This window comes from Argopecten irradians, chromosome 11 (genome assembly GCF_041381155.1).
Source record: "Argopecten irradians isolate NY chromosome 11, Ai_NY, whole genome shotgun sequence".
In the NCBI taxonomy this organism is placed as follows: domain Eukaryota; kingdom Metazoa; phylum Mollusca; class Bivalvia; order Pectinida; family Pectinidae; genus Argopecten; species Argopecten irradians.
The window spans coordinates 18,444,238-18,516,326 of record NC_091144.1 but is presented as its reverse complement, the minus strand read 5'-3'; the positions used below and the strand labels follow the sequence as shown (position 1 = coordinate 18,516,326).

The following is a 72,089-nucleotide window of genomic DNA, read 5'->3' as shown; positions in this document are numbered from 1 at the left end:
GGGCGGCAAATAGACTAAAATCTTTAAATGACGTCTTCTCAAGAACCAGAAGGCCCAGGGTACTGATATTGAGCATGTGGCATGCTGGTAGCATGCTGGGATGAAGGGCTACCAAGTTTGTTCAAATGAATTACCTTGACCTTCAATCAAGGTCACAGAGGTCAAATAGGCTAAAATCTTTAAACGACTATGTTGTATTGTACTAATAGTCAGATGACTGTTAAGGCCCATGGGCCTGTTGTTTTTTTTCTTTTTCAAAAAAAGATTTCTCCATACTAAAGTGGAGTGAGCTTTTCCCTCTGTTTATCCCTTAGCATATTACATGAAACAACATGACTAAGTCCTGTCAACTTGTTGTTGCTCATCTATAGTGGAGTTGGTGTCCAATGCACCAAAATTAGGTTGCTGCGACCTACATTTTACCTTTTGCTGTTTATCTGATTTAATGAAAGATTTTCCAAACAATTAAAACTATGTGTAGAAAAATTTGCTGATTCATATTTATCCAGTGTAATTCTAGCCGAAACAAGTGGCCAAGTGCTTGAGTAATTTATGTGGACTTTTCTGGTATTCTGTATTTGCATATTACCATTTCATTGCAGTATTTATCACAACAATGTCACATCACTTTCATCATTACCATTTAAATAAGTTATCTGCTTATGTGTGTAGATATTGATTGTTACGTCATGTGTTTGCGATCATAACAGTTACATCATACTTTCGAGAAAATTACGTGAATTGCACTCACAAAATAATGATATCATAATGGCTACCCATCCACAAGGGAAATAACTCTGTAATAGACAAAGACAATATGAATATTGGTTTACATAGTTAGGATACTTTTGCTCCCTTAAAGATTCCACTATATTTTTCAGGACATTTAACATGGGGACCCAGGTGAATGACATGCAGGTCGGATGTCTGTGGCAAGATGAATACTTGATCAGTGTCTCGCTGTCCGGCCACATCAACTACCTCGACATCAATAACCCTGACAAAATAATACGCGTTGTCAAGGTAAAATATGCGTGACCCTATAGAATATACATCTGAGATCTTCCATTTAATTCAGTCAGATATGCCTGTACGTGAAAGACAGGTAATATTCACAGGTTACAGAGCTGACACACCTCAAGTTTACCTACCATATACCATAACTATATGGCCTTAAGTGTACTTACTGTATTCGCTGTAATTGGCGTCCCTCCCTAATTAGTACCCTTCTCCTCTTCTTGAGAAGTATAAATTATATAAATGCCCCCATCTCATGGATCAATAATGGTCTACAACATGTGATACTTATAACTTTGTCAGTGTATCCCATATTACATGGACTTTGGAGTCTTTCACAGGTGAATCACGACGTAATAATGCTTCTCATATTTGGTTGCCTTATCAGCGCGTCCTTTGTTATAATTTTTTAAGCACCCTGGGCATTGATTACAGCGAATAGGGTACCTATTTCATGCAACTTTAGGCAATGATAGATAAAAAAGAACCTTTGAGTTAATATTTCTGAGAGACATTCAGCTAAGTTTGCTTTGTTTTGTAATTATAAAAAGAATGTGATGGTTATTATCTCACTCTGCTTTGTCAGTGTTAGTGTGATTTATTTTGTTTCTTTCTTTTTCAGGGTACAAATAAACCTGTAACATCTATGTGCCTATCAGAAGACAAGAGCACTTTATTTACTGGAAGTTCCGATGGACATATCAATATCCTTTTCTGGTTAAAAGCCTGGATTAAGTGGCCGATTTTTCATATTAATGTTTTCTTCTTGTGCTTTTATGCCAGAAATATGTCTTTTTTTAAATCAAAAAATAAATAAGTGAATAGTTTAAAGATGCTCCTCTTCAGTTACAAAAGTTACTTACTTTACACCATTACCACTATTTAGAAGTTTGAGGTCCTTATTTTAATTCAAGATAGAAATATTAAAAAAAAAATTGTGTCCTGAAAAAATTCCATGGCACTATGCCCTCTATGGAATTAAGTACTTTATTGCTCATGTGCCAAAAGCAAAATAAATTACATTATGTGCATTTTTGCATTAATTAGACAAATACAAAACATGAATATACATTCATCAGTTATTGTTCAAATGATAAGTATCATTTATGATCTGTCAGCAGTGAAGCATCTTTAATTATTGAAAATTCTTAAGACTAGTAAATTTTTTCTGTCATTTAGAATATTTGTGACATGTGATATATTAGCTATGGCCTGTGGTGGGGTTGTTGGTTTTATGGGTACTTCAGTAATGGCCAGTGGTGGGGTTGTTGGTTTTATGGGTACTTCAGTAATGGCCAGTGGTGGGGTTGTTGGTTTTATGGGTACTTCAGTAATGGCCAGTGGTGGGGTTGTTGGTTTTATGGGTACTTCAGTAATGGCCAGTGGTGGGGTTGTTGGTTTTATGGGTACTTCAGTAATGGCCAGTGGTGGGGTTGTTGGTTTTATGGGTACTTCAGTAATGGCCAGTGGTGGGGTTGTTGGTTTTATGGGTACTTCAGTAATGGCCAGTGGTGGGGTTGTTGGTTTTATGGGCACTTCAGTAATGGCCAGTGGTGGGGTTGTTGGTTTTATGGGTACTTCAGTAATGGCCAGTGGTGGGGTTGTTGGTTTTATGGGCACTTCAGTAATGGCCAGTGGTGGGGTTGTTGGTTTTATGGGCACTTCAGTATCAGTAATGGCCAGTGGTGGGGTTGTTGGTTTTATGGGTACTTCAGTAATGGCCAGTGGTGGGGTTGTTGGTTTTATGGGCACTTCAGTAATGGCCAGTGGTGGGGTTGTTGGTTTTATGGGCACTTCAGTAATGGCCAGTGGTGGGGTTGTTGGTTTTATGGGCACTTCAGTAATGGCCAGTGGTGGGGTTGTTGGTTTTATGGTACTTCAGTAATGGCCAGTGGTGGGGTTGTTGGTTTTAATGGGTACTTCAGTAATGGCCAGTGGTGGGGTTGTTGGTTTAATGGGTACTTCAGTAATGGCCAGTGGTGGGGTTGTTGGTTTTATGGGTACTTCAGTAATGGCCAGTGGTGGGGTTGTTGGTTTTATGGGTACTTCAGTAATGGCCAGTGGTGGGGTTGTTGGTTTTATGGGCACTTCAGTAATGGCCAGTGGTGGGGTTGTTGGTTTTATGGGCACTTCAGTAATGGCCAGTGGTGGGGTTGTTGGTTTTATGGGACTTCAGTAATGGCCAGTGGTGGGGTTGTTGGTTTTATGGGTACTTCAGTAATGGCCAGTGGTGGGGTTGTTGGTTTTATGGGCACTTCAGTAATGGCCAGTGGTGGGGTTGTTGGTTTTATGGGTACTTCAGTAATGGCCAGTGGTGGGGTTGTTGGTTTTATGGGTACTTCAGTAATGGCCAGTGGTGGGGTTGTTGGTTTTATGGGCACTTCAGTAATGGCCAGTGGTGGGGTTTGTTGGTTTTATGGGTACTTCAGTAATGGCCAGTGGTGGGGTTGTTGGTTTTAATGGGTACTTCAGTAATGGCCAGTGGTGGGGTTGTTGGTTTTATGGGCACTTCAGTAATGGCCAGTGGTGGGGTTGTTGGTTTTATGGGCACTTCAGTAATGGCCAGTGGTGGGGTTGTTGGTTTTATGGGTACTTCAGTAATGGCCAGTGGTGGGGTTGTTGGTTTTAATGGGCACTTCAGTAATGGCCAGTGGTGGGGTTGTAGGTTTTCACAGGGTACTTAATGCCACCTACACTCGTTGTCCTTCAGTGACCCAGGCTACATAATGTCCAGTGTCCTTTTCTTTTTGCTATAGCTTCAGTAATGTATCCATAATGCAAAAGAATTGGTAAAGACATAATATCTGTCATAAGCCTCTATGCTTTACCTACAAACTACAGCTAAATCTGTATCCAAAGGAATCAGTAAAGACCCAGGCTACTGTCATAATTCTCTATTTCTTCACCTTCAAACTACAGCTAAGTTTGTATCCAAAGGAATTGGTAAAGACATTATATCTGTCATAATTCTCTATTTCTTTACCTTCAAACTACAGCTAAATCTGTATCCAAAGGAATCAGTAAAGACTTATTAACTGTCATAAGCCTCTTTTTCTTAACCTTCAAACTACAGCTAAATCTGTATCCAAAGGAATTGGTAAAGACTTAATATCTGTCATAATTCTCTATTTCTTAACCTTCAAACTACAGCCTAAATCTGTATCCAAAGGAATTGGTAAAGACTTAATATCTGTCATAATTCTCTATTTCTTAACCTTCAAACTACAGCTAAATCTGTATCCAAAGGAATTGGTAAAGACTTAATATATCTGTCATAATTCTCTATTTCTTCACCTTCAAACTACAGCTAAATCTGTATCCAAAGGAATTGGTAAAGACTTAATATCTGTCATAATTCTCTATTTCTTCACCTTCAAACTACAGCTAAATCTGTATCCAAAGGAATTGGTAAAGACTTAATATCTGTCATAAGCCTCTATTTCTTTACCTTCAAACTACAGCTAAATCTGTATCCAAAGGAATTGGTAAAGACTTAATATCTGTCATAATTCTCTATTTCTTTACCTTCAAACTACAGCTAAATCTGTATCCAAAGGAATTGGTAAAGACTTAATATCTGTCATAATTCTCTATTTCTTTACCTTCAAACTACAGCTAAATCTGTATCCAAAGGAATCAGTAAAGACTTAATATCTGTCATAATTCTCTATTTCTTTACCTTCAAACTACAGCTAAATCTGTATCCAAAGGAATTGGTAAAGACTTAATATCTGTCATAATTCTCTATTTCTTCACCTTCAAACTACAGCTAAATCTGTATCCAAAGGAATTGGTAAAGACTTAATATCTGTCATAAGCCTCTATTTCTTTAACCTTCAAACTACAGCTAAATCTGTATCCAAAGGAATAGTAAAGACTTAAATCTGTCATAAGCCTCTATTTCTTAACCTTCAAACTACAGCTAAATCTGTATCCAAAGGAATCAGTAAAAGACTTAATAACTGTCATAATTCCTCTATTTCTTTACCTTCAAACTACAGCTAAATCTGTATCCAAAGGAATTGTAAAGACTTAATATCTGTCATAATTCTCTATTTCTTACCTTCAAACTACAGCTAAATCTGTATCCAAAGGAATCAGTAAAGACTTAGTAAACTGTCATAAGCCTCTATTTCTTAACCTTCAAACTACAGCTAAATCTGTATCCAAAGGAATCGTAAAGACTTAATATCTGTCATAAGCCTCTATTTCTTTAACCTTCAAACTACAGCTAAATCTGTATCCAAAGGAATCAGTAAAGACTTAATTATACTGTCATAATTCTCTATTTCTTTTACCTTCAAACTACAGCTAAATCTGTATCCAAAGGAATCAGTAAAGACTTAATATCTGTCATAATTCTCTATTTCTTTACCTTCAAACTACAGCTAAATCTGTATCCAAAGGAATCAGTAAAGACTTAATATCTGTCATAATTCTCTATTTCTTTACCTTCAAACTACAGCTAAATCTGTATCCAAAGGAATCAGTAAAGACTTAGTAACTGTCATAAGCCTCTATTTCTTAACCTTCAAACTACAGCTAAATCTGTATCCAAAGGAATCAGTAAAGACTTAATATCTGTCATAATTCTCTATTTCTTTACCTTCAAACTACAGCTAAATCTGTATCCAAAGGAATCGTTAAAGACTTAATAACTGTCATAATTCTCTATTTCTTTACCTTCAAACTACAGCTAAATCTGTATCCAAAGGAATCGTAAAGACTTAATAACTGCCATAAGCCTCTATTTCTTTGCCTTCAAACTACAGCTAAATCTGTATCCAAAGGAATCGTAAAGACTTAATATCTGCCATAATTCTCTATTTCTATACCTTCAAACTACAGCTAAAATCTGTATCCAAAGGAATCAGTAAAGACTTAGTAAATGTCATAAGCCTCTTTTTCTTAACCTTCACAACTACAGCTAAATCTGTATCCAAAGGAATCAGTAAAGACTTAATATACTGCCATAATTCTCTATTTCTACCTTCAAACTACAGCTAAATCTGTATCCAAAGGAATAAGTAAAGACTTAATATCTGTTCATAATTCTATTTCTTTACCTTCAAACTACAGCTAAATCTGTATCCAAAGGAATCGGTAAAGACTTAATTAACTGTCCATAAGCCTCTATTTCTTAACCTTCAAACTACAGCTAAATCTGTATCCAAAGGAATCGCTAAAGACTTAATATCTGTCATAATTCTCTATTTCTATTACCTTCAAACTACAGCTAAATCTGTATCCAAAAGAATCGTTAAAGACTTAATAACTGTCATAATTCTCTATTTCTTTACCTTCAAACTACAGCTAAATCTGTATCCAAAGGAATCGGTAAAGACTTAATATCTGTCATAATTTTCTATTTCTTTAGCTTCAAACTACAGCTAAATCTGTATCCAAAAGAATCGGTAAAGACTTAATATCTGTCATAATTCTCTATTTCTTTAGCTTCAAACTACAGCTAAATCTGTATCCAAAGGAATCGTTAAAGACTTAGTAACTGTCATAAGCCTCTTTTTCTTAACCTTCAAACTACAGCTAAATCTGTATCCAAAGGAATCGGTAAAGACTTAATATATGTCATAATTCTCTATTTCTTTACCTTCAAACTACAGCTAAATCTGTATCCAAAGGAATCGGTAAAGACTTAATATCTGTCATAATTCTCTATTTCTTTACCTTCAAACTACAGCTTAAATCTATATCCAAAGGAATCGGTAAAGACTTAATATCTGTCATAATTCTCTATTTCTTTACCTTCAAACTACAGCTAAATCTGTATCCAAAGGAATCAGTAAAGAATACCATATGTGATCATGCACTTTTCCTTAACACTGGTACATTACCTACAAACAGATAACTTTGAGGATGGTGAGATGGAGGGCAAAGGTCACAGTAATCAGGTTACGGACTGTCGCGTGTCCGGTGACACGTTGGTGACCGTGGGAATGGATGACTGTATTATGTTTAGCAGTGCACAGACAAAGCAATACCAGTAAGTGGTCTTTTGGATGACTGTATCATGTTCATATCCAGATTGCTCTACTGCCGAAGATACCAAGCAACACCCTACCCGGTCACATTTAGGGCTGCTGAAAATCTTTGAAATGTACCTATCTGTCGGACAAGTGCTCCTCTAATATCATCCAAATGGCATTTTCATTTCCCTCAATCTTTTCCAGATAATTAAGCATGTGTGACTGTTTATATATTATGTTTTGATATAGCTGTATTCAGTTGATTTTCACCTGGATATTGAGCGATAAATGAGACATTTAAGTAAGGTATACAGTTGTGGAGATAAACTTTGGTGAATTTACTTTTATCACTATTGAAAGCTGGTTCACAGTACCAGATAGTTTTACAAAATAGATTTGATATTGAGATTATTTAGAATGGTTTCTAAACACGTGTGTCATTTACAATCCGATATGAAGATAAAACTTGTTGCTGCTGCATTTCAGTGGGATTTATACAGCGGTACTATTGCAAATATATTATCAGAAATGGGTGTTATTTGTTTTGGTGTACTTTGGCTGTCCTGCACATCCATACACCTCTAAGGTCCTAGCCCGAGATACTCTGGCCCTGACACCAGACTTAGACACTATGACAGATAGTGTCTGGTTTAGGGCCAGAGTGCAGTAGTACTCGAAAACCTGGAATAAGCCGACACCGTTTGGTATCGGGCCAGGTCATCTCCGATTCAGACTGACCACCGAGAAGCACCACTAACTTTAGTCTATTCAACAAATGAATATTATATCTACCCAAATATTACAATCCGTCGAGATTAAGGTGATTTGCATACTACTAGAAAATGGCGACGACGACGAGGGAAATTTAAAGCTGCGAAAAAGAAACTACTGTGTTGACACAATAGAACGTGCATTCGTGATGAAATGGATGGCTATGAGAAGATAAATTATTCATTTGTTGAAAAGACCAAGGTAAGTGGCGATTCTCGGTGGTAATATTTTGTAAGTAGCCTGAATCGGAGATGACCTGGCCCGATACCAAACGGTGTCGGCTTATTCCAGGTTTTCGAGTACTACTGCGCTCTGGCCCTAAACCAGACACTATCTGTCATAGTGTCTAAGTCTGGTGTCAGGGCCAGAGTATCTCGGGCTACTAAGGTCCTAAATGGCCCTGACGGTGGCCTCGACTGTTAAAGACTAATAAAAAGATGTAAAACCTGAAAACAAGAGATATCACATGGTTGTGATCATTGTATGATGTTTGATTGTTTTAGATCCGAGTCTACAAAGTTAGAATCCCAACCACAGGCTGTATCTTCTAAGTCTGGAGTAACGGTTGCTGCCTGCTTAGGACAGGTAAGCAAAGCATTCTTGTGGTTTTCATATGAAGTGATGTTATTTTTAGGTTTAAAGGACCACTACCTTTTCAAAACAGCTTTTTAATTTTTTTAGCTTGTTTATTTTTTTTTGCCAATGTCGGACAGAAAAGGGGGAGCAAATGTTTTGTCTGCCACCGCACCGCTGTCGGCGTCAGAGTTGGCGTCCCATTTCACGTTAAAAGTTTTTTTGAGCAAGTTCTTCGTCAATTGTTTAAGCTTAAGTCATCATAAATGTTTATGATTTTATTTTCCTAATGTGTATGGATGCTGAACGTGATAATACAACCAATTTGGGGCTCTTTAGGGGGTTTTTGAGTCTGTTAATTTGTCATATTTCCATGTTAAAGTTTTTGAGCAAGTTTCTATTTTGTCTATTGTTTAAGCTTAAGTCATCATAAATGTTTTATGGTTTTATTTTCCTAATGTGTATGGATGCTAACGTGATAATACAACCAATTTGGGGCCCTTTAGGGGGTTTTTGAGTCTGTTAATTTGTCATATTTCCATTTTAAAGTTTTTTTGAGCAAGTTTCTATTTTGTCAATTGTTTAAGCATAAGTCATCATTAATGTTTATGATTTTATTTTCCTAATGTGTATGGATGCTGAACGTGATAATACAACCAATTTGGGGCCCTTTAGGGGTTTTTTGAGTCTGTTAATTTGTCATATTTCCATGTTTAAATAGTAAATACTCACTGTAGTGCAACTAGTACGGCAACGATGTTTTGATTCCGTTTCCGGTATCGCTTCGATATACGAGTACCGAGCAGGTAGGTTCCAACTTGAAGAGTTTAAATACATTGCGCATGGTGTTGCAGACCGATATTTAGCTCAAGTGTTAATTAGATATCCTACCTTGTATTAAGATCGTGATTTCACGCAAAGTACTCCTATTTATCATGCAATTGTGACACTTACATACAGCTTGATGCGAGTTCCTAGCAAAAACTTCAAGTTTTCATCTATATCTTGCTTATTATTCAAGATATTCACAAGATTTGACTGAGAAACAAATTATTAGGTTCATATGTATCAATCTGATATGCGCTTTGCTATATTTGATGAAGAATAAAGAGTGATTGACCCATTGTTTACATCGTTGTGTCGGTCTTTGCGCAACGGTTTTGATCGATGATATTGCGAAAAAGTGTACGGTTTGGAGTTTGAGATTGCAATGGTTTGGTATTTATATGATGGCATCTCCATGCGTAATAGAATCCAACCGTAACGTATTAAGCACAGGGATCTGAGAATTAGTTACAGTTTCTATAATTATGGCCCCACCAGAATGCCCATAGACTATTTTTAGATGTTTTAGGGACGTAAAAAAAAAAATCAGTAAAAATCCTATTCTACATTAAACACACAGAGTACAATGTAGAATAGGATATAGACCCCTAAAACGTCTAAAATGGTCTTTGGGTACTCTTGTGGGTCCACGATTACATCATAATTAATGTGCATAAATCTATAAACAGTAAATAATTATCAGATCCCTAGCTGTGGCATTAATTACATTTGTCCAGTTCACCTTTAAAACAATAGTTTGCCGCTGTCCACTCGGTCACACACTGACCAATGCATATATACTATTATACTAATTAGGTACATTTTTATTATACGAATGAGATGTGTGTACCTGCATCTGATATGTACATGATTTCGTATACTGATTTTATGCCCATAATTACAATGCCTATAGGTCTCTCCAATCCTTTGATGTGGAATTAAAGAGTTTTTACTCTTGAAAACTTTTGAATTTATTAATTTTTTTATTGCATACCAACAAAAACTATTTTGGGAGAATTTTAACGGCAAAATTTGCTGTAAATATGCCATAGAGTCGGACATCTTGTACTGCCGTCCTCAATTCCTAGCGTAACCACAAGGATAATTGAAAAAGATACAATTCATTTCAATATGGACCAACCAAAGCACCCATAGACCATGTTTACACGTTTAAGGGGTCTAGATAAAAAATCGGTTAAATCACATTCTACTAAGTATACGTATATATTGCGAAAGGTGGAAAGCTCCCCGACACACACACACAAAAAAAAAACAAAAAAAAATCTACCACACCTGCGCTTTAGCGGCCAAGAAACAGATTACTAACGTTGGAAATAGCGATACCTTTTCCTTTTAAAATCGTATAAAATGGTCCATGGGCAATGTGTTGGGTGTACATTGATACAACTTTATCTAATAATCAGACTCTTGTGGGCGTAACATCTTGGTTTCTTGATGTCCCTTCATCGTTATTGAAATTACGTCAGATTTAATTTCGTGCCCGTTAATAACTAATATTTATATTGTCACTGTACACATGTACAGTACCTATGTCTGGCTAATGGCTATTTCAACATTGGCAGTTACATGTAGATTTTGGTGTGCTAATAATTTCTTCAGAGTTCAAGAGGTCACAAAAACACTGAGTTCAAGTCAATGTGACAATTCGTTGAATAACGTTAAAGTATTCTTAAAATTGAAGTATATATATCTTTGTATATTTGGTTTATCGGTAGTCAGATACTGTCATTGTTTGATCGGTTGTTCATGACAACACACCAGAAGAAATCGAACCAAGTTACCCCAAAAATCATCAACTGTTTATCAAATGATATTCTTATTCTATGCAGACGTATACGAACGCGTTTTATAATTTAACTTTAGCTTTTTTTTTCTATATTACTGGAACGACTAGTGATTTTGCCCGTGTAATATTTTTGCATGTATCATTAGTATAATTAAGCATTCGTTGTCATATTTTGACATGCATTGGTGTGTGACATAAACTGGTTGTTTTCGCATATCTATCATGGTGCGGATATATGTTAAAACAGTCATATGATATATATATTTCTATATTATCGCACCAAGTATTAATAAGTATATTTGAGTCCTTGTGCGTGCTATTTGATAGGGTTTTTTTAATTACAATAGCCGATGTATGCAAAAATATGACATGAACAAGGTTACTTTATATCAAGCGCATTACGGGATAAATTAGTATACCCATTTCTAGTCTACTACAAAATTAAGAAAACATTACTTACTTTACTTGAAGCTTTCCTAAGTCGTCTAACCGCGTACACGTTAAATATTATGTCTGATGAATTTAATTCTAATAATAGTACACAAATTGGTCTATTTTCATGTCATTATCTGAAAGAAAGAAATCCAAACCGTACACTTACTTTTGTTTTTAACTTGTGTCTCAACCGTACACTATTGAAATTCAAAACCGTTGCGACACTAGTCTGATATCGAACACAAATTGTTGAATTTCATAGTATATTCAACATTATTGTAAACAAATTATATACCAATGGAAACGGGAAAGTCTAAAGATTTCCAATATTGAATCACAGTAAAACTATACCTCAATATAAGTCGGCAAATCGAAGCTGAACGAAAAATTTTGCTGTGTTTTCTGTCATGTGTGATATTCAAATGCATTTTTTGAAATATAAGAAAACAGATAATAATACATTGTTTTGGTTTGGTTGAAACTTATCATACTCTTCAGCAATCACTACATACCATGAATCATGGTATCATCCGTAACGCCAGCAAATTAGTGATACTAAAGCACAGTACCGTGGTCTTCATGTCGCCGAAGCGATACCGGAAACGGATCAAAACATCGTTGCCGTACTAGTTGCACTACAGTGATACTTGAGCATCAACTTCTTCTTCTGAATAGGCGAGCTTTGCTGTTCTCCAACAGCTCTTGTTAAAATGGGAATGTAAAACGAAATTGATAATTTCATAGAGTCACAAAAATTCTTAACTTACCGTTAATGCTACACTTACTCTCACCTTCTTAACAATTTAATCTAAATAAATTGTTTCTAATTTTCATATCATGGGCTGTTTTATGTTTCCCGCCATCGTGGTGTTATAACATCCTCTTAGGCCATTTATATGCATTTTCGTATATTAATTCTAAAAAAATTTTAATTTTTGTTTTGCAAAGGTAGTGGGCCTTTAAGACCCTCTTTAAACCAGTGAAGTTTTGCATGATTATGTAACACTTCTTAGGTATACTTTAATATAACTAAGTTAATAAAAGGTGTGTATGCATCAGGCCTTACCTGAGGTATCACTGTTGAAGTTTATAGCATGTATTGGGAGCGCTGGATTGACCGGATTCGACGATACAAAGACATTCACATCAAGTCTTTTATGACCTTGCCTGGAAAATAGCGCCTGTAGATTATATTATGCAAATATAGCATATAGGAAGGCATTTCAATCGTCTCAAATACTTCTATTAGAAAATTTTAGGAACACTTAACATGAAACGAAGACTAGATTTGAGAAAAAAGGTTGAACTGCTGTTTTTGCAGCAAAACATGCAGACTTGTGAAAATGCACTTTAACTCTTTAATTAAACATTTTGTTCTTAAAAACATTATTCCCACTATTTTCTGATGGCATTGAATATGTATGTTGGTATCAATTGCGATGCCCCATATATGCCATATATAATCTATAGCAGCCATTTGCATGACATTGTCAATAAGGCTTTGATGTGTATGCTTTTGTAAAGTCGAATCCAGTCAAACAAGTGCTCCTCCTTCATGCTATAAACACTAGTATATATAATGGAATGGTTATTTGGTGACAAAAATATATGAACTGAACCCTGTGGACTTACTGAAAATTTATAAACAACACAACAAGCTAAGTTTGTCATACATTGACCTCTTTTTGAATTGTCTGCTTATTTAGAAGCTGAATATGTTTTGTTATTCCAGGTGGCTGTTTTTGATGGAAGTCAGAAGAGATTTGTGCAGAATGTGCCTTATGAACCAAAATCAGTTGGCCTCAACAGTACCGCCACAGTAGTCGCTGTCGCTGGCACAAAGGTGATGATAGCCATCTTGAAATAAGCTGTAGTTCATGAATTAATGAAACTTAATTGAAAAACTTGAACAAACAGTATGTTCTCTGCAAGATTCCTTTCTCATTTGTCAAGTTTTTGAGCAATCGCCAGCTACTGCCTCATATAATGTATGTGGGCTAGATTCTTGAATAGGTTTCCTTAAAGGTGTTGCACCATAGAAAAGTATTCTTTATGCATCATCATGTAATTACTTAAATATATTATCACCGTTTATTCAATTTGAAACACAACTGTAGATTTGAAGACCAAAAACCAAATTGCACTCTTTTTTTCTCAAGCACTTTACTTTTTAGAGCCTTCTTCAGTTTTCACTCTATGCATCAGTAAACCAAATGATGATCCATTCTTCGACGGATATTAGTAATTCACCTTTGACGAAGTGATTTATAGCAACATTCCAAACTGAAAATTCACACTTGTATTCTATCTTTCCAGGATAAAACCATCCACATATATGACCTTGGTGGTGGAGTACTTACAGAGACAAATAAAATTTCGATAACAGGCGACATCACAGATTTAGAATTCTCTCCTGATGGTAGATACCTGGCAACCAGTGGCAGTGACCGTTATGTTCGCCTCTACGAACTTCCAGAGTATAAGGTATACTATAAGCTACTACAGTGTGCTTCATAGCCAATCTTAAACAAGTGTCTATGTCATATGAACTTTGTTTAAAATATTCAATAATTTATATGCCACAATCTTTTGAATGAGTGGAATATCTTTTTAGGTGCGAGCGTACTGTCGCACTAATGTTTTCATTGTCTGGTGTCAGAATGAACGTATTAGAAACTTTTTCACTTGAGTAATTTTTTTGCAATTTCTTATCATATGCAAAATTTAATCGCAAGAAAATAAGTTGGTTTATAATAGATTGAACCATTTTCAAGTTTCAAAAAAGTGTTTTTAAATGGAATTAGGGACATACTATGTCTATTAGAAACTTTCTAGTAGTTTTTTTCTCTCCATTTTTAGCAACTAGTTGAAAGCACTCGACATACTGCCAGAGTAAATTGTGTGACCTGGAGCCCAGATTCGGTCAGATTTGCAACGTGCAGTCTTGACAACAGTTTCATAGTCTGGGATACAACAAAAAATGCGTTTGACAACTCTACACAATATATCGGTAATAATATAATATAAGTATATCATGAGCTATTCCATTGACGGAAACACAAGACAAATTTATTTGTTTATTTTGTCTACCATTGTTTTTGGAAAAACAAAACACTTGGCAAGAAATCAAAATCAAATGATAGCACAAATAACCAATTCTTTATATGTTATTAAAATGTGGTATTTATAGATTTTGAAAATTTGCATTGGAAAAGTCTGATTCCAGTAGAACTGACAAGGTGGCCTTTAGAACTACTATTAGTTAGTCCAGTTATTACACAGTTATTCCCCCTGACTATGCTTTCCACGATTGGAGACTTTTTAGCCCACCATCATCAGATGGTGGGCTATTCAAATCGCCTTTCGTCCGTGGTCCGTCGTCGTCCGTCCGTCCGTCCGTCCGTCCGTCCGTCCTTCCGTCCGTCCGTCCGTCCTTCCGTCCGTCCGTCCGTCCGTCCGTTAACAATTCTTGTTACCGCTATTTCTCTAAAAGTACTGAAGGGATCTTTCTCAAATTTCATATGTAGGTTCCCCTAGGACCCTAGTTGTGCATATTGCATTTTGGGACTGATCGGTCAACAAGATGGCCGCCAGGCAGCCATCTTGGATTTTGATAGTTAAAGTTTGTTACCGCTATTTCTCAGAAAGTACTGAAGGGATCTTTCTCAAATTTCATATGTAGGTTCCCCTAGGACCCTAGTTGTGCATATTGCATTTTGGGACTGATCGGTCAACAAGATGGCCGACCAGCCGCCATCTTGGATTTTGATAGTTAAAGTTTGTTACGGCTAATTCTCAGAAAGTACTGAAGGGATCTTTCTCAAATTTCATATGTAGGTTCCCCTAGGACCCTAGTAGTTCATATTGCATTTTGGGACTGATCGGTCAACAAGATGGCCGCCAGGTAGCCATCTTGGATTTTGATAGTTAAAGTTTGTTACCGCTATTTCTCAGAAAGCACTGAAGGGATCTTTCTCAAATTTCATATGTAGGTTCCCCTAGGACCCTAGTTGTGCATATTGCATTTTGGGACTGATCGGTCAACAAGATGGCCGACCAGCCGCCATCTTGGATTTTGATAGTTAAAGTTTGTTACGGCTAATTCTCAGAAAGTACTGAAGGGATCTTTCTCAAATTTCATATGTAGGTTCCCCTAGGACCCTAGTTGTGCATATTGTATTTTGGGACTGATCGGTCAACAAGATGGCCACCAGGTAGCCATCTTGGATTTTGATAGTTAAAGTTTGTTACCGCTATTTCTCATAAAGTATTGAAGGGATCTTTCTCAAATTTCATATGTAGGTTCCCGTAGGACCCTAGTTGTGCATATTGCATTTTGGGACTGATCGGTCAACAAGATGGCCGACCAGCCGCCATCTTGGATTTTGATAGTTAAAGTTTGTTACCGCTAATTCTCAGAAAGTACTGAAGGGATCTTTCTCAAATTTCATATGTAGGTTCCCCTAGGACCCCAGTTGTGCATATTGCATTTTGGGACTGATCGGTCAACAAGATGGCCGACAGGTGGCCATCTTGGATTTTGATAGTTAAAGTTTGTTACCGCTATTTCTCAGAAAGTATTGAAGGGATTGTTCTCAAATTTCATATGTAGGTTCCTCTTGGACCCTAGTTCTGCATATTACATTTTGGGACTGATCGGTCAACAAGATGGCCGACAAGCAGCCATCTTGGATTTTGATAGTTAAAGTTTGTTACGGCTATTTCTCAGAAAGTATTGAAGGGATTGTTCTCAAATTTCATATGTAGGTTCCCCTAGGACCCTAGTAGTGCATATTGCATTTTGGACTGATCAGTCAACAAGATGGCCGCCAGGTAGCCATCTTGGATTTTGATAGTTAAAGTTTGTTACCGCTATTTCTCAAAAAGCACTGAAGGGATCTTTCTCAAATTTCATATGTAGGGTCCCCTAGGACCCTAGTTGTGCATATTGCATTTTGGGACTGATCGGTCAACAAGATGGCCGCCAGGTAGCCACCTTGGATTTTGATAGTTAAAGTTTGTTACCGCTATTTCTCAGAAAGCACTGAAGGGATCTTTCTCAAATTTCATATGTAGGTTCCCCTAGGACCCCAGTTGTGCATATTGCATTTTGGGACTGATCGGTCAACAAGATGGCCGACCGGTGGCCATCTTGGATTTTGATAGTTAAAGTTTGTTACCGCTATTTCTCAGAAAGTATTGAAGGGATTGTTCTCAAATATCATATGTAGGTTCCTCTAGGACCCTAGTTCTGCCTATTGCATTTTGCGACCACCATCTTGGATTTTGATAGTTTAAAGTTTGAAAAGCAGAGAAAAGATCCCTCTTTCATTTGTCAGACATAGATCAATCTTTGGTGGGCGCCAAGATCCCTCTGGGATCTCTTTTTTGTGATCAATGTGACATTAAGTTTAAATTTGTGTTTGATTCACTTCCAGGTGTTCATCCCATGAGTAACATTACAAGACTAGTATGGAAAAACCCTACAACGATCTTCACGACTGGCAGCGACAGTTGTATTAAGCAGTGGACCGTATGATCGGAAGTGCTAACTTATTATAGGCTATTAAAACACACTATCATTGTCACAGCTTTGATGTCAACTAATCCAGTCAGTGATGCTGCAAAATTTTGTCACCACTGTTATATCACAGGCCCCTGTGTACCTGTATAGATATAATAAGTGTATTATAAAAAGATACAAGAGCCTGTGATAATACATGCCAGAGAACAACTTTAACATTTACATTTCAATATGCAATTTTTGCTTTCATACATAATTTATTCCACTTCAGAAGACATATTCCACAGGTATATATTTTAAACATGTCATACTTGTACAATATGTAAACATGCTATTAAATTTAAGATGTTCTGATGGTCATGTTAATTTTCTGGTTTAATGAATGACCTAACGTAAAGGCTCTAAATGTTTAAAACTGTGCTAACAAGCAAAACTTGGCTATTTATATTTCTTTGGTGATAATAACGTTTTGCTTTGGGAACATATTTTACAATTTATTTGTCTTGAAAATGTATTTGAAAGAAAGATTCTACATATTGGTACTTTGTTTGCAGACAAATGATCAGCAATTAAGTCTTTTTTCCTGCCATATCTGCATTACAAACTGATAACAAGAGCCATGTGACATTATGATACTTTTACTGGCCATTTTATTCTCTATGCAATTTGTTTAAGGAGTAAAATAGTTTAAGAAGCAAATTAAGATGTTTTTTAAATAAACTAAAGCAAAAAGTTACATAAGAGTTTGAAAACTACTTTAGGTTTGACTTGACTTGTTTTGAGAAATCAGTCTACAGTACAATGTAAACCTTGGTGAGTGATGTACATGTAGGATAGGGCTTAGATGTGTTGATGTGCCGGTCATGTCTCGTCAAAATTGTGAAATGTTACTTAAAACCATTAGAGCTTTATACTAACCAATGTTACATGTACAGTCAGCAATTCTGTTAACTGTGAGTGTATTGTTTATTTCTATGGGAATCGACTGTGACTTGAAATCATGTTTTAGATAGGCATATGGGTCAATTATGCTTTCTCTTTACTGGAGATAATTAGTTCATGTTTAAAATAGAGGAAAAAAACAATAGAAAATTATTTTCCAATTAATACCTATCGACACTAATCTTTGTAAATGGATCTGTACATATATGTGTACATGTGCCATTTCTATATCCATGTATTATTATGGTGTTGAAAGTGCTAGCATATTGGTGCAAGGGAGGTAACTCTTGTTACTCGTTTAGGTTATACATTGAATTAACTTGTTATCACGAAAATAAAGTAAGCTTATATCATTTGATGTTGTTTTTCTTTCAATTGAAAAACATAATAGTTTAGAATGACAGAACATATCTTTAATTTGATCAATTGATCTTGTATAATTAATAGTGAATGCGGTAAATTTTAAAGTGTATAATGAAGGAGACGGGTTTCAGGTTACATTAGATTTGTATATTATTTATTTCATTAATTCATATTTCATCAAAAAATGAAAAACACTGGTGAAGACTTTGAAATCTGATTGTTTTCTGTAACCTGTTTTTGTTTTCTGTATACACCAAAGGGAGGCTTATTCTGTTACACAACCAGGAAGCAAAATATGGCATAAATGTATTGTTCTACATTTCTTATGAAACATATGAACATAAAATACCGGTATTGAAAAAATCTACGACATTGTGAAGTATTTAAAATTGAAATTCTAAATCGTATGTACATTTAAATAACATGCACTTTTGCTCAGGCCTGTTGCAGCAAACTCACCAATTTAAAAAAAGGCAGTTAATGCATAAATTTAAGAATTGTTGGGGGGAAACGCAAAATTGCCATATTCAAAGGACTATATCGCCAACATTTTGGATCACATAACCTTGAAACTTGTAACTTTATATTTCTGAGGACATGCCCTTTCATATCAAACTTTCAATTTTTTTTTCGTTTTTGACCTTTGTTTGACCCCGTAGCGAACAATGGACCTTGACAAAAACGCGCTATGTCAGGATCTACCTGCATAATTAAACAGGAACGACGAAGAGCGTGTGGTTACAAAGTTATAAACATTCAATCCTACACACTGACAGCTTCAGTTTGCGGCCGCCATTTTTTTACCCACTGTAAAAAAATCCCATCAGCGTGAATGCGATGCGTTGAAGTCAGCTCATTATAATATGAATTTAAGGCAAAGCCTCAGAAGAGCGCAGCTACATGTAAAAGATTATAACATCATAACTTTATATTGTCTATATTTTTCTATGAGATTAACAATAGAATAATTCACTGACATGCAAATACTATCGATAGTTAAAAAGAATTAAAAACAATCCAAATGGAATAGTTTAATATACACGTACTTCAATCTTGTTTTTATCAGATGCAGAGAAAACTTGACAACATGCCATGCTATCAAAAATACGCGCGAATCTGTGCCGTCATCTTTGGCGTCAGGTTTTGTGACGTCACTGCTGACGGTGCCGTGCGCTTGAGAACATACACAGTACATATTGGACAACTACATTTATTGCGTTGTTCTTGTACATGTGTAAATTAAAACTACTTACAGTAATTTTAAAGCGTATACTGATAACACATTTAGTCTAGTACAGAAATTTCAAATCTCGTCGTGCTGATAACGAGAATTAAAACATGGCTGCCTACATGGAGGCGCGAGACTTTTCCCGCGGGACACAATTTCAAAGTCCAAGGGGTACTGGAGTGTATTGGAATCTATATGCTCACACACGTGTTATGGTTAGTAGAGCTTCGCTCTAGCGGCCTTCGGCCGCGCAGAGAGCTGCGCTCTTATAATCAAGCTGTTCAAACGCTAAAAACGATCCGACGAACGTAATCATCATCCGACAGAAGCTCGGTGATATTGCTCTTTATTTTCAAGCGTGCAAGTGATAGACCACCTTCCATTATAATTAGCTGACCAAAAACGGAATATCTCTTACGAAAATAAAAAAAATTCTTCCTTCTCCTATGCGGATTTCCTTCTCAAATAGTGGTTTTGGGACAAAGATAGAGTGTGAATATATGAATAAAAACCCCAGAAAATTCGGCTCCGTTTTTTCCATAAATTGAACTTTTTAACAGTGCATAATTAATGGTTACTGAAAAATCTGGCTACGCCCTTTAAGGCCTTGTCTTCAGTCATATTAATAAGGGCGCAGCCGTTCGGGCACGAAGTGCGAAGCACTTCTAAGGTAACACATACATGAAAATATAAGAAAAAAACTCGATCTTCAAAATTCAATCCTACAAACTGACAGCTTCAGTTTGCGGCCACCATTTTTCACCCACTGTAAAAAAAATCCCAACAGCGTGAATGCGATGCTTTGAAGTGAGCTGATTATATAATCAAGCGGTTCAAACTCTTATGAGCCGACGAACGTAATCTTCATCCGGCAGAAGCTCGGTGCTATTGCTCTTCATTTGCAAGCGTTCAGCTGACCAAAAACGGAAATAATGTTTTTTCCTTCTCTTATGTAGATTTCCTTCTCAAATAGTGGTTTTGGGACAAGGAGTGTGAATAAACGTGTATGAATAAAAAATAAACTGAAAATTAGGCTCCGTTATTTCCATAAATTGAACTTTTTAACAGTGCAAAGTTAATGGTTACCGAAACATCTGGGTGCGCCCTTTAAATATTTATAACATGCTTCCCGCCGTCATGCTAAATTAAAAAAAAAAACAAACAAACAACCAAAAAACACACAGAAACTGGCCCTTAATGCACCTTGTCCTTTGAGTACTTTATAGCAATTGCAAATACTGGATATAGATTGGAAATATACATACTTTTGTATAGGGCATTTTAAGGTTAAATAGCTGCATAGGCCTAATTTTTCATAACTGTACACCATAGGATGCGATACGTGTACATGTCTTTATCTTTGTCGTCAAGTTACTGTGACGTCCCATTATTATGACCCATTATTGCCATTTCCTTGGTTTCCGTTTCCGGTTCGGATCGATGACATGAAATCTGCACGGAAACGAAATGTTGAGGTAAGCCGACTCTCATACAATGTTTTATGTTCTATCTTAAAATGTGGTGAACGTCATGAAGTTAGACTACATAAATAATTAAATAAGAAGAAGTTCGTACTAAAGTGAAAATTACATTAAATACACATGTATAGGTATATACAAAACGAAGATGACGTATTCGCATATTACTGATATAGAACGTCTGTGTTTTCAGCTTCATTTGATCGTCTTGTTATTTTTATCAAATTTTAACCTTGGTATATGTATATGCCCGTCGTTCAGTAAGGTGCTTTTATATACACTGTTTTAGCTACAAGTATCACATATATCATTTCCTTGGAAAATGTTCAAGTACGATGGCCCATATCGGCTGACATGGCAACTGCTTTACTAAACTGTCCTTGTACACATATTTGTGGTGATTCTCATGGCAACTGTTTTTAGTAAGAAGCACGAACAAACATGTTTTGTCATTTTACTCGTTTGGCAACTGCTTTACTAAAGTAACTGTAAAGCAGTCATTCTTACGCGTGGCCCATATCAGTCGTTTTTGGCGAATTGTCTGGCTTTTGAGACAATAAACATTCCACGCCCATATTTATCAGAGTTTGACGCTGTACACGTTTACTGATTAAATGACCTTTGAAACCAAAACGATATTTTACGAAACTTTTCTCGGTGGAATCGTTGGTAGGTGACGCAATGTGTGGCTAATCTGACGTTTGAATGAAAATAGGCTTTCAGTGAAGTAACTCAATATAGGTTACATACAATTTAATACTTAATTCACCCTAAGATCAGAAGTGTTCATCTCTATTAAAACCAGCAGTCCAAATATTAGGAATACCACATCAAACTCTCAGAGTAGAAGATCAAACAGCAAAAAACCAACTAAATCCACAGAAGAAAACCCATTCGGAACAAACAAACCTACGTATTATGACAGTCATTGTAGAAGTTTCAAAGATAAAACACAGGAACTAATAGTTCAGCAGCCATAGAATATCTGAAACCCGACATAATCTATGGTACAGAATCATGGCTAACAGGGATTAAACCAGGCTCAAACCCTACTGGTGAGTGACGCCATCAAATCCAATGAAGTATTTCAACCAAATTACCAAGCTTTCAGAAATGTCAGAGGAGGAGATTTCGTCTTAGTCAACAAAAACATCATATCCGAAGAAAAACCAAAACTTGTAACAGACTGTGAAATTGAATGTGTCAAAATAAAAATAAAACCCCAACAAGGACGTGTACATATCGAGCTACTACATGCCGCATCGAAATCTGAAAGACCTGAGAGAGCTAGAGAGGTCCCTACAAAAAACAGCTAAGTTAAGGGACAAACAAATCATCCTGGCAGGAGACTTCAACTGCCCGATCATAAATTGGGAGAACCTGACCACCAAACCAGGCAGAGACACGGACATACAACAACAACTTATAGAGTAACAACAAATGCAGGGCTAACCCAAATACACATCAAACCTACGAGAGAAGACAACATACTGGACCTCGTGTTCACATCAAATCCTACACTCATTAAGACCTCTATCTTCCAAAGATCACTGGATGAAGAATGTGTCCCTGAGATCTGGAAAACGGCAAATATCACAGCCATCCATAAAAAAGTTACATCTAAAGTAATGGAAAAAAATTATTCGTGATGAAACAATGAAACATATGGAAGCAAATAACCTATTCACCAAACATCAACATGGCTTTAGGAAAGGATACTCCTGTGTAACCCAATTCATTGATGTGTTAAATATTTGGACTAAGGAACTGGATATTTGGATTTCCAGAAAGCATTTGACTCTGTGCCCCACGAAAGGTTATTGGTGAAACTGCAGGGATATGGGATCCACGGTCATACTCTAGGATGGATTAGATCCTTCCTCACTAATAGGAGGCAAAGAGTCATAGTCAACGGTGCGACGTCTGAATGGACTAATGTCATCAGCGGTATTCCCCAGGGAAGTGTGTTAGGACCAACCCTATTTTTGATATACATTAACGATTTACCGGATGTTGTGAAAAATGCTGTGAAGCTGTTTGCTGACGATACCAAGATCTTCTCGGTTGTAAATAATGAAGTTGACAAACATGGACTACAAAATGACCTGGACAATCTTTATAAGTGGTCTGAAATATGGCAACTGAAATTTAATGCCAGTAAATGTAAACACCTACATCTGGGGAACAAACCACCCCCTGTATTCAAGATGAACAATTGTACCATTGACACTGAAAATGAGGGGAAAGATCTCGGTGTGACAATCGATTCGAAATTAAAATTCAGTACTCATATAAACAACAGTGCCAAGAAAACTAACAAGATCCTTGGAGTCATTTGAAGATCTTTCAAATATTTGGACAAAAACATCTTAGTTCAGCTATATAAGTCACTCGTCAGACCTCACCTTGAATACGCTTCTTCAGCCTGGGCCGCCACCACTAAAAAAGATATCTCAACTCTTGAAAGGATTTAAAGTGAACAGTCGGGCAAGGATGGCTAAAGTCGGAAAAAATGGTGTGAATGTATCCAGTATAATTTCTTATGAAATGGAAAAATAAAAATCTCTCGTCAAAATCTGTCTGCGTACGAAGAAATTAATATAAAGTATGGGAATTATAAAACGTCCTCCCGGCTCACTATGTCCGTGGTTACATTTCCACACAGCCTCGCTTTCAATGCTTTAAACTTTTCTTTACTTTAATGGTCAGAACTGGGAAACTAAGCAGAACTTGACCGTCGTATTAATATGCGAGAACTTTTGGAAGGCCAATGAACGCATTTAGACTGGATTTCTTTGCCCGACTATTCACTTTAACGCCATGCCACTAAGCTAGTAAAAAATAAAGCTCACAAATCATATCCCGAACGGCTATTAGAGTTAGGAATTCCTTCATTAGAATACAGGCGACTCCGTGGAGATATGATTGAAGTGTTTAAAATAGTCCACGAAATAGATCATTGTGACCGTGGCAACCTGTTTAAATTCAACCAAAGATCTGTGACTCGTGGAAACAAATATAAGTTACTAAAGAGTAACTGTAGACTAGATATAAGAAAATACAACTTTTCACAACGCGTCATCAACAGTTGGAACACACTACCAGGTAATATAGTCGATGCTGAAAACATCAACACCTTCAATAGCAGACTGAACAGTTACTGGAAATATCATGAACTCAAGTTCAACCCTAGCTGTTTCCATAACCTTCCGGAACCAGAAAACTTAAATGTGATGGGTCAGAGAGGCCTCCGGCCTATAATATGAAGACCTCTACGACAGGTAACAGGTAAGATATGTGTACCAGGAACATCGGACCACGACGTTGTTATAACAGACATGGAAACGAAGCCACATTACCATATATACTCCAAAGCCAGCTGGGAACAGGTAAACCAAGCATTAGATAAACTGACAACCACCATCAAAGAGATGCATGAGAATAGCAGGAGTGTGGACGATCTATGGAACACATTTAGGAGACATCAAGAAAATATGGATATACACATCCCATCCAAAGAAATCAAGTCAAAAATATCTACACCATGGCTCAAACACAAAGAAAGAAGACTCCTCAAGGAAAAAAACAGGCTATAGGGCCTATAAACAAGCCAAAAAAACCCAGGTAAATGGAACAACTACAAATATTTCCAGAAGGAATGCAAACGCCAACTCAGACAAGCCGAGTGGAACTATATAAATAACAACATCATGGAAGGCCTAAATAATAACAACACCAAACCATTCTGGCGGTATGTACAATCGAAAAAGCAAGACCCATTCGGAATCACGCCACTAAAATCTGGAAACAAACTTATCAGTGACAACGAACAGAAAGCCAAAATTCTAATCAACCAATTTAGATCAGTATTCACCAAAGAAGACCCTAAATGCCCATTACCAGCAACAAGTAAAACAGCAAAAGAAGACATACCCGACCTACATATCCACAAAGAAGGAGTCGAAAAACTTTTGAAGAAAATAAACCCGAACAGATCTTAAGGACCAGACAACATTCCAAATAGTATTCTGAAGGAATGCGCAATACACCTAGCGCCAAGTCTCACAATATTTTTTTAAGTATCGGTAGACACAGGCCAACTACCAAAAGACTGGAGAGACGCTAATATTACCAGCATATTCAAGAAAGACGACAAACATCTAGCTGAAAATTACAAACCAGTCTATTGGAACACATCATATGCAAACATTTACTTAGACACCTAGAAAAGAACAACATACTAATATCACTAAACCACGGCTTCAGGGCAGATCACTCCTATGAAACTCAACTGATAATAACACTAAACGACGTCACCCAAGAATACGACCGAGGAAATCATGTAGACCTCGCCATTTTAGACTTCTCTAAGGCCTTTGATACCGTGCCACACAAAAAAAAATATTAGGCAAGTTACATCAATATGGAATAAAGAACAGCATCCATAAGTGCCTAACGAACTTCCTCACTAATCAATCAATGAGGGCAATCGTCGAAGAAATGAAATCAGAAGTAAGTAAAAGTGGACTGCGGAGTTCCCTAAGGCACTGTGCAAGGACCACTCATGTTCCTCTGCCACATCAATGACCTACCCGACAAGTTATCATCCAAAGTTCGACTATTCGTCGACGACTATCTTCTTTATAGAACCATTAAATTCTACGCCGACCACACCAACTTACAAAAAACCTGTATATCTTAGAGGAATGGGCAAACAAATGGAGAATGCGTTTCAACACCAAAAAAAAACCCCATCAAAATTCTACACCCTAAACAACCACATTCTAGAATAGGTACAAGACAATCCATACCTTGTAATGGAATATGGAGCCGCCATCTGGGATCCCTACAAAAAATGGACATCGACAGACTTGAGCGCATCCAAAACCGGGCAATTCGATTCATCAAACAAGACTACAAAACCAGAGAAACCGGTTGTTTAAAAAATGGCCCATGAAGTAGAGCTACCATCATTAGCGAGCAGAAGGAAGTGTCTCCGACTAGTACTGCTATACAAGGTGGCTGAGGGGTTAGTTCCGGCACGGCCGTCTAGGGAATTCGTAACAGAGCTAAGAAATTCATTGACTTCGATACCTCCATTCCTTTAGCTAGTCATATAAAAAACAACTCTAAATGCTTAACAGTTCTACAAGCCAACACTGAAAAATACAAAAATTAATTCTTTGTGAAAACGTGTGTTGACTGGAATCAGCTGGACGAAATCACTGTCAGCACTACATTCAAATCAGCCATCGACAACTGGAGCCAATAACATCAGACAGCACACACCCCTCCTAGACAACTGGAGCCAAAACATCAGGCAGCACACACCCCTCCTAGACAACTGGAGCCAAAACATCAGGCAGCATCCCCCTCCCCCGCCGTCGTTAATCATACCAGAATTGGGTCCTTACGACGTACAAATACAGATACATGTTAAATGTGAAAATTTTGATTTTCCCAAGGTAGGAGCATATAATGAGAGATTTAGGCGAATTGAATGCCTGCATTAAATTAGCTTCCCTCATAGACTGGCTACCAGTCCCTAGTATATTGAAAACAAAATCATTGAAATTTGCCTCAATTTTTTTTGTGTCTCTACTACATGTCTGATTAAGTTTCAAACTATGGGGAGATAATCTAGCTATCATTTGGTTGTCCCCTTCCTAGGGCTGTAACCTCTCCCCATCCGGCTCTCAAAATTATTTACCGTTACTTACAGTACAATAACTTGTTGCCGCCTAGGGTTTGTTATTTGTATATATCTGTGATCGCCTTTTTCTTGGTAAAATGTAGTAAAATACTATTTTGGTTTCAAAGGTAATTTAATCAGCACACATGTACGGCGTCGAACTCGGCTTGATATCGGCGTGGAATGTTTATTGTCTCAAAAGCCAGATATTCGCCAATACGGCTGATATGGGCCACGAGTAAGGATGACAAAACAGTTACTCTAATAAAGAAGTTGCCAAACGAGTAAAATAAAAAAACACGTTGGCAATTGCTTTTTACTAATGCAGTTTCCACGACAATCACCACAAATGTGTGCACAACTACAGTTTTGTAAAGCAGTCGGCTGATATGGGCCATCGTACTTAATTTATAAAAGGTTTAAACTAACGTTACATGGATCTATTTCATTTTAGGAGATAAAAGAAGAGAATCAAACGATTATCTACACGTGGCTGCCGTGTACCGGAAACGGAAGACATATCCATTTTGGCCCAAGAGCTAAAAATACGACTCGCATCGCGTGCTCCTGTTATTACTGAACAGAGTGCACGTGAAGCGCGTGCAACATCGAGGATGAGGTACCAGGATGTTTGGCCTGTTACTCGGACAGTACCTTTGTTAAAGCTAAACAAAGAACAGGACTGTGTCCAAACGTCTTGTGTGAAAGTGCAAATATGTAAACGACGTAAGCACAAATAAAGCTACACTAGATCAACACAGTTAAATTCAAATGCTATGTCTAACGTGAAACTCTTCATATTCCTGACAGAATTGAAGTGATTGATTAGGGGTTTTCACCTATAGAAAGATATATTGTTTTTGTTCTGTGTTTTTTTTTTTTTTTTTTTTTTTTTTATATTATTATTATAATTATCATACTGCATCCAAAGTTGTGTTCAAGAATCTCCGAAATGGTAAGAGATACGCCAATGAACGTGTCACCATATTGCAAGGCAGGAGTTGAAGGTGTGACAGCACAGTGTGTTGGTCAAAAATCCAATATGGCCGCTATGACCTCAGTACCGGTTTAAACTTGAGTCAATATCTCTTTTTTTCGAATTTTGTTTACGTTATAGAAAATCAAAACACTTTTCTGTAAAACGTCAACTTTCGGATGGAAACAAGGGTATAAGTTCAAAAGTGAAAATAAAAAAAAAAAAAAAAGCTCAAAGACCTGTTAATTGGCTATAAGTTTATTAGGTAGCAATTTAGAGTTAAACCGAATGGCCATGGGTGGAATTTTTATGAAGCAGAAAGCCCGTTTTATTATATGCTTAAAAAATTAAAAATGAATTGTCCTATAATTGGTGAATTCAGACTTTTATGCAGGCTTCACATTTGCATAAAGAAATCTAACAAAATGGGGTCGAGATTATTGGTTTTAGAGGGTATCCGAATGTGTGTGTAAGACTGAAAAACTCAATACTGTAGTAACAAAAATCGATAGCCACGCTGCGAGGTAAGATTGCTCTTAAGTTGAATGTTATACCTATGTCGAAAAAGTCTCATTTCCGCTTTCACGGCAGTGATGTTTGGTTTTAAACTGTGGTCAAGTAAAAAAAAATATCTAGAGGGGGTGTAATTTTGGGTTGAAAAATCCATTTTCTTTTTCAATTAAAAAAAACACCCTAATTTGGTTAATATAGTTTTTACAGGCTCATATAACAACAAAAATCAGACCTGTCCAAAAATGAACACCGCATAACAATTGCTAATGAGTTGTCTAGATTAAAAGTATATATACTTTTGTATAGGTGTTATTTGAGGTTAAAAAGCTGTGTACATAATTAAAGCATGCTGAATTTTCAAATCTACTGTACTCTGCTACCTAAATAAGAGCGAAGCTCTTTCGGCGTCGAAAATCAAAGCTTTGTTTCGGTTACACGCACGCAGGCAAAAGTACATACACTGTACTGAGATCAATGACCTGCATGCATAGATGGCTAATTTTTATTCGTACTTCCGGTTTATGCATTGCTCCGGTACAGCTTTCCACAGTAAATATATTTAACTAATGCAAATGTATTAACAGGAGTAATTTAACCATTTTTTTTACATAATAATGACAATACTTTTGAAAATAAAAAGCTATGGATTGCAGTCAAAATATCCACCATGCGAAAATGAGAATAAGGAAGTCACATCACGTCAACGATTCGCATACGCAACACCCCAGGCCTGGCACTGAATAGACACAGGAAGTCAATGTCCAAATCCGGGTCTTTAAGTTTTATTATACTAGACATTTAACTGTTCAGAAACTTTCAAAAAAATGTGCGGGAGATACAGCGTGCGCAAAAATCTCGGTAACTGGTACATCACGGTAACTGGTCGCGATCCAGTAGAGTTGGAAAACGTTCTCGTAAACAAGGAACAGAAATCACAACAAGATCCAGTATTGAGCTAGACAGTACACACTCTCACACTCTCGCGTGATAACAAACAATATACTTTGAAAATTTTCAAAATGAAACCATAAGTGAAAGATAAACCTTACAATTTAATATCTACCTTCATTCCTACATTCTGACAGTCGCCATTTTTTTATACTTATGAGGAGGGGAATCATGGATAATCACCATGTATATGATGCTTTGATAAAAATAAGCTCATTATATAATCGAGTGGTTCATACGCTCTTATGACCTGACAAACGTAATCTTCATAGTTGTCTTTATTTGAAAGCGTTCAAGTGATTGAGACCACCTTCCAATATAATCAGCTGACCGAAAACGGAATATCTGTTACGGAAATAAAATTTCTTTCTTCACTTACTATAAGCATTTATCATTTATAAACCAGGTAGAAAGCATATTCTAAAAAATAACAACAATGTGCGAACGTTCATCCATATCATTCTATTTATCACATGTCTTGCCAGTAGGCTAACAGGTAAAGCGTGCACAGTTTCACTCACGTATTTATGCGTTTTGTCAACCATAACAAAGCATTCATTATTATTATCATCTTTATTTCCTCCAAAATTGAAGATTACATGAAGAATAACATTAAAAAAATGAAAACAACAAACAATAATGAGTAATTAGTTGAGATTAATCAAAGCAATTAGATCGCATACTTTCAGGAGTCTATACAAAAAAAAAAAAAAAAAAAAAATCCTAATCTAAACTCCTCTAAATCACTGTTTGAGAAATCATTGGCAAATTCTTTACCCAACAAGGTGTTACAAAAATCAAAATCTGTTAAATTGTGAAGCGATGACATGAGTTCTAATCCTAAATTATTCACCAAAAAAACACCAGTACTCGTCACGAATTTCGCTATTTTTATCACGATACAAAATAATATGGGTAATATGATATATTATAATTTTATACAATTTGATATTCGTGAGTTTACACAAACATTCAAAATACAATGTACATGATAATTATAATGTGGGAACTTTACACCGATTTCCCAAAGAAAGTGCAACCTATTTTTAGGGTGAATACATTTGAATCTAATAAAATCTGTATCATTTGACATACGTTCTAGACGTGAACCTTCATCAAATTTGTAAACATTTTTATAAACAAGTTTTTGCCAATGTGTTTTACTAGGAGAAGTACCAGATTTAGAAAAAGAATCATAAAATGAGTATTTTCTTAATTTACTTATGATGTCTGGTATGAAACCTTGTTGTTTTTCTGCATTTACAAAATACGTAAAAAAATTCGGTGACGAAATTTTATGAATCAAGAATCCACTATCCATGGCAATAATTCTTCTTACAAACAATAATTTTCTAATGTCAATACATATATATATAATCGTCCTATGGTTACCCAACCGAGCAAAGATACACACATGTCAGTCCTGGTCCTCATCCTAAAGCCTTGAACACATTTGACAATAAAATTCTGCGCTCATTCTAGCATATTTATCTCAGAATTATTAAGAAGCAACAACTCACATCCGAATTGAGCAGATGGATAGATCTTAATTTTGACCAAGTTGGCAATAGTTGCAGGGTTTAGAGCATAAGGATGAGCACCTGACTTTAGAAATGATTTAATACCAGTTTTTAACTTACAAAATGCCCTTTTAATTCTTTTGACACTATTTCTATAGTGATTTAACAATATACCAACGTGTTTGATTTCAGTAACTACTGGTAGAACACAATTGTAGAGTAAAATATCAAATACATTGTGCTTTGTGTGTTTATTGGAAAACACCATAATATTACTTTTAGTTGAAGAGAACGTAAACAGCCACTTCCGAATTTAATTTTCTTATATGTTAACCATGTCTCGCAAACTTTGATAACTTTGATAGGGGATGGGGTCCGACTTGGTTTTTGATACGCACATGATCTCGAACTACCAGTGGCGAAAGACGTCTAGTATGTTCAGACCAACGTTCGCTATCACGCATATGTCGGTTCCTTATCGCTTTCGTGGGCTGCTGCTGGGTGTCCATCCATGTGTTATGTGGAATTATATCGACCTGGTGGGATAGGGATGAAGTCCTGTATAGGATGACTAAACACTCACATAGCAGGGGAAAGTTTTGTATCCCTGTCAGGTGTATTACGATACTGGAGAATAGCACGTTGAAACGCATCAGTGTCAAGATCTCCACTAGTGCTTGTATTGCCGATGATCAATCACTTCACTGTTTTGACTCCCACTTCAGCGCGACAGTTACTATGTGGAAAGGCGACTGATGATAGCCGATGGTGAACGCCCCAGTTTTCGAGGAGTCGTCGTGTGCTCGTGGCAGTGAACTCGGGACCTCCATCTGAGGCTAGTTCATCTGGAATGCCAAAAGTAGCAAATGTCCTTCGGAGGCTTTCTATCAAGCCGCTAGAACCATCGGACGCTTTCTCCACTATTGGCCAGTTTGTATAACGATCGACGATTACGAGATAGTTACATCCCAATGTAATGAAAGTAGTCGGCGCATACACATTGGAACGGATAGTCAGGCGTGGTCAAAGGCATTGGTGGTGCACTCGGGTTGGACGGGGCGATACGATTGCTGTGATTACATGATGCCGAACCGACGCGATGGCAGGTGTGTGATCCCAGGCCAGAACATTGAAGCCCCATTTCTTGAAGTCATAGATGTAACCCCCTTATGTGCTGAATGTAGAGAGGCCAATATTTCCCCGTCGAAGTGATGGTGGAATGACTATTTTTGACTCTCATCGTAAAGAACCACACCATCTACTGTATGAAGGTCGTCACGGAGTGTGAAATACTCCTGTTGTGACTTCGGAAGTTCATGCCGAGTGTTCGGCATACCGGATTCTATCAACGCGAGTAACGCCTGCATGTTGTCATCGCTTGTGGTGGCTGTTTTGACACAATCCAATGTTACGGAACGTAAATCGATGGCATTCCTCGACAAAAGCTAATCCGGACGACGGTGTGCGTAAACCATGTATTACACTGAAGTCAGTGGTTTGATGAGATGAGAAACAAAGTTGCAATGTCATCTTCGAGAACGAGTTTATCGTGATCGCCAATAGGATGTCTGGAGATGCAATCAGCAGCGCGATGTCGTATGCCAGGTATGTGTAGCATTCTAAACCGATAACGTAGTGTCTTTTCCTTGAGGTTGCGAAGTTTATTGTTCGGAATGTTTTCCAAAGATTTATCTCCAAATAGCTTCAAGAGCGGTTTGTGGTCAACCGCTATGATCAAGTTGTCACACACGAGAACGAAGTGTCAAGCCTTATCTAGAGCATCCGCTACGGCCTAAAGGTGACTCTCATTGGTACACGCACAGTTTTTTTTTAGATTCCTCCGAATATTCGTTGGAGATCTTCATTCCACTTAAAATGGTTGATCAGGCTTGAGTAAATTCACGAAATGGATGCATGTTCTCTAGGCCATGCTGAAGGCGTATGATACCTGATTGACTAGTCCGAACCTGATCGCACATCTATGAGGTATTCTTCGGCGTAGGGATTCCAAAGATAGCACGTAAATATTTTTGTGATGGTCCGAACTCACTATCGAGGGTGATTTCACGATAATCCACGCAATTTCTACAGTGTCTTCGTGCGAATAGGAAACTTCCAGGATTTGAGAGTAGGTATCCCGTTACGGGCAAATGGTCAAGAAGCTCTCAAACAGTGTCGACAACACAAGAGCACATCGTCGACACACTTCGTTTTGTTAGGGATATCCTAGCCCGAAGATACTCTGAACCTATATGAAAGAATCGTGGAATAAGCGTATGATACCTGATTGACTATCGATCGCACATCTGTGATATTCTTCCGCCGTAGGGAAGTCCAAGATAGCACGTAAATATTTTTGTGATGGTCGAACACTATCGCTGGTGATTTCAATCCCGCATATTCTACAGTGTCTTCTGCGAATAGGAACTTCTAAGGATTGAGGGTTATCCCGTTACGGCCGCAAATGTCAAGCCACTGTACAGCCTGAAAGAAGCTCTCTTCAACAGTGTCGCACCACAAGAGCACATCGTTGACACACTTAGTTTTGTTAGGGATATCCGAGACAAGTTCGTCATAACGTCTAGTATACCCGTCGCCTGATGCGATGTAGCCTTGGGGCGCAGTTCTGTAGCGGTACCTTCCCCAAGGTGTGATGAATGTAGTCAGGTGTCTGTCCTCCTCGCGAATTGGTACACTGTGATAACCGCACAAAGCATAAAATAATGTCTTTTTCTTTCCGTGTGGAAGAGATCGCACTTGGTGGAATGGTGAAGGAGTGTGGTGAGTCTTGCGAGTGGCGTGCGCGTTCAAGGGTTGGAAATCCACGGTGCGTCGAGGTGTACCGTTCTTTTTCGCACAAACAACCATTCTATGGCACCAAGTGACAGGTTCACCGATCGGTACGGCTTCGAGAACTCCAAGACTGACGTCCTGATCTAATCCAGCCTTCACTGCATCTTGCCAGTGAATCGGAACGGGTACAGGCGTGTGATGGGCAACCGGTTTCGCGTCGGGATCTACCATGAGTTTCATGGGTGGCCCGTTCATTAGAGGTTAGGTCTGATGTTCACACGTATTGAATGTGCTCGACTTGTAATACTCGAGGAGGTAATCGTTTAGCCGGCCGACATTGTCCGTTGTAGCTGGGAAAGGAAGTTTCGTCGGAGGCAGTGGAGGTTGTTCACGTGTAGGACAATCGCATGGTGCATCCTGACGGTTAACGGGAGACGAAGTAGCATTAATGTACATATATGTATGCAGAGGTGTCTTGAGTGCCAACATGCGGAAAGGATTCTGGAATGATACCTAAGACGGCGCAGGCTTCGCGACTGAGGAAGAGCTTGTCTGTTGAGTCTGTAACGTAAGTCATTTGTCTCGTCTCCTTGATATTGCCTGCCTTGTCTTCGGACGCAAAACGAAGAATTGTTGCTCCGAGAATTTCGATGCCCTGTATGAAGCAGTGTGCATCTGCATTGTTACCGGTATGAGTTCAGATTCGCGTAAACCAAGGCGGCGGATGACTTTAAGGCCAACTAGGCAACTCTGGCATCCAGTGTCGGCCATAGCCTGTAATGGCATGGTGCGGGTATCACGTTGTAGCTTGAAGCATAAAGCCGCATAGTCTTCACGTGTAACACGAGCCTTGACATTCACGAATGGTTGTGGTTGTGATCGTTTTTTTCACCCAGGAATTTGTCAGTTCATCGTAGATGTGATGATCAATACGGATAGAGCGTTCCATGCCAGACTCGCTAACGGTACAATGGTAGTCTTGAGCAGTACACAGAGCGTCAAATAATGCACTTCCAGAAATCGCGCCTCGATCAGATGGTTTTGGATTATCCTTACTTCTGCACACAATTTCAAAATGATGTTGTCGATTACAATGCTCTCACGTGTGTCCATACGCTGTACACTCGGTTTTGCGAATTCGAGCAGGGGCCGATTTGCCGTGAGATTTTAGATGTATCCTTTGGTGTTGATCTGTCAAACTTGTCTCTCCTGTATGAACTGCTGGCAGCCTCAATCGGGTGGGAGTCGGATAGTCTAGAAGTAGAACGTTTACCGGCTTCCTTTGCCTCTACGAATCGGAATACTTCCTCGAGAGTCATGTCCTGATTCTTGTGTCCGAGCAGATCGAGCTGTATTTCCTGGTCGGAAATTCCGCGTGTTAATACATCGCGCATGATAGCATCAGTGTAATTGACGTCGTTCGCACATCCAGGACATTTCATTACAAACTTGCAGACACCGGCTTGTCCTTTAATTAAGACGGGCACCATAGCTTCGGACGGTTTCGTCGCGATCCTGTCGCATGTTATGTAACGCTACTCTTGCGACCATTGTGTTTTCCTCGCGCACTGTTAGCTTTTTAATGGCTGTAAAAACCTCTTCAACAGGTTTGTCCGCGAGACTTCCACCAGCAGATCGAGTTAAATCCTTGCGGAGTGGTTCGTCACAACATTCAAGTAGCTGAACTACTTTATCGCGTCCCGTTATTTTCGTGGCACTAACGTAATCAGACCAGCGGGATTCAAAGTAGGCCCACTCTTCACTAGTTCCTGCGGCGCTGAGCGTTGGTCGTTTGACTTTCTTAACTTTTGCTGCTTGTCCCGATTTGTGTATAGCGGAGTGAGCCGTGATGAGTGCCGCAACGATAGTGGCGTTCAGGTCCTCCGTGACAAAGTCGCAGTCGGGGATAGGGCAGACAACAACTGGCATTATATTGTGGCGATATGGTAGGATGAACTGTCGAGATCTCACCGTGTTCATAAATGGGACTCAGGTCCGTTTACGTCATAAGGTGTTTATTCAGCAATGAACACGGTCTGAAAAGACACAGAAAGTAAATTAGATCTGGACAATGATGATTGGTGACATACTGACACATACATGGACACATACATGGACACATACATGATCAAGTATAACATATAATCCGCTAATTTTCTGCCATTTCCGTGCAATAACTATAACAAATGTAAACCGATTTTCTTCAAACTTGGTGACAAGGTTAAATGCTGTAAGGGCTCGGCCAAGTTCGATCGCGACTGTCGATGGACCTTATTTAGCGGAGTTATGGCCCTTTGAATTACTAAAATCGTCATTTTCTGCCATTTCCGTGCGATAACTGTAACAAATGTAAACCGATTTTCTCCAAACTTGGTGACAAGGTTAAATGCTTTAAGGGCTCGGCCAAGTTCGATCGCGACTGTCGATGGACCTTATTTAGCGGAGTTATGGCCCTTTGAATTATTAAAATCGTCATTTTCTGCCATTTCCGTGCAATAACTGTAACAAATGTAAACCGATTTTCTTCAAACTTGGTGACAAGGTTAAATGCTTTAAGGGCTCGGCCAAGTTCGATCGCGACTGTCGATGGACCTTATTTAACGGAGTTATGGGGTTTACACAAGAATTTTATTTAAATTTCATGAAAAAAAATTGGATGTACACATTCGAATGGGGAAAATATTTATTCCTTATATATATACATATTGCCTTCAGATGCTTTGTCAAGAATCTTTATCAATTTATTCCATTTTTTCCATTCAGCTAAGATTTTTTTTTCTTTCTCCCCTTTGTTATTGACGATATATTTTTGAACTTTATAATGATCATAAATGCAATATAGTAGATAATTAATATTTAATAATTTGTGTTGACATCTACATCCGTATATATATTTTTAAAAGCAAAATGATTTGGTTATCAATTTTAAAGGTTGGACTATTAAAATCATTTAGATTTCCAAAAAAACGGCATATTTTTTATTCAGTCTAAATGGAATTGATAAAGCATCCGATAATCTATCGAATCGTTCGAGAAGGTTTGAACTTGATCAAATTCCCAAAACAAATGTATAATAGATTCTCTCTCTGAGTTACACAGATTACAAAAAGGATTGTCTAGCAATTTAACTTTGAACAGAAAAGAGTTTGTAGTTAAGATATGTTGCGAGATTCTAAATTATAAACACTATAGTCTTGAATTTTTTGAGATTTTAAAGGGAAGAGTGTATATGTTTAACCAACCATTCTCGTTTAATTAAAAAAATATCAGTCCATTTTTCTTTATCTTTGGAAGTGATGTTTATTCTCGCATTTAACAAATCATAAAAAGCCTTTGAGCCTTTTGTATAATAAAAAAATATTGCAATGATGCTTGGTAGAATTGGTCGGTTGAGGTTATATTCTCTGTCATTAAAATTTTGTAAACATTTCCTTACAGCAGTAATTATTCCATTGTAATTGAGAATGTCCGTTTTTATATTATATTTTTGAACAAACTCATTAAAAGAGAGTAAAGTGATAGTAGATATATCATTGAAGAAATCATACGATTGAGAATAAAATACTGTTCTATCGCCAATTAGTATATTTTTATTATGCCAAACTGGAGTAAGCAAGAGTGATATCCCTTCCAACACCTTCATATTATCTGAACTATCCAATCTTATCCATCTTTCCAAAAGGTGTTACTTATATTTCCTTAACATCTGTCTATATAATTTATTTAGATCTACTGATCATGACTTCCCTAAAAACAGTTTCCATTTCCCACAAGATCGATAAAGACGCTTAATCCATCCAAGTTTTAAAGAGTCAACAAAATTTTTAATATTAATCATTTTTAGTCCTCCATGAGCACAATCCTGAGTTATTACATCTCTTTTAACTTTATCTATTTAGCTGTGCCACAAAAATTCAAATAAAATAGAGTTAATTTTTTGCATCACTTTATCTCCTGGATTTGGCAGTGAAATGAATAAATGGTTAAAAAGTGAAATCATTGGTGATTTGATCAAATTGACTTTACCTATTGGAGTTAAATTCTTCTATTCCAAGCTTTGACAGTATTTTTAAGTTTCACTATTTTTTTTATCAAAATTCAATTTGATCATTTCATGTAAATCTACGCAAAAATCTATTCCTAATATTAGTGTAAATTTTTCTTTTTCTCAATTTTAGATTTAACTCTGGTAAAAATTTGTCTTGACTATATTTTTTACTTCCAATTCATACTATTTAAGTCTTATCAATATATATTTTTAAACATGAGATTGATGCAAAACTATCTTATTCATCTATTGATTCCTTTAGTGATTTCACTGTACCATCTAATGTAAGATTAGTATCATCAACATATTGGGATAATAAAATATCTGTGTTATTAATTTCTATTCCTTTGATGAATTTGTTGTTTCTGAACCGAATTGCTAGGACTTCCGCACTTAAAATAAAAATGTATGGTGAAACTGGATCCCCTTGTCTGAATACAGCCTCTTTGTAATCTAAAAAATGGTGAAAAATCCCCTCCTTGGTTAACACAAGCCCCTACGTTATTATTAAAAAGTTTAACCCAATTTCTAATAGAATTTCTAAAACCAATTCTATGAATTCCCATGAAACCGAACCAAAAGCTTTTAAAAAGTCTATCATTAGAACCATGGTTATCATGAAAAATATTTGCTTATGTGAGCCTAATACTACGGAAGCGTATTAGGCTCACGTACGAAAATATTTTTTAATGATAGCGAAAAAGTTTTATTTGGCGGCCGCCAGATAATTAAGTGGCGGCCGCAAGATAAAACATTTTCGCGATCCTAAAAAATGTTTTCGTGCCTGAGCCTAATACTAACGGAAGCGTAATAGGCTCACGTACGAAAATATTTTTTAGGATAGCGAAAATATTTTATTTGGCGGTCGCCAGATATTTAAGTGGCGGCCGCAAGATCAATTAAGTGGCGGCCGCCAGATTATTTAGTGGCGGCCGCCAAATAAAACATTTTCGCTATCCTAAAAAATATTTTCGTACGTGAGCCTATTACGCTTCCGTATAATACACTTAAATTTCTGGCATATACTTATCTGGCGGCCGCCATATCATTATATGTAGAGTATGATTTTTATCGTTTCTAATCTATACCTCTTAAACGTCTAAAGATGGTCTTAGGGCACTCTGATGGGTCCATGATTATATAATCTGTAACTAATTCTCAAATCCCTGTGCACAGAATCTATATCTTGTATGTGAATTTTGGCAATTTGCAAGGATCTCGGACTTGAGCAAGACCCAGATTATTCGTGGTCGGTGTACAAGCAAACAAATCCCCCATTAAGAATATCTGTTTTTCATCAAATAGGTGATTTTGGCTGAACCATCGATCAAAATTATAAAATTGTAAAGATGTACACATTTTTGTATGTGTATATTGTCCAATCATAATCAAGGTGAAATATCTTTGCTTAATTCAACACTAATGCATCGGGAAATTAGACCCGTCATAAAAACACTTTACACCGGTCTCTTCGGAAAATCGCATGGGCCAGTGAACTTGTGACCAAACCAAAATTGACTGTTCTATGTAAAGTAAGTAACACGAGCTTTACCAGCATTTGCATTTATTACTAGTTGTGTCGCTTTATACTATGGATTAATTTAATGTTACATCTTGTTAGACTTCCAGCTGACATTGAACTCGCCTGTCAGTAAAAATGTCTCGGTTGCTGATATTTCAGACCAGCTAGGGTACTTCATCTGGTCGTGTCCGAGTGGTAGGGTGTACGTGCGTCAATAACTAGCCTACAAAATACAAATGTAAGTGTGAAGGTGTGGGTAAGATGTGGTGTTCTGTGTTACAGACCTGTGGGTAGGGGTTAGGTGTGGTGTCCTGTGTTACAGACCTGTGGGTTGAGGTTAGGTGTGGTGTCCTGTGTTACAGACCTGTGGGTTGAGGTTAGGTGTGGTGTCCTGTGTTACAGACCTGTGGGTTGGGGTTAGGTGTGGTGTCCTGTGTTACAGACCTGTGGGTTGGGGTTAGGTGTGGTGTCCTGTGTTACAGACCTGTGGGTTGAGGTTAGGTGTGGTGTCCTGTGTTACAGACCTGTGGGTAGGGGTTAGGTGTGGTGTCCTGTGTTACAGACCTGTAGGTGGGGGTTAGGTGTGGTGTCCTGTGTTACAGACCTGTGGGTAGGGGTTAGGTGTGGTGTCCTGTGTTACAGACCTGTAGGTGGGGGTTAGGTGTGGTGTCCTGTGTTACAGACCTGTAGGTGGGGGTTAGGTGTGGTGTCCTGTGTTACAGACCTGTGGGTAGGGGTTAGGTGTGGTGTCCTGTGTTACAGACTTGTAGGTAGGGGTTAGGTGTGGTGTCCTGTGTTACAGACTTGTAGGTGGGGGTTAGGTGTGGTGTCCTGTGTTACAGACCTGTGGGTAGGGGTTAGGTGTGGTGTCCTGTGTTACAGACCTGTGGGTTGAGGTTAGGTGTGGTGTCCTGTGTTACAGACTTGTAGGTGGGGGTTAGGTGTGGTGTCCTGTGTTACAGACTTGTAGGTGGGGGTTAGGTGTGGTGTCCTGTGTTACAGACCTGTGGGTGGGGGTTAGGTGTGGTGTCCTGTGTTACAGACCTGTGGGTAGGGGTTAGGTGTGGTGTCCTGTGTTACAGACTTGTAGGTGGGGGTTAGGTGTGGTGTCCTGTGTTACAGACCTGTGGGTTGGGGTTAGGTGTGGTGTCCTGTGTTACAGACCTGTAGGTGGGGGTTAGGTGTGGTGTCCTGTGTTACAGACCTGTGGGTTGAGGTTAGGTGTGGTGTCCTGTGTTACAGACCTGTGGGTAGGGGTTAGGTGTGGTGTCCTGTGTTACAGACTTGTAGGTGGGGGTTAGGTGTGGTGTCCTGTGTTACAGACTTGTAGGTGGGGGTTAGGTGTGGTGTCCTGTGTTACAGACTTGTAGGTGGGGGTTAGGTGTGGTGTCCTGTGTTACAGACTTGTAGGTGGGGGTTAGGTGTGGTGTCCTGTGTTACAGACTTGTAGGTGGGGGTGAGGTGTGGTGTCCTGTGTTACAGACTTGTAGGTGGGGGTTAGGTGTGGTGTCCTGTGTTACAGACCTGTGGGTTGAGGTTAGGTGTGGTGTCCTGTGTTACAGACTTGTAGGTAGGGGTTAGGTGTGGTGTCCTGTGTTACAGACTTGTAGGTGGGGGTTAGGTGTGGTGTCCTGTGTTACAGACTTGTAGGTAGGGGTTAGGTGTGGTGTCCTGTGTTACAGACCTGTGGGTTGAAGTTAGGTGTGGTGTCCTGTGTTACAGACCTGTGGGTGGGGGTTAGGTGTGGTGTCCTGTGTTACAGACCTGTGGGTGGGGGTTAGGTGTGGTGTCCTGTGTTACAGACCTGTGGGTGGGGGTTAGGTGTGGTGTCCTGTGTTACAGACTTGTAGGTAGGGGTTAGGTGTGGGTGTCCTGTGTTACAGACTTGTAGGTGGGGTTAGGTGTGGTGTCCTGTGTTACAGACTTGTAGGTGGGGGTTAGGTGTGGTGTCCTGTGTTACAGACCTGTGGGTAGGGGTTAGGTGTGGTGTCCTGTGTTACAGACTTGTAGGTGGGGGTTAGGTGTGGTGTCCTGTGTTACAGACCTGTAGGTGGGGGTTAGGTGTGGTGTCCTGTGTTACAGACCTGTGGGTGGGGGTTAGGTGTGGTGTCCTGTGTTACAGACCTGTGGGTGGGGGTTAGGTGTGGTGTCCTGTGTTACAGACCTGTGGGTAGGGGTTAGGTGTGGGTGTCCTGTGTTACAGACTTGTAGGTGGGGGTTAGGTGTGGTGTCCTGTGTTACAGACTTGTAGGTGGGGGTTAGGTGTGGTGTCCTGTGTTACAGACTTGTAGGTGGGGGTTAGGTGTGGTGTCCTGTGTTACAGACTTGTAGGTGGGGGTTAGGTGTGGTGTCCTGTGTTACAGACTTGTAGGTGGGGGTTAGGTGTGGTGTCCTGTGTTACAGACCTGTAGGTGGGGGTTAGGTGTGGTGTCCTGTGTTACAGACCTGTGGGTTGAGGTTAGGTGTGGTGTCCTGTGTTACAGACTTGTGGGTTGGGGTTAGGTGTGGTGTCCTGTGTTACAGACTTGTAGGTGGGGGTTAGGTGTGGTGTCCTGTGTTACAGACTTGTAGGTAGGGGTTAGGTGTGGTGTCCTGTGTTACAGACCTGTGGGTTGAGTTAGGTGTGGTGTCCTGTGTTACAGACCTGTAGGGTTGAGGTTAGGTGTGGTGTCCTGTGTTACAGACCTGTGGGTGGGAGTTATGTGTGGTGTCCTGTGTTACAGACTTGTAGGTGGGGGTTAGGTGTGGTGTCCTGTGTTACAGACTTGTAGGTTGGGGTTAGGTGTGGTGTCCTGTGTTACAGACCTGTGGGTTGAGGTTGGGTGTGGTGTCCTGTGTTACAGACTTGTAGGTGGGGTAGGTGTGGTGGTGTGGTGTCCTGTGTGTTACAGACTTGTAGGTGGGGGTTAGGTGTGGTGTCCTGTGTTACAGACTTGTGGGTGGGGGTTAGGTGTGGTGTCCTGTGTTACAGACCTGTGGGTAGGGGTTAGGTGTGGTGTCCTGTGTTACAGACCTGTGGGTAGGGGTTAGGTGTGGTGTCCTGTGTTACAGACCTGTGGGTGGGGGTTAGGTGTGGTGTCCTGTGTTACAGACCTGTAGGTGGGGGTTAGGTGTGGTGTCCTGTGTTACAGACCTGTAGGTGGGGGTTAGGTGTGGTGTCCTGTGTTACAGACTTGTAGGTGGGGGTTAGGTGTGGTGTCCTGTGTTATAGACCTGTGGGTTGAGGTAAGGTGTGGTGTCCTGTGTTACAGACCTGTGGGTGGGGGTTAGGTGTGGTGTCCTGTGTTACAGACCTGTGGGTTGAGGTTAGGTGTGGTGTCCTGTGTTACAGACCTGTGGGTTGGGGTTAGGTGTGGTGTCCTGTGTTACAGACCTGTGGGTTGGGGTTAGGTGTGGTGTCCTGTGTTACAGACCTGTGGGTTGAGGTAAGGTGTGGTGTCCTGTGTTACAGACCTGTGGGTTGGGTTAGGTGTGGTGTCCTGTGTTACAGACTTGTAGGTGGGGGTTAGGTGTGGTGTCCTGTGTTACAGACCTGTGGGTGGGAGTTATGTGTGGTGTCCTGTGTTACAGACCTGTGGGTAGGGGTTAGGTGTGGTGGCCTGTGTTACAGACCTGTGGGTGGGGGTGAGGTGTGGTGTCCTGTGTTACAGACTTGTAGGTGGGGGTTAGGTGTGGTGTCCTGTGTTACAGACCTGTGGGTTGAGGTTAGGTGTGGTGTCCTGTGTTACAGACCTGTGGGTTGAGGTAAGGTGTGGTGTCCTGTGTTACAGACCTGTGGGTTGAGGTTAGGTGTGGTGTCCTGTGTTACAGACTTGTAGGTGGGGGTTAGGTGTGGTGTCCTGTGTTACAGACTTGTAGGTAGGGGTTAGGTGTGGTGTCCTGTGTTACAGACCTGTGGGTAGGGGTTAGGTGTGGTGGCCTGTGTTACAGACCTGTGGGTGGGGGTGAGGTGTGGTGTCCTGTGTTACAGACTTGTAGGTTGGGGTTAGGTGTGGTGTCCTGTGTTACAGACCTGTGGGTAGGGGTTAGGTGTGGTGTGTTACAGACCTGTGGGTGGGGGTTAGGTGTGGTGTCCTGTGTTACAGACCTGTAGGTGGGAGTTATGTGTGGTGTCCTGTATTACAGACTTGTAGGTGGGGGTTAGGTGTGGTGTCCTGTGTTACAGACTTTTAGGTGGGGGTTAGGTGTGGTGTCCTGTGTTACAGACTTGTGTAGGTGGGGGTGAGGTGTGGTGTCCTGTGTTACAGACTTGTAGGTTGGGGTTAGGTGTGGTGTCCTGTGTTACAGACCTGTGGGTAGGGGTTAGGTGTGGTGTGTTACAGACCTGTGGGTGGGGGTTAGGTGTGGTGTCCTGTGTTACAGACCTGTGGGTTGGGGTTAGGTGTGGTGTCCTGTGTTACAGACCTGTGGGTTGAGGTTAGGTGTGGTGTCCTGTGTTACAGACCTGTGGGTTGAGGTTAGGTGTGGTGTCCTGTGTTACAGACTTGTAGGTGGGGGTTAGGTGTGGTGTCCTGTGTTACAGACTTGTAGGTAGGGGTTAGGTGTGGTGTCCTGTGTTACAGACTTGTAGGTAGGGGTTAGGTGTGGTGTCCTGTGTTACAGACCTGTGGGTAGGGGTTAGGTGTGGTGTCCTGTGTTACAGACTTGTAGGTGGGGGTTAGGTGTGGTGTCCTGTGTTACAGACCTGTGGGTAGGGGTTAGGTGTGGTGTCCTGTGTTACAGACTTGTAGGTGGGGGTTAGGTGTGGTGTCCTGTGTTACAGACTTGTAGGTGGGGGTTAGGTGTGGTGTCCTGTGTTACAGACCTGTGGGTTGAGGTTAGGTGTGGTGTCCTGTGTTACAGACCTGTGGGTGGGGGTGAGGTGTGGTGTCCTGTGTTACAGACCTGTGGGTGGGGGTTAGGTGTGGTGTCCTGTGTTACAGACCTGTGGGTGGGGGTTAGGTGTGGTGTCCTGTGTTACAGACCTGTGGGTAGGGGTTAGGTGTGGTGTCCTGTGTTACAGACCTGTGGGTAGGGGTTAGGTGTGGTGTCCTGTGTTACAGACCTGTGGGTAGGGGTTAGGTGTGGTGTCCTGTGTTACAGACCTGTAGGTGGGGGTTAGGTGTGGTGTCCTGTGTTACAGACCTGTGGGTTGAGGTTAGGTGTGGTGTCCTGTGTTACAGACCTGTGGGTTGGGGTTAGGTGTGGTGTCCTGTGTTACAGACCTGTGGGTAGGGGTTAGGTGTGGTGTCCTGTGTTACAGACCTGTGGGTTGAGGTTAGGTGTGGTGTCCTGTGTTACAGACTTGTAGGTAGGGGTTAGGTGTGGTGTCCTGTGTTACAGACCTGTGGGTAGGGGTTAGGTGTGGTGTCCTGTGTTACAGACCTGTAGGTAGGGGTTAGGTGTGGTGTCCTGTGTTACAGACTTGTAGGTAGGGGTTAGGTGTGGTGTCCTGTGTTACAGACCTGTGGGTAGGGGTTAGGTGTGGTGGCCTGTGTTACAGACCTGTGGGTGGGGGTGAGGTGTGGTGTCCTGTGTTACAGACTTGTAGGTTGGGGTTAGGTGTGGTGTCATGTGTTACAGACCTGTGGGTAGGGGTTAGGTGTGGTGTGTTACAGACCTGTGGGTGGGGGTTAGGTGTGGTGTCCTGTGTTACAGACCTGTGGGTGGGAGTTATGTGTGGTGTCCTGTATTACAGACTTGTAGGTGGGGGTTAGGTGTGGTGTCCTGTGTTACAGACTTGTAGGTGGGGGTGAGGTGTGGTGTCCTGTGTTACAGACCTGTGAGTGGGGGTTAGGTGTGGTGTCTTACAGACCTGTGGGTGGGGGTTAGGTGTGGTGTCCAGTGTTACAGACCTGTAGGTGGGGGTTAGGTGTGGGTGTCCTGTGTTACAGACCTTGTAGGGTGGGGGTGAGGTGTGGTGTCCTGTGTTACAGACTTGTAGGTTGGGGTTAGGTGTGGTGTCCTGTGTTTCAGACCTGTGGGTAGGGGTTAGGTGTGGTGTCCTGTGTTACAGACCTGTGGGTTGAGGTTAGGTGTGGTGTCCTGTGTTACAGACTTGTAGGTGGGGGTGAGGTGTGGTGTCCTGTGTTACAGACTTGTAGGTTGGGGTTAGGTGTGGTGTCCTGTGTTACAGACCTGTGGGTAGGGGTTAGGTGTGGTGTGTTACAGACCTGTGGGTGGGGGTTAGGTGTGGTGTCCTGTGTTACAGACCTGTGGGTGGGAGTTAGGTGTGGTACATATTCCATGCGAAGGAAATTTCTTGAAGTTATTAAAAAAAATTCATATTCCATAGTTTGAAAATGATTTTGGTCTGATTTATTGAGAAATGGGGGGGGGGGGGGGGGGAGTTATTGTAATGAGGAATTTGGAATTTAATAAACATGCTGTAATTAATTTTTGTCTCTGAGTGAAAGGAAATTATTTTCATATGCATATGTATATTATTATTTTGATACTTGGTATCTTTTAATGATTTTCTAAACATAAACTGTAAATATTGGGAAAGTAACCATGAATTACCACCTAAGGTAATTTTCAGTTGGGAATAGGACCTATTATAATACCACCTAAAAATGCAGTTACAGAACAGGCCTTGATATACCAGCTATGTATAAATGTTTCAATTCCAGCTAGCTATATGTACAGTCTCCTGTATAGAGTATTCAATATCTTTAGATTCTAGCAAGAGCTATGGATTTGAAAGGCATACTGTATAGGATTTTGTTAATGATATCTCCTTAAACTATTTGATTGGATGGGATCTCTAGGATTTCAATGAAAGGAGAAGTGAATCTGTTGTGTTATGTCTTATTTTTGAATTTATTGGGAGTCAGTGATGGATAGCTGGTCTGTGCTCTACTATTATAGAAAATGAATGGATTGGATAAAGTTATCATCATTTTGAATTGATGGACATCTGCTTGGCATATTGTTTTTGTATATGTATAGTCTGCCTCTCCCTTTATCACACAATCCATATGACCGTATGAAGACATTGGAGGGGAAAACATGCTGAACCCTGAACTGACATACAATGTATAGAGAATTATGGTATTGATCGATAGTTTCACAAACCTTCGACAGACAGACTCTTCAGTGTTTCTCTTCCATTACTTGGATGCTTTTATACGTTTTTCCATTTCCTGAGGATATGAAATTGACTTCGGTCTCAAAGGTGCTCGGATGTCAAAATGTAAATGATGTATCATACAGTAGAACAGTAGTTTGTGAATCTTTACATTATGTAAAAAAAGCCTTAATAATTTACTATCTTTGGAACAGAAATGACTGCAGGATACATTAGTGATAATAGATTGATAATAAGCTTTTTAATTGCAGCTAAAACCACCTAATATTCTACTCAGCATTCTAATGGTGTCTGGAAATTGATAGGTTATACCAAGTGTATGCTACCATGGAAACCAGAAAGCATTAGCAACAGTGAAATTTGTGTACTGATGACTACTTTAGGCAGAGATAAACAGTGATTCCTAGTTATGAAGTTGTGATATTTAAGTGATTCTCCATGAGTGACAGAAGGAGTCGATATTTCAGAGATGTGAGATACATTTGATGAGATATATTTGTGAGTGGACAACATGATACTGTCCGTTGGATATCTAAGCGTGTACCTGGTCCAGTGGCTGGTACAGTGGACCAGACGAAACATGTTCAGACGAGCTATCTCCAAGGTCATAGCAGCACGAGGACTAAGTCTTGTAGTTCAGAGGTCACCTCAGGGCTTTGATGACCTTTTGAAGTCATTGGATATGAATACTGCCACACAGGAAAGTCAATGCTTACTGGACCCAAACAGAAAGGCTGTCATGACAACCTTTATGCCACAGGTATGTAGAGCAATTGTATCAGATAAATTGTACACTGCATTTTCTATCTCAGTATGTAGTATTTTTCCACCCTTAGGAGGACATATTGTATAAATTGGCTGGGTGTTGAATACATGTAATATGTTGATATTCCACTAGTGGAATATATGACCTTCCGGTCTTTTGATTGGTTGAGATTTAAAATTTTGATTCATACTTCTTTTTCCTCAGTGTCACGTCACAAATTGATGTAATATAGTGCATACTGCATACTGCTGTACTCAGATCATTATTTGCAATACAAACTCTTAATACATGTAGAAACTGGATGCCTGTCAGCGTAGACAAGGCTAGGCTTTTAATTAACTTCCATACAAGGATTTAGCAGGAATTAAGTAGATGATACTTTGCCATAAACCTGCCTGTATATACCGTATATATACATATATCCTTATATAGCTCTGACAATGAGTAAAGTATTTGTAAGTAACTATAAGAAATAGATAAAAAAAAGTTTTATTAAAAGAATATATCTTTATAGAGTTATTTATTAAAAAATTAGTAAAATAATTTGTTATCCATACAATCTTTATACAATTCAGATTTTTGAAAGAGTTCTAAACACCTTATTTACATATGTCTGTAAAGAATGTTGATATCTTAATCTGACTATCAAGATTTTATTGTGAAGGAAACATGTCACATTTTCAAATTTCAAAGTTAAAAAGAGACTTTCGCTTATATTAAGATTGTGTCTGGTAACTTTTAAGAAATACACTGTTACAGTATCTCATCGGGGTGTAATAAATTCTGTATGCAATAACCGTGAGTTATGAAATCTCTATTTATCTAATTTCTTTTTCATTTAAAATAAAGGGAATTAGTAATTTGCTTTTAAATAATATGTATTATTTATACCCCTGGAACGAAATTGGAATCAACATGTCTGATGTCCATCCGTGAAAAAAATTTGGTCCGGACAACTTTTCCCAAACTACTGGGTCAGTTTTATTGAAACTTGACAGCAATGTAGGGACCATGTGTAGATGTGCATGCATGATTTCTTCTGCCAAAAATTTCATTGCCATGGTAACAAGATTATTGTATTTTACATAGGTTTTGCAAAATGGTCATTAATTCATAAGGTTTTGGATCAATTTTGTTCAAACTTGGTCCATAGTTGTATCCTATGGATTTCTATAATTTGACACATAACATATTCAAGTTTACGATGGACATGTAATGGAAGCTTCTACTAGAACTTAATCAACTTATGGTTTCCGTGTTCTCGTATAATTAATTGTATTAGTTAGCCATTGGCTTATAATACTATGGTTTGGCTTGTCATAGAAAAAGAATTCTGAAAGAACATTAATTAGCTATCCTATTAATTGAAATGAATGTTGAAAAATATAAACAAATTTAAGATTGGCTATATGGCTGTTCTACCAAGAGTGAACAGGACAAGCTAAGTAAGATTGGTTAACAAAGGAACTCAACAAACTGATGAACTTAAATTTCCTATGAAGGGAATAATGTATACCAGATATTATAAAAGAATGGATTAACTAATGTAAGCTTTTAGTTCAAAAGATTGGTTAGATTTTAGTGGTCAATAACATTGGTCATTAATTAATAGTTGGCCTTTATAGGTAGAAGTGAATGTAATTACATACAGAATATGATATGGCCTTTATAGGTAGAAGTGAATGTAATTACATACAGAATATGATATGATCTTTATAGGTAGAAGTGAATGTAATTACATACAGAATATGATATGACCTTTATAGGTAGAAGTGAATGTAATTACATACAGAATATGATATGACCTTTATAGGTAGAAGTGAATGTAGTTACATACAGAATATGATATAGCCTTTATAGGTAGAAGTGAATGTAATTACATACAGAAAATGATATGATCTTTATAGGTAGAAGTGAATGTAATTACATACAGAATATGATATGGCCTTTATAGTTAGAAGTGAATGTAATTACATACAGAATATGATATGACCTTTATAGGTAGAATTGAATGTAATTACATACAGAATATGATATGACCTTTATAGGTAGAAGTGAATGTAATTACATACAGAATATGATATGACCTTTATAGGTAGAAGTGAACCTAGCAGACTGGACATCCTATTATGCCATGCAGAAACATTACCATACAGAGGGTGGAGAGGAGAACATCAATGTTTTATTGGAAGCTGTCAGACCTGTTGATCGTAGGAGCTTCCTCCTCCGTGAATTCTCTGTTCCTGAACCTCAAAAAATACATGTAAGTAGCTGTTTAATCACAGTTATGATGCATGTATTGATAACTTTAAGGAGAAAACAGAAGTTAGAAAAATAAAGTTATAAAAATAGAGAAAACACAGTTAGCATCTTACGATACAAGGATTATTTTTGTGCAAGATTTAGCAAGCCGAGATGACAAGGCTTTGCCGAGTCATCTCAGTTCCTTGTTGAGCACCAAAATATAACTTGCTCTGGGTCAAGTTAGAAAAAAGTTCCGTCAGATATGGAACAAATTCACTTGATCGTATTGACGGATAAAGCATAAAGCAGTATAGGTATCGGTCAGTATGTGGGACAGTTGCAGGATTAATGCAAATATGCAGGTTTCAGTTATGAAAACATACCATTTTGATATCTATATATATTGTAATATTGATGCTAATAATGGCTTGAAAACAGAGTCTCGATTCTAACAAATGTTTAACTGCATCAATCTGCTACAATTTATTGTTAAAATCTTCACATGATAAGTAGAAAATTAAAAGAATTGACCTTTGATCTACAGGCAGCCAGCCATGGCACGGCGGTGGCCTGGCGAACAGGGCCTCCATTTGGGATACTGATGCGGTGCTCCTTAGAGGAGCTGGTCACCCTCTGTTTCGCCTTCTGTGAGGGAGGTCTGACGTTGGACGAGGAGTTGATTGTTCAGAGGATTGTCAGTAAGTTGACTATGTTCACAATAAATTTACCAATCTTGAATTGACCCCAGTTTCATCAATGTTTTAATTCCTTTATTTTATAGTGATTCTTTAATTCATAGTTCTCTACATGACTTTATTAAAGGTTTGTCATTTTCAATAGGTGAAGCAAAAATTTTATGCATGTATACGCATATAATTATTGGAAACCTACAAAAAAAAAGTATAGAAAATTGTGTCTAAGTGATTTCTAAGGCAGTGCTCCACTAGGACACATATAGGCACCATTTCGTACCCCGCCAAAAGGTATAGTAGAGTACGTATATTCGTTCTACATTAAGTTGTATATAATATTATCCTAACTGCGAAACTTATACATTTTTCGCATATTCTGCCATAATTTATCAGCAAGTCAATAAATAAATTACGCATCATCAGAAAAAATATGGTTAGTCATGGTACATACAAGCTTTTGATCAACTAAGACATTTCACCAGCTTTAAAGCAATGATTTAAAGCCATGAAAACATCACGCCATAGGCTTAAATCTTTAAATGACTTCTCAGGAATCGAAAGGCCCAGGATACTCATATTGGGCCTGCAGCATGCTGGGATGCAGGGCTACCAAGTTAGTTCAAATGAATAACCTTGACCTTCATTCAAGCTAGGTCACAGGAGTCAAATGGGCTAAAATTTTTAAACAACTTCTTTTAAAAACCACAAGGCCCAAGATACTCATATTGGGCCTGCAGCATGCTGAGATGAAGGGCTACCAAATTTGTTCAAATGATTGCCCTTGACCTTCATTCAAGATCACAGCTAGAGGTCAAAATGGCTTAAATCTTTAAATGACTTCTTGTGAATAACTAAGAGGCCTTGAGACCTGATATTGGGCCTGTGACATGCTGGGATGAAGGGCTACCAAGTTTGTTCAAATGAATAACCTTGATCTTCAATCAAGGTCACAGGGGTCAAATAGGCTAAAATCTTTAAACGACTATGTTGTATTGTGCTAATAGTCAGATGACCGTTAAGGCCCATGGGCCTCTTATTTATGTGTGGGTGTGTGTGTGAAATTGAAGTCAACAGCAATTCTTGCTTATCAAAAGTGATCTGACTGCATGCTCAAAAGTGATCTGACTGCATGCTATATATTGTTTCTGTAAGTTCATAAAATTTTAAAAGTGCATGACTTTATATAAGACATACAATAAGTAAATTAGCTCTTTCTTAGACTGCATCATGATCATATATCTCCAGTTTTTTTAAGCTTCAGAAAGCGAGTGACTTATGAAATATTAAATGTGCAGCATATTGGTCTACATGCCAGAGCTAATGCAACTTAATGTTAGTGATAGCTCGCGGAAGTTTTGTTAAGGGGGTTACTAGAGTATGTTGGTGATGCAAAGGATTTTATTGGGATTAATGTTATCAAACATTCACATGATCCAGAGTGTGAACAGGATGATTTGTCAAATGTACCATACATTTATGTCAGGCTCATCCTTTTTAAGTGTGCCCTGCGATGTGTTACTAGTGAAGCTGGTTTAGATGTGTCTAGGGAACGCCAGTGAAGCCTGAGTAATGTACGATATGTGTTTGGTGGTATGCAGAAAATAAAGTTAATTAGATGTGAAATGTAGATTGATCTCCCAGTCTATGTTATTGGAGTACAGCAGGCCAATACAATTATACACACAACAGGAATGAGCGGTTTTGTTGGCGAGGGTTACCTCGCCATTGTGATCGTGGTTGCAAAATTCTCTCACAGTCAATTTCCTCAATATGATTGGCTAAGAACTTGCTCGCAGATACTAGCGCTCCTAGCGGCAGTGTATTCAACAACTTTGATTTTACCGGGAATTTTAAATAGCAAATTTTGAGTATGAAAGTTACTGAAATAAGCGTATCTGTAATGTTGAAATAGGAATAGTAGATAACTGCTTTCATATCCTTACCATATACATCGTCCAAATGATCTTAGATTGGAAAATTTTCACTTGAATTGTGTACAATGTATCTAGACTTTTCGTCCTGAAAATGTTGTTTTCAATACATGAAGACGTTTCGTCCCGAAAATGCTTCGCTTCGCCCCACGCGTTTAGTCCCTACTAGTGACAATTATCCCGCAACGGAAAAAAATGAAATCTATATTTCACCTCAAACATTAAAATTGTTACAATAATGATTTTTACAATTTGAATCACATTAGTTCGGGAGCAAATATATTTCAGGACGATATGGAGATTTGTTTATCACGACTGCGTTATGCCACATGTACGTGTAAATCCACAATGGAAGAAAGACAACTCTAACAAAATTTTGGACAAACTTGGACTACCGATAAAATAGCACGTGACAGACGGTGAACATTTTGTAAATGTCCAAGGTGGCGTAATCTTTAAACTAACGGCAGTTAATAAGGTATGAATGTTTACTACATCCATTATTATCGATAATTTTATAAGCACATGTATAAATATCAGATTATATCTATATACTAAAGCACATTCAGAGATTACCACTAAACCATACTTTTAAAACATTTTAGTTACTTTCACCACAGGAGCTTGACGTTCTGATCATATACATACAGCATATTCATTAAACTAGGTAATACGAAGTATAAATTTTTGGCCGAATGACATAAATCATATGTGGAATGTTCATATAACTCGAAGTGATATTTTTTGGACTACTAGATCGACGAAAATGCCGATTTCTTCTTCATAATTCTTCCGTTAAAACGGCACTTAAAAAGCTGTTTCAATCTGTAACAAATGTAGAGAAAACTGTTAATTGTTTAGCAATTATCCTGAGTTATATTTTACCAACAAGCATCAGAGATTAGCAATTAAAACTTACATAAACATATTCCCGACTCTCACTTGCATTGTGTGATCACTCGAGCGGAACTAATCTCTACCACCTGGCACAGTCTTACAAATGCCCACACGATCACTGTTTTTAGTGCGATTACATCTTAGGGTGTGAACTATGTTAGTTTTTTAACTTTTTACTCAACAAAATAGACTTTGCGCACCATCATTTTCTGTATAACTTATTAATTTACCACTGTACCCATGCATACGTGTGTATTTATACTTCTTTGTGCACATTATATAACAACGGCTATAGACTGTATATTACAATCAATTTATGAAGGACAAAACTCTTACATGTAAGAACAGGAGGACTGAAGAACAGCGGGAATTAAACTTCAATAATATTTCCTCTATGCTGGTATTGCTATTTATAATTTAAAATGTTTAATTATATGATATTAGCCTTTTCAGTAATTACTCTGTTAATACATTTATTGTTTCCTTATGTTTTACAGAATGTCAGCATGCATGTATCATTTCAACTGGAAACAGCCTAGGAGAAGAATTGTGTGAACAAAAAGAAGTAATTTTCAACTGTGGAAGCTTAATATTGTAATGATTTTCAATCCGAAAATAATTACTATCATCATCTTCAAATTCCTAATTCTGAATTTAACTGTAATATGATTTAAGCATATACCTGATATTTGTTAATATTCTATGACATGTACATGCTTGAAATGAAATGAATAAATAAAAGATTATTTAAATTTAAAACACAATATGACATTAGCTGTTAATACTTTTTGTCAAAAACATATTAAGCTTATCGTTCATAACACACTCGTCATCACCTTCGAGACAATTTAATGAAAATCAATTAAACATTATTTGTATAACACAGGTCGTCTTATGTTTTCCCCGCCTTGACTATCAATGTTCCCTGATCACTCTGAAAGTATTGATTTTACCTTTTTTTTGGTCACCACATGAACTGCCTTTAAATCAATCACACCAATAAAACATACATTTACTGCATTCATTATAACATTGTAAGGCAATTCTGCAAGATCAGCGAACATTATTGATTTACCTTGAATATCTACATGCATGGTACCATATGTAACAGGAGAGGAGAAAATGTAGCGGCAAGACCGGGATTCGATCCCGGGACTCTCCGAACACTAGCTGAGTGCTCTATAGTCACAGCTCTACCGACTGAACTACCTGGTCATCGATAATCGACCCAGTCCAGTCCCGCTACACTCCTCCCTCTTTTTTTGAATACATACGAGACCCTTTCAAACACCACAACCGTTGGTTATTTAGTTGGGTGCCAATTCTGTAACAGGAGAGAAGAAAATGTAGCTCTTCTGACTGAGCTACCTGATCGCCGATAATCAACCCAGTCTGATCCCGCAACAAATATTTATCTGGTTATTTTATCTCCCTTCCTTTTTTCAATCTACCTTTATGACTTAGAATCATACCTGGTGGAAAAGAATATTTTGTCTTACAAATCTTGACAAATTATGCACACTGTGATTGTTGCAAGCTAAACTACGTATCCGCTAGCTGGTTGCTGTTGATTGTTAATGATCTCAAACACACTAATTACTTATTGTGCCAATTTAAGTAAATATATTCTACTCTTTTCAAATATTCCTGATTACTATTCATGTGTAATATCTCAAAAAATTGACATGTGCAAGGAATACGGCGGACCAGACCGCCAATGTTTTGGACATCTGCTAGATATTTCAGTTTCAGGTTACGGTGACCAATAAAAGAAAACAAACACAATGCGGTTTTCATATGTTATTTCTTCTAAATACAACACTTTTTGTGCAAGTTGTCAAGCATTTATGGGGAATATTTTGCATTGAAATTGTCACCTTCATACATCGGTTTTGGGACTCCCTGGACATTGTTTTCCCCATTTTGTTGATGTGCAAAATATACTGATAGTAGATTTTTTTAAGCATTTTCAGCCCTAAAAATTACCTGCGCAAAATTAAACCGTTTTTACGGTATATGATATTGGAATGTATCCCAAACTTTTTATCATACTATTTGCCAATAACACTGTTATGACATCAGAAATATCTGATGGTCTACAACAAGTGTTACATGAATTTTAACAATATTGCATAACATGGAAATTAGAACTTAATATCAGAAAGATAAAAATTGTGATATTCTCAAGACGTAAATCGGTACCACCACAACACCAGTTGATGTTATGGAATACAAAATTAGATTTATAAGAATTGTTTACATATCTAGGTACAGACAATAATGTTAGTGGTAGCGTTTTTAAAGAAAGGGGAAAAACCTGCTGAACAAACAATTAAATCGGTGTTTGCTGTTTATAAGAAATAAAGGAATGTATCTCTTCCTGTTCATCTTAAACTGAAAATATTTGATTCACTTGTAATGACAGTTTTATTTTACTCATCAGAGGTATGGGGATTTGAAAATAAAAAATGTTGTAGAAAAATTCATTTGTAATTTTGTAAAACGATCCTGAAGTTAAGAAAGTGTACAAACAATTTCATGGTCTATGGTGAGCTAACAAGTTATCCGGTTTGAATTGAAGTTCGGATACAATGTATATCAATCAACTTGCTGTTTTGCAAAAGAATAATTACAAACTTGTTAAAAGTATACCAATTGACCAATTTATTCAAAAATCACATGGTGATATTGATAAGTCTTCTAGAGGACAGACATATTCTATATTTAAGACATTTTGGCATAGAAAAGTATGCCCCTTGTCTTTCTCTGCTGCAAAACAATACATGTTAACTGATACTGTGGTCCCAGGAACTTGATGACAATAGTCATTAAGAATGGATATTTTCATTAACATCAAATTAACAAGGAAAATGCTAAAGGTGTTATAAAATCATTTGACATATAACATCATAGGAAATATTAGAATGGGCTTCCAAGATTTTAGTATGTGTCTCTTATTTTACACTTTGGTGTCCAAGGAATCCTCAAAAGTCCAAACTGGAAGGAACACCAGCCAAATTTATTTCTTATTGTACAAAACTACAGTAGTATTGACCTTAGAAATATATTCCTCCTAATATCGAGACCGAGCCATTTAGTACTTTCAGTACTTTGATTTTACGTGTGATTGAATATATACCTTTACATGTAATTGTTTTAAGTGATATGAACATTAATAAAAGCCTGTCAAATCAAAAGCAATGTGCATATTTCACCTCATTAAATTAACTGTCATAGACACTTAATTAGATTAATAAAGAAGGATAAAAACATCAAAGTCAGCTGCACATTTGATTGTTAAAACACAAAAAAAAAATGATAATGCAAAAACAAAACAACTGTTGATGTTAAATACAAATATGTGTAATAATTACAGTAAAACTTGTCTATAATGACCATCCAATGCACAAAGTGGGCTCTATACAGGACAAAGTTTCTTTTAAATATACCAGGTAAATGATCATTTGAGATCCTAAGAAAGTGGTTTAAATAAGCAGGTTTTCTTTATACAGAGGTCAAATGGTTGTCCAATGGTCATTTAGGATCCTAAGAAATTGGTCTTAATTAGCAGGTGGTCTTGATAGACAATAAGCAGGGTGGTCTTTATATACAAGGTCAAATGGTTGTCCCAATGGTAATTTAGGATCCTAAGAAATTGATCTTAATAAGTAGGTGGTCTTTATAGATAATAAGCAGGTGGTCTATATAAAGACAGGTAAAATTTTGTTATCAATGGTCATTTGAGATCCGAAAGATATTATTTTTTTTAATAAGTAAATGGTCTTTATAAAGAGGTAGTCACTATGACAGTAGACTGTCGTATGTTAATACATGTAACATTTGATTTTGCCTGTCACATATCATAGCTGCTGATTTCTTTGAAGAAAAGAAAATTGTATGGATATGTTTGTAAATTGTAGAAATCTAAAATGAAAAGTAGGAACATACATTTCCAGTTACAAATCTAATCAATAAATTGATTTTAAGTTTATGTTTATTGTTATATGTATTAAAAAATGACTGACTTATTGTTTTATTAGACCTAAAATGCGCCCTTGTCACTATAAGTTTCCCTCCATCTTTGCAAACTACATTGTACATGTATAGGCCTGGAGTTCACTTATCTTAAATTACAGTCAAATGCTGACTGGAAATATGAAGACATACATGTATATATGTACTATTTTTTATTTTGTTCCTTTTGCAAATTGATTTGTGGCTTAAATTAATACATTAATTTTGCATCAATTTCTTGAAATTTAAGGTCTAAATTTTATCGCTCTATTAAGTGCCCTGTTCCTCAATATTCTAAATTTTTTAAGCACTCTTTACTATATTTTTTTGGTTAAATACGGTAACAGACTTACAATAACAAATTTTATGTCCATGCCATGCATGCAGGCTGTCATTTCTATTGATTCTATATAAACCAACAAATTGTACAGCCAGATTTTATTATGATTTTGTCTACTTAATCAAAATACGACCAGAGGTATATTTAACAGAAATTGAATCCCAGTGTAAAAAGAAAGTATAGGGAGTCCTTGAGAAAAGTGTTCCAATTCAGTGATGTTTACACATTACAGTGTACTAGTTTGATAACTGTCTGTGTAGCTATAATAGAACATCTGTGTATATGTGTGACACTCAAAGCATATATAGGTGTGTATGAATGCGAAAGTAGCCTGAACACGTGTCTAGATGGAAAACTCAAGTGAATCATCAGAATAAAGGCTAGGATATAGAGACAGGTTTGTATGTATGGCCTCTCCATGTCTGAAGATAATTATTTATATTTGGGATGTGTTATATAACTATTGTTTTATTTCAAAAGTTAAAATTGTTTCAATGTTGCACTTTACTGAAGGTCATACAATGTGCTACATATGTTAATTTTTGTTCAGGCTTATAATGATGTAGATGTCAAGATCAACTATTCCAGGTAAGACTAAAAATAGACGCAAACATATAATGATGTTGTAGATGTCAAGATCTACTGCACCAGGTAAGGCTAAATATTGCCACAAATATCTACTATACCAGGTAAGGCTAAATATAGCCGCAAACATATAATGATGTTAGATGTCAAGATCTACTGCACCAGGTAAGGCTAAATATTGCCACAAACATCTACTATACCAGGTAAGGCTAAATATAGCCACAAATATCTACTGTACCAGGTAAGGCTAAATATTGCCACAAACATCTACTATACCAGGTAAGGCTAAATATAGCCACAAATATCTACTATACCCGGTAAGACTAAATATTGCCACAAACATCTACTATACCAGGTAAGGCTAAATATAGCCACAAATATCTACTATACCCGGTAAGACTAAATATAGCCAAAAATATCTACTATACCAGGTAAGGCTAAGTATAGCCACAAATAAGTATAGCCACAAATATCTACTATACCCGGTAAGACTAAATATTGCCACAAACATCTACTATACCAGGTAAGGCTAAATATAGCCACAAATATCTACTATACCCGGTAAGACTAAATATTGCCACAAACATCTACTATACCAGGTAAGGCTAAATATAGCCACAAATATCTACTACACCAGGTAAGATTAAATATTGCCACAAACATACAATGATGTTGTAGATGTCAAGATCTACTATACCTGGTAAAGCTAAAAATAGACGCAAACATATAATGATGTTGTGGAGGTCTACAAAATATTACCAATATTTGATATAGTAAAACTATATAAGAACAATCTATTTACATTGTCAGTTATTAATTAATGTATTTAAGAGGGAACACTATATCTGTTAAACAGAGCAGGACAACATGTACAATCACTGAGAATTTCAGTTGATGAGTTGTGGATCTAGCTGTTACTGCATCTCTTTCCTTCAGTAGTTGAACCCCAACTTTAAATACATGTATTTTTGAAAATTGTTTACATCAGCTAATAGTGCAACATACCTTTTAAGTTTTACTCCAGTGTTTATGCTGCACAACCAGATAATAGTGAGTTATCAACACAAAATGAAGCAGAATTAATTAACTGATATATCAGTTCACCATGCATTGACGTCTTAGAATAGAAGTATTAAATCAGGTATACATGCATGTGTTGAAATTCAATGAGCAACTATATATATAGTTACAGTACATATAAATTGGGTATGGAGGAAGTTATGTATACCTAGAAGGGATAAAAAGTATGCAAAATATGTGATTATTTTACTTCAGAAATTTAAATGAAGAATCTGGGCTCAGGTTCATGAACACTCTTTAACTAAGAATTTTCCAAAGGAAAGCAATAAAGATTTAAAGGAATTAAGGCTCGATCATTAAGTTGAGATTTTTCCCTATCTTCTCTTATAATTTTCTTCTATGGAGAATTTTCTTTCTTTTTCAAAAATTGTTCCACAAAATTATATATAGAATGGTCATGACAATATGGTGGCCTCTGCTGGATTTTTGTAAACTTCTTAGACTTGTTTTTATAAAATCTCATATGAGAAGAACACTCATTTAAGATCCTATATATATATATATATAAATTTGTTACTTATCTGGGATTACACCTGTATGGATCAATGTCTCCTTTGGTATATATTCTCGTGTGTGATGGCTAACGTTGTCTATTATAGGTGTGAAGACTTGTGGCTCTGCTGCGGATCTTGTTCCACATATCGAGGAGAGCCAGTTACCTGGGGAAGACATCACTTTAGAGGGGGTTAACTCGATCTCTCAGGGAGATCTAAATCACAGCAACTTACAATCGTTCCTGAAGGCTCAGCGTGATCGTCTGGGGGAAACAGTCTCAGACTGGTCTAACGAGTCTCTAGCTTCAAGAAATAGCATCTGTAGCTCTAACCTCTTAGACTCTACAACACCAACACCTTACAGTGAAAGTGTGGTAGAGGACGAGTCAGAAAGTGGATGTGGGGAAGAACCCTGTGAGTTTGACTCGCAATTTCTAGAATCTGTGGAACGCGTGAAAATGATGCAAGGAAACGTGAAACCTCCAAATATTCTGGTATACTGCGGGAAGAAAGATACAGAAAAAAGGTTTGCAGGCATCCGAACATCATTGGAGCAGTGTATCAATCTGGAACGTTACGTTATCTATGCCTTAAACCATGATCAGGTGAAGAGAGATCCATGGGCAGACAACTCCGCTCTTCTTATTGTATCATGTGACAATCTCCATGATGGAGTGGGTGATGCTTTTCTCCGTTACTTTGAGAGCGGAGGAATTATTCTCAGTTTTGGTAGTCCATTTGATGCTATGTTTGTTGCCAGACACGAGATTCAGCATCAAGACGGTGTTGGCATCTCCAAAATAAACTTCCGTACTTGGAAAGGTGTGTCTGTATTGTGTGGAAATCACTTGTATGACCCGAGGGAGGTAACTGGGGAAAAAGTGACACTAACTGTACTGGGGACAGACCACAACGAACGCCCTGTTATCTTGGATGTGAAGTCACAATTGTCCGAGGCAGGCCATGCCATTATGTCACAGGTGAGAACCAAATGTATAAGGTTTACATTAATAGTCTTGAACAGAAAGTAAAGAGGAGTATTCATTGAATATACACATAACTTTAACTGTCTTTTAATTTTGATTAATTATCTTAGCAGTTTAATGCATCTATAAATTCTTGTCAACTACCATCCAACTTATAGCTTTAACAGGGTTGGTCTTGTTCCATGCAACAGAATTATGACATAGACTTAAAAATTTTTGTGACTCTAAAAATGTGATATAACTTTTGTTTGATGATTTTTCTTTTGAAGGTTTTGCTTAACAGAGATCCGACAGAATATGCCAGCTCCGATGAGCAGTTTGCTTTACTGAAACAGTCGAACCAGGACCGCTGTGACATACTGAAAGAAGTGTTACAGGACCTGGGAGTGGATACAGATACCAGTTCTGTACCTGTGTTTACACCATGTTACCTACTGTCTAACTCAGAGGTAATCACTCAATAAACCTTTTATTTTGTCATTTGCTCTGTGGCAACCAGGTAAGTGGGTGGGGGGGATTCAATTCAACAGGTATAAGGTAATAATGGAATCGGGTTGACTGTCTGTCTGTCTGTAGACACAACTTTATCCATCAAACTCCTCCTAAACTATTTGACATATACTAATGTACAATAATAGATAGTACTAAATTTGTGCAGCAGGGGGGTATTAGATGTCCACTCTGGTGACAGAGTTATAACATGCACAGTAATATTGTAGTATTGGATACAAAAGTCATATTGTTGATCAGGAGACCATGCATTATTAGCCACTGTGCCACCTATATTTTTCTTTACCTGTCCATAAATACCACCAATGAATGAGGAAAATTAAGCCAAGTGGTCTTTATATAAAGATCAAATTATGTAAAGATTGTATGGCCATTTCTGACTCCAAGGAAGTGGAGCAGGTCTTAATGGAAAGTTGGTTGCTACTTAATCAAGGCAAGATTTACTCATTTATTTGTCTTTTTTGAAAAAAAGAACAACTTTAAGTTTTACTTAAACAAATGTCTAATCCATGGTAAATTTCAATGATTCAGAGTACAAAAGCCAAGTTTCTGGAAAATGTCCAGAAGAAGGTGGACAAGGATGGTAAACTGGTATCGAGCCCCGTCACTCTACAGTTTGTTAAGGAATACACACCAAACCAGGAAACGGTCACGGAGAGCTTGTTGCCGGTGGTAACGGGCAAATCTACAGGTCAAGGAGTTCTACAGTTCTTCAATGATGATGTGTACTTCAAAAATCTGACAACAACCACACTTGGTAATACATTGATGGTGATTGATGTCCTGCCTACCACCATGCCGCTGTTTGACAAGTAAGTTATAACACACGATCAACATTTTATTCTGAGTTGTACTGATATAAAGACAGATCTGTTGGTTAGAAATTTCTCTGGCGATAGCTTCATTTGGAAGTTTTACGTACGTGTGGCCTTTCTAAAGGTGGATTGTTTCTCATGAAAATAAGTAATAGTCCGGTCTTCACTGCAGTGGATGGATTCTTATTTAGAAAATTAACACACTTGTTATGGCATTTGTTGATGCTGTGTGACAGAGTAGGCTGTGTCAGAAGATGATATCTTCTACATATACCATGGGCATATATTAATATTGTTATCCTGTGTTGAAGCTAACACAATATATATAACCACCAAAATGATAAGTAGACAAAGTATAAGATTGTTATGTATTATACATATACACTAATGCTCAAGATGTTCTTTTTAATATGCACTTTCTCTTTTAATACATATACAATGTAGATTGTATGTACATGTGTCAGTTTTATATTGTAAATTATTGCATAAGATGTTCTTTTTAATACATATAGATTGTATGTACATGTGTCAGTTTTATATTGTAAATTAATGCACAAGATGTTCCCCTTAATACATATAGATTGTATGTACATGTGTCAGCTATATACACATTTTCTATTATTTGATCAGGTTACAGTTCTGTGTCCCCAGTGGTGTTGGGTTGATAGCTATTCCGGGCAAACAGACACGGGGTAAAGGTGAGTTATATCTCGACTGATATTGTAAAATGTTCAGTCTTGGTAGGATGTTTTTTTCCAAAAAAAAGAAAAGAAAAAAGATTGTCATGGTAAACCAGGTCACTGAGCACAGATTTTGTGATTTATTATTGATAACTCACTAGTCTGTATAGCAATTTTGTTCCAGTTTATTTAAATGGAAATCATTATATTTTTTTCCGTTTTAATAAACTCTACAGGATGATAATATAATGCTTTACTTCAGGTCGTGGTAGTAACGCCTGGCTGAGTCCAGATCTCTCTCTAATGTAATGCTTTACTTCAGGTCGTGGTGGTAACGCCTGGCTGAGTCCAGATCTCTCTCTAATGTAATGCTTTACTTCAGGTCGTGGTGGTAACGCCTGGCTGAGTCCAGATCTCTCTCTACTATAATGCTTTACTTCAGGTCTTGGTGGTAACGCATGGCTGAGTCCAGATCTCTCTCTACTATAATGCTTTACTTCAGGTCGTGGTGATAACGCATGGCTGAGTCCAGATCTCTCTCTACTATAATGCTTTACTTCAGGTCGTGGTGGTAACGCCTGGCTGAGTCCAGATCTCTCTCTACTATAATGCTTTACTTCAGGTCGTGGTGGTAACGCCTGGCTGAGTCCAGATCTCTCTCTACTATAATGCTTTACTTCAGGTCGTGGTGGTAACGCATGGCTGAGTCCAGTTGGATGTGCCATGTTTTCTCTCCTCGTCAATGTTCCTATGGATAGTCCACTTGGCCGACATGCTTCCTACCTCCAACATATCACCTCACTGGCGGTCGTAGAGAGTGTACGCTCACTTCCAGGATACCAGGTGATTCATGTTTAAATGATTCTTATATATCCGTGTAAAATTTTCATTGACTTATACTTCATTCTGTTATTTACCATGCATGTGAACATAGGATACTTTTATTTTGTTGTTAAAATCAATCAGTTATGATCAATTTCAATGTTGAGAAATTATTGGCATTAAATGAATTTATGGTCATGCAATATTTTTTAGGATAAATATTCATGCAGATATATGGGTCTATGTATAGATCAGATGAGTAGACATTTCTAATATACTGTACTATATTTTTCAGGACATTGAATTGAGACTGAAGTGGCCAAATGATATTTACTTCAGTAACAAAATGAAGTTAGGAGGAGTTGTGATCAAGTCCACTATAACTGATGGTGTACTCCAGGCTAACATTGGTATGTCAAATACATCAGTCGTGATCAGGGGGAAAAATGTAAAGGTTGTAAGACTGATAAAAGGTGGAGACAAATGGATTAAATACACGATTGGAAAAGCTTAGCAGAGTACAATGTAAAGGTTTACTGATAAAGGGAATACAATTAGATTAAAATCTACATGGTTGGTAAAAATCAGTAATTAAAATGTAACATTAAAATGTTCATTAAAATGTAAAGGAAAGTGTAAATACTGCTTTAGTGATTGAAGGGAGACAACTAGGATAATAAATAAAATGTGAGACAACTACAGCTGTACAGATAATGTAAGGTGGCTTTAAAAGCAAAATCAATAAAATATAATGTAAGAGTTTATAAAATAAAATTGGAATAACAATACAAAAGGATAAAATGTGATAATTGATAAATAGAGATATAAGGGAAAAAAACCAACTAGGATAATAAATAGTCCATTATTAAAAAAAAATCATGGAAGTAATTTCTAAAGTAAAAGTAAACAATAGCAAAAAATAAGAACATTTGATTTGAATATTGGGGGCAATATCAAAAAAAAAAAATAATAATAACTACTGCTATTATAATTATAATTCTGTTGTTTCAGGCTGTGGATTTAATGTTAGCAACAAGAACCCTACGATTTGTATTAATGATCTGATTGAGCGATACAACAGTGAGAAAGGCAGTTCACTAGGTCTGTGTAGTAAGGAACAACTGGTAGGCCGAACTATATCTATCATGGAACAGCTCATCAACCAGTTCCAGGTCGATGAAGGACACCAGTTCCTCCAGCTCTACTCTCAGCGATGGCTCCACAGGTGAGTTCTGATCAGGCTTTAGTGAATTCATGTACCAATCAAATAGAGATTCATATTGTTATCTTCACCCGCTACATATACAGGTCTAAGGATCTCTCAACATCCAGTTAATTAGGGGTCACAAACTGGTAACTTAACACTTGAGCTACCTTTATCACCTGTAAACGACATTTTACCACAACATGCATAAACTACAGTATATATACAACTGTCTAGTAGCTGTATTCATTACACACTTTGTAATAAAATCACTCCATGGAAATGATTTCACACGCCTTATTCCGTCTTTGCATATTACAGAGTTAGCTCCCTTGCGGGTAGGTATCTATTGTTAAATTCACATCATTTTTCTCTAAACATATGACGTCACAATCAATACCTACTTGCAAGTGCAGATAACTCTGTAATATGCGAATTCGGAATTCTACTGTATCAACTATTTGGTACACTTGAAGCTTTAAGGTCTGAAGTCAGTGATTTGATTGGGCAATTCAAAAGATCATCAAAATGTGACATCTTCTGAGATGCCATTCCATAGTGAATAAGAAAGAGAATAAAGATTGGTACTGTCATTAATTTGAATCTATATCATCTAAGATAGTCAAGGTATCTACATAAACATTTTTTGTGGATTCATAAATGAATCTATCTCAAGTGACGGTAATACCTATTTAAAGGGTAGCAAAACACTGTCCACAAGATTTTCATCAATTGAATTCTAAAACTGATTTCATCAAGTACTGCATTTGTATAAGCCTAGAAGCTTTTGATGTAAATTGGTCCATTGTTGTATTTTACTAAAAAATATTCAAGGAAGAACATTACAGGTATCAATAGAGGAACATACAGGAGTGTAACGTTGGTAAAGCTACTGTATTCACCATGAAAGTACATGAAGTACTATTATTTTTATAACAGTGGCAGCCGTGTACATCTGGAGGACAGGAATGTGGATGTTACGATACAGGGGCTTGACGAGTATGGCTATCTGGATGTCAAAGCAGACGATGGAACAAGGCACTCTGTACAACCAGATGGTAACAGCTTTGACATGATGAGGAATCTCATCTCGATGAAGACCCGATAAATATTATAACCTTAGGCATACCTGTGTTATTCATAATGGCAACAGGTTGTTATAATGTGAATAATTCATCATGACATAAATGTGTGAGTTGAAGTCTCCGATACTGTAACTGATGCAGTCACTTGTACCATATGATTGTTAGACAGATTTTGTGTGTAAATGTATTTGATCAAAAGACTTTTGACACCTATATTGCTGAAAAAACCCCATTGCATTTTGTTGATGAAATAAATGTGAGTGCAAGAGTCTTTCAGTATTAAGTATTTTTTTATGAGAAATTTGTTTTCTGGACTTTTATAAAAGGGGATAATGAATATCAGTTTGCTGCCAGTTGATTAATTTCTGAAATTAAGCCCACCCTTTCTCAAGTGAAAATATTACTTTTAGATATTAATATTTGATGTGGTTTCGCTTTTAAATAATCTACCTTAAAATTAAAATGCTGTAATAATACCTTAAAGGATTTTTTATGCCAAAATTAAACAGGGTGCTTTAACATGCTTTGTACAAAAATATAAAACAATTAACATCTGAATTAATACTGTGTTGTAAATATCTATTGGTAATATGCCAAAAGCATTTAAAATATATGGGGTACATAAAATATATATGGTTGTCATGTGCAGTTTTATATGCAGTAATTAGATTACCCCTTAATGAATTATAAGGAAATGATCCTAATTAAACCATATATCATTTGCTTAAGTACCGGTAGCCTTCGAAGAAATGAAATTGTAAAATTTCAAAGTTAACCAAGAGCAGCATTTATTAGATAGATAGTTGCTATTATTATAATAGTATTACTGTGTGTTTATAATTAGAAGTTTTGCTATTATTATAATAGTATTACTGTGTGTTTAGAAGTTTTACATATTAGGCTTTAATTTGATATTAAAGTTGTTTTCTTCAGATTTAAAGCTTTGACTTGTAACATATCTTTGTTTTCTTTATCACGCACCCCAAATCCCAACCCCCACCCACCCACCCCCCTGACAATAGTTTGATTGCTATGGTAACCAAGTCACTATATACAGGTCCTGTAAAATGATGAATAGCTTTTTAACTTTCAGATCACTTTTTTCCAACTTGATAATTTATTGTTGCATATGGGTGTCTAAAATTTGACACATCATAAATATGCTTCTATAACGGTTACCATGGAGACAAAATGAAGGAACATTTGGTCATAAATGAGAGTAGCAGAGCATATTAGTTAGCTATTGGCTTACATTCCTGGTAACTGGTTGGCATGAAATCGATCAACAATCTTCATGCTTTATAGTTGTGTTGTATTAGTTCATTAGAATTTGACATTAAATGGCGTATTATTTCTTTTCATGATAAATGGATTGAAAATCTACAAGCATAATGTGTTTTACATGTTATTGATTATGATGGACATATCAGTTTTAAACTGCTTGCTTGCATTGCATGAGTTCTGCACTTATGTCCGTCCATTTGCTGATAAAAATTGAAGTCCTGAAACTTTTTTTATCATCAAAATTATTATAAGTGATGACTAAAAGCTCTATCAAACTTTTGATCATTTAAATCTGTAATAAAATCAATGTATCATAGCGTTAGAGAAAGGAATTACATCAGTCCTTGATTTGCATATAAGCAATCAAAACAACTTAGAGATTGACAATTCAGTGATATGGACAACTTTTATCCAATAACATTTTGATATTTTGTTGTTATAAGAAAATTGATTGTGTTATTTAGAAAATGTCTTTCCAAAAGAGATACTGTATTTGCTCTATAAACCAGTACTATTACAGTACAGTAAGTCTCTAATATGCTGTTACAATTCATGGATATACATGTATAATATATATAACTCTGATGCTTGATGCCAAATGTATTTACTTTATAATAATCATGCAGTAAAACTTGTTGAAATTGAGATATAAAACCCTATCAGAGCATTTATACATTAATGAAGTTAATATGTTCCATATGTCTTTTATTAAAACCCAATTTGAACATTTATAGTTAGGGGCCATGGTGGCCGAGCTGTCCCACTAATTATCACAAGCCTTCTACCTCTGGGTTGCAAGTTCGAATCCCATGTGGGGCAGTTGCCAGGTTCTTGGTCATTTGACATGAAGGGTCAGGATGACCTATTGTCTTAATGAATCGTCCGGCGTCGTGCATAAACATATCATTCAAACGACTGAAATTAAGATCCAGGGTACTGATATTTAGCCTGTAGCATGCTGGGATGAAGGGCTACCACGTTTGTCCAAACAAATCACCTTGCCCTTCATTCAAGGTCATAAGGGTCTAAAATCTTTAAACAAGTTCTTGTGTGTATCTACATTTGTAAGAGGCCTAGAGACCTGATATTGGACTTGTAGCATGTTCGCATGAAGGGACACCATGTTTTTATCAAAATAAATGACCTTGCCCTTTATCCAAGGTCTAGTTTATCAAATAAATATGTATGTCAGAACCTGAACTGCTATTAAAAGAGTTCTTTTGTATTGCCTTAATTGTTTGCCACTACTTTATTCTTTGAGGTGTTGTATTGTGACAATAGTCAGATGACCGTTAAGGCCCATGGGCCTCTTCTTCTCTGGATACTCCTGCTTTCCTCCACCAACACACCTGGCACATCGTTACATGACCCTGGCTGTTAATGGGATGTTAAACTAATAAAACCAAAACAAACTTTATCTAATGGTCTTCAGGACTAATAATAAATCAATATGTCCTTGTTAGATTTCATTTTTAGCAGCTTTACATGTTAACATTAGATCAAATTATTCAATGTATATAGTATACAAAACCTGAAGTCCTAAGGTCATATATAAATGCTGATCTTTTTACATGGGCTTGTTTGAATGGTATATTTCCAAATGATGTGAATTATGTTCTTAAATGTTACTGGTTTCACACTATTGGAGAGCGTTTGTGGGTTATAAAACTCTGTTTCACTCTATTTGAAAGATTTTGTGGGTTTTATAACTCTGTTTCGGAGTTTATGGAATTCGTTTCACACTATTTAAGAGTGCTGGACAGGCGAATTATATGACACTCTTGGGGTTTTGTATGTGAATTTTATGACATGCGCTGTTAACTGTTATGTTTGTTTGTGTGACACTGACTGTTTATTCATGTTAATTGTTGAACACTGTTTAAATTGCTTCTGTGAATTTTGTAATACTAAGAGTTTATATGAATAGTATGACATTGTTTTAATATTGGATGTTTGTATGAATTCAGTGACAGGGATTATGTGAATTGTATGAGAGTGTTTAAAATGTATAAAGATTATGTTTACATGAACTGATCTGTGACTGTACTAAGATCTAAGTGTTTCTGTCTATATAAATCGTATGGCATATTGTTTAACAGTTATTAGCCCACCGTTTTATTAGCCCACCATCATCAAATGGTGGGCTATTCAAATCACTTATCGTCCGTGGTCCGTCGTCCATCCTTCCTTCCGTCCTTCCTTCCGTCCGTCTGCCGTTAACAATTTTTGTTATCGATATTTCTCAGAAAGTACTAAATTGATCATTCTCAAATTTCATATGTATGTTCCTCTAGGGCCCTAGTTGTGCATATTGCGTTTTAATTGGGACTGATCAGTCAACAAGATGCATTGGCCACCAGGCAGCCATCTTGGATTTTGATAGTTAAAGGTTGTTATCACTATTTCTCAGAAAGTTATGAAGGGATCATTATCTAATTTCATATGTAGGTTTCCCTAGCGCCCTAGTTGTGCATATTGCGTTTTCAGTCCGATCGGTCAACAAGATGGTGGCCAGGCAGCCATTTTGGATTTTGATAGTTAAAGTTTGTTATCACTATTTCTCAGAAAGTACAGAATGGATCATTCTCAAATTTCATATGTAGATTTCCTTAGGACCCTAGTTGTGCATATTGTGTTTTGGGACCGATCGGTCAACAAGATGGCCGACAGGCTGCCATTTTGGATTTTGATAATTAATGTTTGTTATCGCTATTTCTCAGTAAATGCTGAAGAGATCTGTGTCAAATTTCATATCCAGGTTCCCCAAGGGCCCTAGTTTTGCATATTGCGATTTGAGACCGATGGATTAAAAAGATGGCTGCCAAGCAATCATCTTGGATTTTGATGGTTAAAGTATATATGTTATCGCTATTTCTCAGAAAGTACGAAGGGATCAGTCTCAAATTTCATATGTAGGTTCCCGTAGTTGTGAATATTGCGTTTTCGAACCGATCGATCAACAAGATGTCCGACAGGCAACCATCTTGGATTTTGATAGTTTAAGTTGTTTGTTACCGCTATTTCCCAGAGTCTGCCGAAAAGATCTGTCTCAAATTTCATATCTAGGTTCCCCGAGGGCGTTAGTTTTGCTCCCCCTTTCCATTGTCAGACATAGATAATTCTTTTGGCGGGTGCCAAGATCACTCTGGGATCTCTTGTGGTCTTGTGAGTCATTTGGCACAGTAAAATTGAATTCTATGACTGTATGTTTTTGTGAATTGTATAACATTGGTCAACAGTTTATGTGAATTGTATGACATTGTTACACGTTTACATGAATTGTATAACATTAACACACAGTTAATGTGAATTGTATAACATTAACACACAGTTAATGTGAATTGTATAACATTAACACACAGTTAATGTGAATTGTATAACATTATCACACAGTTATGTGAATTGTATAACATTAACACACAGTTAATGTGAATTGTATAACATTAACACACAGTTAATGTGAATTGTATAACATTAACACACAGTTAATGTGAATTGTATAACATTAACACACAGTTAATGTGAATTGTGTGTAACATTAACACACAGTTAATGTGAATTGTGTAACATTAACACACAGTTAATGTGAATGTGAATTGTATAACATTAACACACAGTTAATGTGAATTGTATAACATTAACACACAGTTAATGTGAATTGTGTAACATTAACACACAGTTAATGTGAATTGTATAACATTAACACACAGTTAATGTGAATTGTATAGCATTAACACACAGTTAATGTGAATTGTATAACATTAACACACAGTTTACATGAATTGTATAACATTAACACACAGTTAATGTGAATTGTATAACATTAACACACAGTTAATGTGAATTGTATAACATTAACACACAGTTAATGTGAATTGTGTAACATTAACACACAGTTAATGTGAATTGTATAACATTAACACACAGTTAATGTGAATTGTATAACATTAACACACAGTTAATGTGAATTGTATAACATTAACACACAGTTAATGTGAATTGTATAACATTAACACACAATTAATGTGAATTGTATAACATTAACACACAGTTTACATGAATTGTATAACATTAACACACAGTTAATGTGAATTGTATAACATTAACACACAGTTAATGTGAATTGTATAACATTAACACACAGTTAATGTGAATTGTGTAACATTAACACACAGTTAATGTGAATTGTATAACATTAACACACAGTTAATGTGAATTGTATAACATTAACACACAGTTAATGTGAATTGTATAACATTAACACACAGTTAATGTGAATTGTATAACATTAACACACAGTTAATGTGAATTGTATAACATTAACACACAGTTTACATGAATTGTATAACATTAACACACAGTTAATGTGAATTGTATAACATTAACACACAGTTAATGTGAATTGTTCAACAGGTTATGTTTGTTTGAATTGTATGACATTGTTCTATAGTTTGTGTTGAGCGTATTTTTATGTAAAATGTATAACATATTGTTCAACAGTTTGTGTGAGTTACGTTTTAGATTTATGTTTATTAGAATTGCTTTACTTTGTTTTAATCCAAAGAGTTTAATATGTTTATATTCATTGCATGATGTTTGAGAATTTCTGTTTGAAAAACTTATCACATACACCGCTTTGCCTCGAGTATAGATATTTAGTGTGTTTATATATATAAATAAAGTTTGTTTTTTTGGAAAATTTATTTTGGCATGAATTTATTGTGTTCGAGATGTTAGAATAAGCTTATTATAAGTTTAGTGTAAGTATTTATATTGGATGCAATTAATGGTATAAAGGGAAAAGTTATGCTGAGTACCTACTATTTATCTATTATGGCCTGGTTTAGAGGGCACTATTGCCTCATAGTATTGTCGAGGGATGGAATAGTGCCCGAGCCGAAGGCGAGGGCACTATCCCATCATGAGACAATACTATGAGGCAATAGTGCCCTCTCAACCAGGCCATAATGGGTTTAGTACATCACCCTGACATGAGACCGTTTTTCATGTCATCGTAATAGAAGCACGTCAAGCGATACCTCGCAACGCTATCTTCATTTCCACACCACGTTGTTACATTAAAAAGTACAACATATGAATTGTCTCAGAAATATGAGATTCTATAAAAACGGGATTCAGCTTCATGAAAATTAAAAGTAGATCAATATAGAACATTAGTGAACTGTTTTCTGTAGAAGAGCAACATTTGCTTCCATCCCCGCACACAACAGCCTGTCCGCCATCTTGTCGTCTTGGTCGAAGCGCAACGTTATAATGACGTCATGTAATGGTGACGTCACAATACATTCACGTTCAATTTCGCGCCACTTCAATAGTGCCCGCTTGCCCGGGCACTATTGCAAATAGTATCCATGTGTGTAGCCAATCAGAATCCAGTATTCTGTCACGTGATGTACTAAATATACATATGATTGTTACTGAGAAACGTTTTGTACTAGATCCTAAAACCTATCCTAACAGTGTCAATAAAAAGGTGTTAAATATGTACATTTGACATGGCTTTATCAACTTTTCACAATTCTATGCATGATAATATTAGACTATATTACGACTTTAATATAAGGAACAGGATTAAACTTGAAATTGTTTAAATGTTTAGAGATACATGTAC

The 72,089-nt window shown here is 37.4% G+C and overlaps 2 protein-coding genes and 1 long non-coding RNA gene across 4 annotated transcripts in view; all 3 read left to right on the top strand.

Annotated features, from left to right (window-relative positions):
• Positions 1 to 18,233, top strand: part of LOC138334901 (actin-interacting protein 1-like) — a 27,199-nt gene extending 8,966 nt beyond the window's left edge. Inside the window, exons 9-16 of the mRNA XM_069283730.1 lie at positions 882 to 1,023; positions 1,640 to 1,723; positions 6,867 to 7,018; positions 8,276 to 8,357; positions 13,145 to 13,255; positions 13,729 to 13,896; positions 14,272 to 14,422; positions 16,851 to 18,233. Of these exons, the coding sequence (XP_069139831.1) occupies positions 882 to 1,023; positions 1,640 to 1,723; positions 6,867 to 7,018; positions 8,276 to 8,357; positions 13,145 to 13,255; positions 13,729 to 13,896; positions 14,272 to 14,422; positions 16,851 to 16,951 (991 nt within the window). The 3' untranslated portion in view covers positions 16,952 to 18,233. The remainder of the gene's footprint in view (positions 1 to 881; positions 1,024 to 1,639; positions 1,724 to 6,866; positions 7,019 to 8,275; positions 8,358 to 13,144; positions 13,256 to 13,728; positions 13,897 to 14,271; positions 14,423 to 16,850) is intronic.
• Positions 18,234 to 38,899: 20,666 nt separating this feature from the next.
• LOC138334899 (biotin--protein ligase-like) lies at positions 38,900 to 65,444 on the top strand. Of its 2 annotated transcripts, none has more exons than XM_069283727.1 (12): positions 38,900 to 38,969; positions 46,280 to 46,788; positions 48,890 to 49,057; positions 49,583 to 49,736; positions 59,177 to 60,051; positions 60,327 to 60,506; positions 61,099 to 61,379; positions 62,013 to 62,080; positions 62,745 to 62,905; positions 63,180 to 63,294; positions 63,896 to 64,109; positions 65,028 to 65,444. In XM_069283727.1, the coding sequence occupies exons 2-12, from the start codon at positions 46,540 to 46,542 to the stop codon at positions 65,194 to 65,196; spliced, it is 2,634 nt and encodes an 877-aa protein (XP_069139828.1). In that variant the 5' UTR covers positions 38,900 to 38,969; positions 46,280 to 46,539; the 3' UTR covers positions 65,197 to 65,444. The 2 variants fall into 2 exon arrangements, with proteins under 2 accessions (XP_069139828.1, XP_069139830.1); XM_069283729.1 differs by lacking the exon at positions 38,900 to 38,969 and adding an exon at positions 39,181 to 39,197.
• LOC138334900 (uncharacterized) lies at positions 50,847 to 53,322 on the top strand. Its single transcript, XR_011210207.1, has 2 exons — positions 50,847 to 52,139; positions 53,056 to 53,322. It is a non-coding gene; the product is annotated as an uncharacterized lncRNA (long non-coding RNA).
• Positions 65,445 to 72,089: the final 6,645 nt, after the last annotated feature.

Bases quoted from the DNA above. Each gene is read 5' to 3' on its own strand.
- LOC138334899 (XM_069283727.1), top strand. From the start codon at position 46,540: ATGATACTGTCCGTTGGATATCTAAGCGTGTACCTGGTCCAGTGGCTG. The intron at 46,789-48,889 runs GTATGTAGAGCA...TGACCTTTATAG, and splicing joins TGACAACCTTTATGCCACAG to GTAGAAGTGAACCTAGCAGA. The intron at 61,380-62,012 runs GTAAGTTATAAC...TTATTTGATCAG, and splicing joins ACCATGCCGCTGTTTGACAA to GTTACAGTTCTGTGTCCCCA.